Below are 72089 nucleotides of genomic sequence, written 5' to 3'. Positions count from 1 at the left end.
GTCAAACCACATTGACTCGCCGGCGTTTAGCCGCCGGCGACGTCCAGACGCGGTGGTGGAGTGCGGGATCCTCCTCCGGCGACCAAAAGGACAGCGGAGAGTACCTATGTGTAGCTGGGGGCGAACCGCGTCGACTGGTGGTGGTAGAGGAGCTCGGGGTCGCCGGAATCGACGCCGGCGATGAGCCGGGCGGCTGCCGGGTACGGGCGTCGTCGAAACCGTAGCTAGAGAGCACGGCGAGGGGCAAGCGATGGCGCTACGGGTTCCTGGCGTTGCGGTGGAGCTAATGGCTACGGTGGTGCGGCCGTTAGATGGCCGGAGCCTCGTCGGCGACGAGCTCGTGCGGCGGCGCGTTCGGGTGAGCTTCGTGTGGTGGCTACAGCGCTCGAGAGAGAGAGAGGAGAGGATGGGAAGGTGGCCATGCTCACGACGGTTGCGACGGAGCAGACGGCGAGGTCGGAGACGAGCTGTAGCAGTGGCGACGGCGGAGGGGATCTCCGACGGTGAGCGGCGAAGGCGAGGTCAGTGACGGAGCTTCGGGGCAAATGAGCGCTCGGGGCTCGGCTTGCTCGAAGGAGTGGGCGACGGCGGTGCTGTAGGACACAGTAGTACGGCGCGAGGTCGACGGTGGGCGCGGCTACTCCGGTGAGGTGGCTGCGGCGGCGTCGGCCATGGTGGGGAGAAGGCGAGGTGATGAGGACATGATTACCTTGGATACGACCAAAAATATTGCATACATGCATATTTGTCAGGTGATTTCTAGTGCAAACTATTCAATAATCTATTTATGTTATCCAGAACAAAAATACTTCACACACTTTTGTGTTTTGTCTAATTGCAGGTTTATGGGACATTTGTACAATCTACATATGAAGATACGGGGAAAAGGAGAAGTTTAGGTTCTGTTCAAAAAGTCCTTTCACGTCACTTTTGGGCCAAGAGAAGATAGAGTCCAAGTCTCTCACGTTCTGGATTCAGATTCGGACTGCACAGACATACCTGACTCAAAACGCCAACAACTTTTTCATACGGACTCCGAATTGGGTGATTCTTTTTTTGTTGGAAACTAGATTTCGTGATCTTTCCAACCCAATTGGATTCACCTTTAAATTCGTCCGGAGCATTGAGTTATGGTCGAAACAATCTGACGTTGCATCAGAATCCGAGTCAAACTACAAGTCCAAAGGTGTTGCATCACCTCCACTTGGGCCCATGAGCCTTGTACGACCTAGGGTTGGTTTTAGGCTGCCTTGGGACGTCCTCCCACCTCCTTGGCCGCCACCCCTTGCTCCTATATAAGTAGATCCATCTAGTAGCTTTTTCCTGGGAATTTGTTTAGTTAAAAGTTAGCCATTGCAACTTCGTGTACTTCGTTTGTGTCCAACGACCAGACCAAGACCGCTTACGGATTCCCACCACTATCAATACTTCATATATATTCGCAATATTCAGATTGCATTATCATATTCTTGCTCGTTCTTCGATTGCTTGCAGGAATAGACCTTCGTGGTCAGGCTGATCGTGCTTCCGGCATCGTCAGTAACCTCAGGAGATTGGTTTAGCGATTGATAAGGCGCAACGTCGTGCACGTTTGTAGTCGGATCGTCAAAGTCGTCTCCACCAAATCGATAGTTATCATCTCATCGAAAGATCGGGACACCCTCGCCTCTATCAAGTGGTATCAGTTTTCAGGTTGCTCGGTGAGAATTTCCAGTTTCCCCTAGATTAGATTTATTTTTCTTACCTATTGTCCAAGAAAAAGCCACAAAAAAGTTAGATCTATTCATCCTTTTGTCCAAGCCAGTCTGAGCCTTTGCAATATTCTATTCATTGTTTGCATTATTGAATTATCGGTTGCATCATCGTGTCGAGTTGCTGGTCTTAGGGTCTAGTTCGTTTAGAGTTTCGAGTTCTGTTCACATTAGTCATGTCGCCGCTGCATCGTTATCCCTTCTGCTGTCCACCACACCATCCATCAAATTCCACCATGTGTGATAGAGGCAAAGGTGTCCCGTCTTTCGATGAGATGATGGATATCGCTTTGGTGGAAGTCGACTTTGACGATCCGACTACGAACGTGCGAGGACGTCGCGCCTTAGCAATTGCTAAACCAACTCCGAGAGGTTATCGACCACGCCGGAGCACGATCAACCTGACCACGAGGGTCTGTTTCCTGCGAGCAAACGAAGAACAAGCAAGAAACTGAGGTTGCAATCTGGATATTGCGAATATAAGATGAAAGCTTTATTGATCAAGGTGGAGTTCTGTGACGCCTTTGTCTGGTCGCTGAACACAAACGAAGTACGCGAAGTTGCAGCTATGGCGAACTTTTAATCTAAACAAAACCCAAAGTCTAAACGACGCCCTAAGGGCTGTATATATGGAGGAAGAGGGGGGGAATTTCGTGGCCCTTGAGGAAGGGGTCCGAAACCAACCCTATCTCTTGTTTCCCCACACATACGGACTCTAAAAACAACCTATACTGATGTATTTCGAAATTACATGGGCCTGGCCCAATAATAAGGTGACGCAGCACCTAGAATAGCCTCTGGACGAAAGTTATGAAGTAGCATCTTGTATATTTCGTCCAAGGTTTCATGCACGCATTATGGTGGCTTCAACGTCTTGAAATCATCACTTGTAACTCCGTTCTTGTTCCCCATGCGCATGCCATCATCTCCATGCTTGTTCTTGCTCCAATGTTCATCCTTCTCAAAGCTAGGCCCTTCATTTGTAAGCAAAACAAATGTATCCAATTTAGGCAGCATCATATTCTCATGAATATTAGAATCATTACCAAGAAACGAAAGTACCTGGTAATTTAATTGGCGTGCGCGAGCTCTAGTAATTGGTCCAGTATGTATAGCAGCAGGGGCTGTGGGTGTAACAATGGTATTGATGTCCTCATCATCCTCCCCTTCTTGAAATGAAGTCGTCCTCGACGGAAGCTCATCTTCCTCACCCAAATAAGGCTTCAAATCTGCAATGTTAAAAGTGGGACTAACCCCAAAATCTGCAGGCAGCTCAAGTTTATATGCATTATCATTTATTTTCTCTAACACCTTAAAAGGACCATCAGCACGTGGCATTAGCTTTGATTTGCGCAAATCAGGAAATCTATCCTTACGCAAATGTAACCAAACAAGATCTCCAGGTGCAAACACAACATGTTTTCTACCCTTATCTCCAGCAAGTTTATATTAGCATTCATACGCTCAATGTTTTCCTTAGTTAACTCATGCATTTTTAATATCAATTCAGCACGTTGTTTAGCATCAAAATTAACCTTCTCCGAAGATGGAAGAGGCAACAAATCAATAGGTGCACGAGGTAGGAAACCATACACAATTTCAAAAGGGCACATCTTAGTAGTAGAATGCAATGAACGATTATAAGCAAACTCAATATGAGGCAAGCATTCTTCCCACATTTTCTTATTATTCTTCAAAACAGCCCTAAGCATAGTAGACAATGTTCTATTGACTACTTCAGTTTGTCCATCAGTTTGGGGGTGACAAGTAGTACTAAAAAGCAGTTTAGTCCCCAACTTAGCCCATAAACATCTCCAAAAGTGGCTAAGAAATTTAGTATCACGATCGGAAACAATAGTATTTGGCACACCATGCAAGCGAATAATTTCACGAAAGAACAAATCAGCAACATTAACAGCATCATCGCTTTTATGACATGGTATAAAGTGTGCCATTTTCGAGAATCTATCCACGACAACAAATATGCTATCCCTCCCCTTCTTTGTTCGAGGTAAACCTAAAACAAAGTCCATAGATATATCCTCCCAAGGAATACTAGGTACAGGCAAAGGCATATATAAACCATGAGGATTGAGTCGTGACTTAGCTTTTTGACATGTAGTGCAGCGAGCAACAAAACGCTCAACATCCCGTCTCATCTTTGGCCAAAAGAAATGTGTAGCAAGTACGTCCTCTGTCTTCTTCACGCCAAAGTGTCCCATTAATCCTCCGCCATGCGCCTCCTGCAACAACAAAAGACGAAGAGAGCTAGCTGGAATGCATAGCTTGTTAGCACGGAACACAAATCCATCATTAACGACAAACTTGTTCCAGGTTCTTCCTTCTTTACAATTCTGCAATACATCTTTAAAATCAGCATCATGCACATATTGATCTTTGATGGTCTCCAAACCAAATATTTTGAAGTCAAGCTGTGAAAGCATAGTATAGCGACGAGACAATGCATCAGCAATAACATTTTCTCTACCCTTCTTGTGTTTAATGACATAAGGGAAAGTTTCAATGAATTCAACCCATTTAGCATGTCTACGATTCAGTTTAGCTTGACTTTTAATATGTTTCAAAGATTCATGATCAGAATGTATAACAAATTCTTTGGGCCATAAATAATGTTGCCATGTTTCTAAAGTCCGAACAAGAGCATATAGTTCTTTATCATAAGTAGAATAATTCAGACTAGGCCCACTCAATTTTTCAGAAAAGTATGCAACAGGTTTGCCATCTTGTAATAACACACCTCCTAATCCAATGCCACTAGCATCACATTCAAGCTCAAAAGTCTTATTAAAATCAGGAAGTTGGAGTAAAGGAGCATGTGTCAACTTATCTTTCAATACCGTGAAGGCTTCTTCCTGTGCGGTACCCCAAACAAAAGGCACATCCTTCTTTGTAAGCTCGTTGAGAGGTGCAGCAATGGTGCTAAAATCTCTCACAAAACGCCTATAGAAACCAGCGAGTCCAAGAAAACTCCGCACTTGTGTGACCGTTTTGGGCTGCGGCCAACTCTCAATAGCTTCAATCTTGGCTTTATCAACTTCAATTCCCTGTGGAGTAACAACATAGCCAAGAAAAGATACTCGGTCGGTGCAAAAGGTGCACTTCCCAAGGTTACCAAACAAACGTGCATCACGTAGAGCAATAAAAACAGCACGTAAATGTTCCAAATGTTCTTCCAAAGATTTGCTATAAATCAGTATATCATCAAAATAGACTACCACAAATCGTCCAATGAAAGCACGTAAAACTTCGTTCATTAGTCTCATGAAAGTACTAGGTGCATTAGTTAACCCAAAAGGCATGACTAACCACTCATATAAACCAAACTTAGTTTTAAAGGCAGTTTTCCATTCATCTCCCAATTTCATACAAATTTGATGGTATCCACTACGCAAATCAACTTTGGAGAATATTGTAGAGCCACTCAATTCATCAAGCATATCATCTAGCCTAGGAATAGGATGACGATAACGAATAGTAATATTATTAATGCCTCTACAATCAACACACATACGCGACGTACCATCCTTTTTAGGCACGAGTATAATAGGAACAGCACAAGGACTAAGAGATCCGCGTATATAACCTTTGTCAAGCAGCTCCTGTACTTGACGCATAATCTCCTTCGTCTCCTCTGGATTGGTACGGTATGGTGCACGGTTGGGTAGCGATGCACCGGGAATTAAGTCAATTTGATGCTCAATCCCTCGAATAGGTGGTAATCCCGGTGGCACGTCTTGTGGGAAGACGTCAGCGAACTCCTGCAAAATGTTAGTGACAGCAGGGGGCAAAGAGGAAGGCACGTCCTCGAATGAAAATAATGCCTCTTTGCACACAAAAGCATAGCAAACAGATTTGTGGAAATCTAGTTCATCAATATCAGATTTTGTGGCAAGTAAACATGCACTTTTCAATTTAATTTCAGAAACAACACTAGATGGTTTATTATTAGGTTTCATTTGTTGCTCAAATTCCTTTGCCACAATCTGATTTTCACTCTTATTTTTCTCCTGTTTTGCTTTATTAGCTCTATTAATGTCATCTTTCAAAATGGAATCAGGAGTCATAGGAAGCAAAGTAATATTTTTATCCTTATGAACAAGAGTATACTGATTGTTTCTACCATGGTGTACAGAATTTTTATCAAATTGCCATGGTCTACCTAGTAATAAGGAACATGCTTGCATGGGTACCACATCACAATCAACATAATCAGCATATGTAGAGATACTAAAATGCACACGAACGGTACGTGTTACCTTAACCTTGCCGCTATTGTTGAACCATTGGATGTAGTAAGGATGTGGATGTGGTCTTGTGGTGAGAGATAGCTTCTCCACCATCTCCATGCTAGCCAAGTTGTTACAGCTCCCTCCATCGATGATGACGCGAACAGAACGTTCCTTCACAACTCCCTTTGTATGGAACAAATTATGCCTCTGATTTTGCTCTGCTTGTGTGACCTGCACACTCAAAACACGTTGAGCAACTAAACATTCATACCTGTCAGCGTCTTCAGGAGCCATGTATTGCGTCTCATTTTCAGAATCATCTCCACCATGTTCTTCACGTGTAATAAGAGCCAAAGTCTCCTCATCATAGTCACTAGCGGACTCATACCCACCATCCTCAGTAGCAATCATGACACGCTGAGATTTGCATTCTCTCGCAAAATGTCCTCTTCCCTTACAACGACGACAAATAATATCACTTGTGTGCCCTGTCGATGCCATGGAAGAAGAAGAGCTTTGCGCAGGCCCGGCAGGCGTGCTCTTGGCAGAGAGTGGTGGTTGTGCCTGCTTTCTTGTATCATGGCTGGAGGTGGCACCTGATGGAGGTGATGGTGAAGTGGAAGTAGAAGATGCACGCGGTGTCCATGATGAAGGTCGACCTGCAGAAAAGTTAGTTCGCGCCAATGGCTGTCGATCCTGCACTTCACGTTCAGCTTTACAAGCAAGATGGAATAAACGAGTGATATTATTATAATCCTTATACTCTAGAATGGTCTGAATCTCTTTATTTAATCCACCCATAAAACGTGCAAGCATAGCTTCATTCTCCTCAACAATACCACATCTAATCATGCCAGTTTGTAATTCCTGATAATATTCTTCTACAGAATTTTTCCCTTGTCTTAAAATTTTTTGACTATTTTTTTTTCGGAAATCAGGGCAGCGACGACGAAAAAGTGCGACAAAAAATCACTATGATGGCGAGTGTCTCAAAACACTACCCGGGGCCTAAAAATAGGATAGGGAAAAAATATTTTTGGTTGCCGAAATTTTGGCCTAAAAACTGCCCGGGGGTCTCCAGACTCTTTTTTTTTTCGAGACCTACTCAGGCAAGGAAACACGAAACGGAAAATATATGGATCTCTAAAACCAACCGAATATGAAAAGAACTCGGATTGGTGGTGGATATATGGCGGTAGGATATGGCAGCGGTGGTGGTATATGGTAGCGGTAGTGGTATATGGATACGGATCGGTGGTGGTATATGGATACGGATTGGTGGTGGTATATGGATACGGATGCAAAGCGGTGGCGGATAAGCAATGGTGGTAGATGGCAAGGCGATGATGATGGTGCGGCGGCGGGTGACAACTTATGACCAGAACTCGAAACTCTAAAAGACTAGGCTCTAAGACCAGCAACTTGACACGACGATGCAACCGCAAATTCAACAAAGCAAAAACCCTAAAAAGATTATGCAAAGGCTCAGATTGGTTCGGATATGATGAACTAAACCTAATTTTTTTTTGTGGCTTTTTCGTGGACTGTAGGTATGAAGAACAGACTCGATCTAAACTATGAAAAACTGTAAAATCTCACCGAGCAACCTGGAAATCTGATACCACTTGATAGAGGCAAAGGTGTCCCGTCTTTCGATGAGATGATGGATATCGCTTTGGTGGAAGTCGACTTTGACGATCCGACTACGAACGTGCGAGGACGTCGCGCCTTAGCAATCGCTAAACCAACTCCGAGAGGTTATCGACCACGCCGGAGCACGATCAACCTGACCACGAGGGTCTGTTTCCTGCGAGCAAACGAAGAACAAGCAAGAAACTGAGATTGCAATCTGGATATTGCGAATATAAGATGAAAGCTTTATTGATCAAGGTGGAGTTCTGTGACGCCTTTGTCTGGTCGCTGAACACAAACGAAGTACGCGAAGTTGCAGCTATGGCGAACTTTTAATCTAAACAAAACCCAAAGTCTAAACGACGCCCTAAGGGCTGTATATATGGAGGAAGAGGGGGGGAATTTCGTGGCCCTTGAGGAAGGGGTCCGAAACCAACCCTATCTCTTGTTTCCCCACACATACGGATTCTAAAAACAACCTATACTGATGTATTTCGAAATTACATGGGCCTGGCCCAATAATAAGGTGACGCAGCACCTAGAATAGCCTCTGGACGAAAGTTATGAAGTAGCATCTTGTATATTTCGTCCAAGGTTTCATGCACGCATTATGGTGGCTTCAACGTATTGAAATCATCACTTGTAACTCCGTTCTTGTTCCCCATGCGCATGCCATCATCTCCATGCTTGTTCTTGCTCCAATGTTCATCCTTCTCAAAGCTAGGCCCTTCATTTGTAAGCAAAACAAATGTATCCAATTTAGGCAGCATCATATTCTCATGAATATTAGAATCATTACCAAGAAACGGAAGTACCTGGTAATTTAATTGGCGTGCGCGAGCTCTAGTAATTGGTCCAGTATGTATAGCAGCAGGGGCTGTGGGTGTAACAATGGTATTGATGTCCTCATCAATGTGCTACCCATATTTCATTGTCACAATCATAGTTGAGGTCGTTCACATCTTCGCTTGATCCAATCTGCATCTTATCTAGTTTGTCTTGGAAAGAGGGAGAGAAAAAAAAGACAGAGAAAAAAAAAGAGAGAAAAAAAGAAAAAGAAGTCAGAAAAAAAAGAGAAAGAAAAAAAAGTGTGAGGAAAAAAAAGAGAAGAAAAAAAACAAAATTCGGATCTATCTAGACTCAATCTCGTAGTTGAATTCGGATTGGAATCTGTTTTGTGCACTTTTAGTAAAACAGGCATACCTTCCTCATACGAAGTCCGTTTGACTCCGCGAGTACTCAAATGAAAGCTAGCGACGAGCCGCATCTAAATAGTTGCAGAGACTAGTTCAATATTTGACACCTCAAAATCGTCTTCTAAATAGGTCTTTTTGCCCTCCGAAGTTCGCGGACACAGCTGATTCCAGTTTTTCAAGCCAGTTTCAGAATTCTTTCACTCCTCATATCAACTCGGAATTGAGTGATTCTTTTTGCATTGGAAAGCTTGAGTTAGTAGCATTCTTTGAAAAAAATTATCAGAAAATTGGCACAAACTTTTCAAGAGGAAAGTTGGAGAGAGTTGTTGTATATCCTGCTTGGCAGTTGTTTTTCATCATTATCTTTACTGCCGTTGTGATCTTCACTTATATCTTGCTGTCCAGAGCTACTTAGTATCCTTCATTGATGCTAGTTGTGCTATGCCGTGACCTCATTAGTGTTCTAGGCTCGCGTCTCTAGTCCGGTCTAGCCTAGGACCAGCACAGTACCGTCGTTGAGCGTTTATTCAACATTGCATCTCTGAATTGATTATTGCTAATATTTTGCTACCATATATAGCCAACCCAGCTCCACATATTTCTACACCGTGTATACGTACGTTCCCCTGGCAATCGCTTTACTCAATCTTTGGAGTTATTTGACACCGCTGGTTGCCTGTCACCACCTGCTGCTTGGTAAGAACTTGTAAGATATTGATATTTGCTTTACTGTGAGCGCTTTACCACCACATCCTAGTAGTTCATAGGAACATTATTCTTGAATTTTGTTTCTTGTTTCTACTAATCATGACAGGATCTAGAGTTAATTCATGGGGTTTGTCGATCGTGGGAGATGTGCCATCACCTATGCAAATACCACAACCGTCACAAGAGGTGCACAAACATCCAAATGCACATGATCAGGTTAATGTTTCTATACCACCATTTAATGGCCGTTTTAGACCTGCTTTATATATTGAATGGGAGTTTGACCTAAATAATATATTTGCTTCCAATAATTTTGATGTACGTAAAAAAGTTAAGGTTGCGGTTGGTTCTTTCACTGGTTATGCTGTAGTTTGGTGGAGTGAATATTGTCGGTTACACCTTAATGATATACCTACTACTTGGGATGATTTGAAACTTGCCATGCGACATACATTCGTTCCCGCTTATTATACTCGTGACACGATTACAAAGTTGCAACATTTAAAACAAGGTAGTGACACCGTAACGAAATATTATGATACTTTACAAACTACCTTGCTGCATTCCTCTTTAGAAGAAAGTGAAGAAGATTTTATGGATAGATTTTGGGGAGGATTAAATCTTGACATTCAGGAGATACTAATACATGAAGAGTGTTATCCTATGGACCATTTGTTTCATCTTGCTTGCAAAGCTGAACAGGAAATAAAACGACGTGTTGCGCACAAGGAGAACAAGCGCGAGATGCACATTCCAAGAGTTGATACGGTTGTCCCTTCAACTACTAAGCATACTATGACAACCACATCCGTTGTTGTGAGGACTACATCACCTCCACCATGTGGCACATCATCACCGAGAGTGCCTACCTCATCTGAGTTGATCATAAGAGGTAATGACAAAGGTACTAATCTTCCACTTCCACATGAGTATGATGAATGTCTTGTCAATTTAAGTGCACCATGCGGTGAGCTACCCATTACTTTGATCACACCAGCTACCTTAGAGGACTATGTTGATGATTTGACTTTGCCATGTGATCAAACAATTTTGAGTGAGCCCATTGAATTAACTATCGATGCAAAAGAATCAAGTGAATCAGGGAATAAATTAGATTTGGATCAAATATGTTTGAAAATAATTGTGCCAATGTTTAATCATTTTGATATGACCTCTAATCTTGGTGATGGTTCATCAATGTTGGGATGGTTTAATGATAAGCATTGTCAATCTTTTGATATGAATAAGAGCTTCACTTATATGTGCAAACTGAGTTGCAATATTTTCATGCCTTTGACTTCTTGTGATAATATATTGACTTTACATTTCACGACTTTTGAAGGGTGCTCTTGTATAACTGAGTCACATGTGCACCAAATGAGATCAGTAAAAACGGATGACATGTACATATACAACGTGTACACCTTGTCTCTTTTGTTAGCCAGATTTCAGATTAAGCAACGCCGAGGACGGCTTTGTTTTCAAGAAGGGGAGGATGATGAGGACATGATTACCTTGGATACGACCAAAAATATTGCATACATGCATATTTGTCAGGTGATTTCTAGTGCAAACTATTCAATAATCTATTTATGTTATCCAGAACAAAAATACTTCACACACTTTTGTGTTTTGTCTAATTGCAGGTGTATGGGACATTTGTACAATCCACATATGAAGATAGGGAAAAAGGAGAAGTTTAGGTTCTGTTCAAAAAGTCCTCTCACGTCACTTTTGGGCCAAGAGAAGAAAGAGTCCAAGTCTCTCACGTTCTGAATTCAGATTCGGACTGCACAGACATACCTGACTCAAAACGCCAACAACTTTTTCATACGGACTCCGAATTGGGTGATTCTTTTTTTGTTGGAAACTAGATTTCGTGCTCTTTCCAACCCAATTGGATTCACCTTTAAATTCGTCCGGAGCATTGAGTTATGGTCGAAACAATCTGACGTTGCACCAGAATCCGAGTCAAACTACAAGTCCAAAGGTGTTGCATCACCTCCACTTGGGCCCATGAGCCTTGTACGACCTAGGGTTGGTTTTAGGCTGCCTTGGGACGTCCTCCCACCTCCTTGGCCGCCACCCCTTGCTCCTATATAAGTAGATCCATCTAGTAGCTTTTTCCTGGGAATTTGTTTAGTTAAAAGTTAGCCATTGCAACTTCGTGTACTTCGTTTGTGTCCAATGACCAGACCAAGACCGCTTACGGATTCCCACCACTATCAATACTTCATATATATTCGCAATATTCAGATTGCATTATCATATTCTTGCTCGTTCTTCGATTGCTTGCAGGAATAGACCTTCGTGGTCAGGCTGATCGTGCTTCCGGCATCATCAGTAACCTCAGGAGATTGGTTTAGCGATTGATAAGGCGCAACGTCGTGCACGTTTGTAGTCGGATCGTCAAAGTCGTCTCCACCAAATCGATAGTTATCATCTCATCGAAAGATCGGGACACCCTCGCCTCTATCACGAGGGAGAGGCGATGGGGGAGAATGGCGATGTCCGGGGGCTCGGGGCGCGTCGAGAGAGGTTGGCCAGCTCATCCGCGGCGGGGGCGGCAAGCTGCTGGCGCCGTGGCGAGTTCACGCTCGCCGGCGTCACCTCTCTGCCTGCTCTGGCGAGAGCAGGCAGCTGACTGGCGCGGGCCAGCACAGTGCTGGGCCGCCAGGTGGGCTGCCAGGTAAGTCTTCTGCCTTCTGTTCTTTTCTCTTTTTTATTTATTTCTGTACTGTGTTTTGAAATAGTAAAAATACTATTTCATTTGGAAAAATCCTGGAAATATTCTGAGGCACCTTTGAGATTATTCCCAACAACCTAAAAATACTTCCAAGATTATTTGGGCATTTGAAAATATTTATAGCATTTAAAATGCCCAAATGCAAATACTTATGGCTTGTGCAAAAATCCAAGATGGCCTCCAAAAATATGAAACCATTTTTGGCAGAGGTTTTAACCAAGACCAAAGGTGGTAACATTTATGGAGGGCATTTCAGGTTCATTGGAAAGAATTTTAGTAAACCCTAGTTGTTCCAGGGGGGGTGCTGGGGGTTTTCTGGCATCCCCATTTCAGGTTTCTGTGAAATGTAGACATGATGCAACACTCTAATGCATGAACTAACTAGGATGTGACAGGTAAACGCCGGATTCAGGGGCTCTAGACCCAGTCAACGGAAAAAGCCATTTAAAGGCAGCAGAGATGGTCCGTCCAGCCTAAATAAAATTCTAGACAGGTCCTGTCAGATTCATGGCACCCCCGAGAAACCTGTGAATCACACCAACAGAGAATGCTGGGTCTTCAAGCAGGCCGGCAAGCTAAATGCCGAACACAAAGGGAAGGAGCCGCTAAGTGAAGATGAGGATGAACCTCGCGAGCCGAACACTGGGGGACAAAAAAATTTCCACCGGAGGTCAAAATAGTGAACATGATTTATGCCACCCACATCCCAAAGAGGAATCGCAAACGCGCACTCCGAGACATATATGTTGTAGAGCCCGTCGCCCCCAAATTCAACCCATGGTCGGCCTGCCCGATCACTTTCGATCGCAGGGATCATCCGACTAGTATCCGTCATGGGGGTTCGTGATGAGGACATGACTACCTTGGATACGACCAAAAATATTGCATACATGCATATTTGTCAGGTGATTTCTAGTGCAAACTATTCAATAATCTATTTATGTTATCCAGAACAAAAATACTTCACACACTTTTGTGTTTTGTCTAATTGCAGGTGTATGGGACATTTGTACAATCCACATATGAAGATAAGGCAAAAGGAGAAGTTTAGGTTCTATTTAAAAAGTCCTCTCACGTCACTTTTGGGCCAAGAGAAGATAGAGTCCAAGTCTCTCACGTTCTGAATTCAGATTCGGACTGCACAGACATACCTGACTCAAAACGCCAACAACTTTTTCATACGGACTCCGAATTGGGTGATCTTTTTTTGTTGGAAACTAGATTTCGTGCTCTTTCCAACCCAATTGGATTCACCTTTAAATTCGTCCGGAGCATTGAGTTATGGTCGAAACAATCTGACGTTGCACCAGAATCCGAGTCAAACTACAAGTCCAAAGGTGTTGCATCACCTCCACTTGGGCCCATGAGCCTTGTACGACCTAGGGTTGGTTTTAGGCTGCCTTGGGACGTCCTCCCACCTCCTTGGCCGCCACCCCTTGCTCCTATATAAGTAGATCCATCTAGTAGCTTTTTTCCTTGGAATTTGTTTAGTTAAAAGTTAGCCATTGCAACTTCGTGTACTTCGTTTGTGTCCAACGACCAGGCCAAGACCGCTTACGGATTCCCACCACTATCAATACTTCATATATATTCGCAATATTCAGATTGCATTATCATATTCTTGCTCGTTCTTCGATTGCTTGCAGGAATAGACCTTCGTGGTCAGGCTGATCGTGCTTCCGGCATCGTCAGTAACCTCAGGAGATTGGTTTAGCGATTGATAAGGCGCAACGTCGTGCACGTTTGTAGTCGGATCGTCAAAGTCGTCTCCACCAAATCGATAGTTATCATCTCATCGAAAGATCGGGACACCCTCGCCTCTATCAAGTGGTATCAGTTTTCAAGTTGCTCGGTGAGAATTTCCAGTTTCCCCTAGATTAGATTTATTTTCTTACCTATTGTCCAAGAAAAAGCCACAAAAAAGTTAGATCTATTCATCCTTTTGTCCAAGCCAGTCTGAGCCTTTGCAATTTTCTATTCATTGTTTGCATTATTGAATTATCGGTTGCATCGTCGTGTCGAGTTGCTGGTCTTAGGGTCTAGTTCGTTTAGAGTTTCGAGTTCTGTTCACATTAGTCACGTCGCCGCTGCATCGTTATCCCTTCTGCTGTCCACCACACCATCCATCAAATTCCACCATGTGCTACCCATAGTTCATTGTCACAATCATAGTTGAGGTCGTTCACATCTTCGCTTGATCCAATCTGCATCTTATCTAGTTTGTCTTGGAAAGAGGGAGAGAAAAAAAAGACAGAGAAAAAAAAGAAAAAGAAGTCAGAAAAAAAAAGAGAAAGAAAAAAAAGTGTGAGTAAAAAAAAGAGAGAAGAAAAAAAACAAAATTCGGATCTATCTAGACTCAATCTCGTAGTTGAATTCGGATTGGAATCTGTTTTGTGCACTGTTTAGTAAAACAGGCATACCTTCCTTATACGAAGTCCGTTTTGACTCCGCCAGTACTCAAATGAAAGCTAGCGACGAGCCGCATCTAAATAGTTGCAGAGACTAGTTCAATATTTGACACCTCAAAATCGTCTTCTAAATAGGTCTTTTTGCCCTCCGAAGTTCGCGGACACAGCTTATTCCAGTTTTTCAAGCCAGTTTCAGAATTCTTTCACTCCTCATATCAACTCGGAATTGAGTGATTCTTTTTGCATTGGAAATCTTGAGTGAGTAGCATTCTTTGAAAAAATTTATCAGAAAATTGGCACAAACTTTTCAAGAGGAAAGTTGGAGAGAGTTGTTGTATATCCTGCTTGGCAGTTGTTTTTCATCATTATCTTTACTGCCGTTGTGATCTTCACTTATATCTTGCTGTCCAGAGCTACTTAGTATCCTTCATTGATGCTAGTTGTGCTACGCCGTGACCTCATTAGTGTTCTAGGCTCGCGTCTCTAGTCCGGTCTAGCCTAGGACCAGCACAGTACCGTCGTTGAGCGTTTATTCAACATTGCATCTCTGAATTGATTATTGCTAATATTTTGCTACCATATATAGCCAACCCAGCTCCACATATTTCTACACCGTGTATACGTACGTTCCCCTGGCAATCGCTTTACTCAATCTTTGGAGTTATTTGACACCGCTGGTTGCCTGTCACCACCTGCTGCTTGGTAAGAACTTGTAAGATATTGATATTTGCTTTACTGTGAGCGCTTTACCACCACATCCTAGTAGTTCATAGGAACATTATTCTTGAATTTTGTTTCTTGTTTCTACTAATCATGACAGGATCTAGAGTCAATTCATGGGGTTTGTCGATCGTGGGAGACGTGCCATCACCTATGCAAATACCACAACCGTCACGAGAGGTGCACAAACATCCAAATGCACATGATCAGGTTAATGTTTCTATACCACCATTTAATGGCCGTTTTAGACCTGCTTTATCTATTGAATGGGAGTTTGACCTAAATAATATATTTGCTTCCAATAATTTTGATGTACGTAAAAAAGTTAAGGTTGCGGTTGGTTCTTTCACTGGTTATGCTGTAGTTTGGTGGAGTGAATATTGTCGGTTACACCCTAATGATATACCTACTACTTGGGATGATTTGAAACTTGCCATGCGACATACATTCGTTCCCGCTTATTATACTCGTGACATGATTACAAAGTTGCAACATTTAAAACAAGGTAGTGACACCGTAACGAAATATTATGATACTTTACAAACTACCTTGCTGCATTCCTCTTTAGAAGAAAGTGAAGAAGATTTTATGGATAGATTTTGGGGAGGATTAAATCGTGACATTCAGGAGATACTAATACATGAAGAGTGTTATCCTATGGACCATTTGTTTCATCTTGCTTGCAAAGCTGAACAGGAAATAAAACGACGTGTTGCGCACAAGGAGAACAAGCGCGAGATGCACATTCCAAGAGTTGATACGGTTGTCCCTTCAACTACTAAGCATACTATGACAACCACATCCGTTGTTGTGAGGACTACATCACCTCCACCATGTGACACATCATCACCGAGAGTGCCTACCTCATCTGAGTTGATCATAAGAGGTAATGACAAAGGTACTAATCTTCCACTTCCACATGAGTATGATGAATGTCTTGTCAATTTAAGTGCACCATGCGGTGAGCTACCCACTACTTTGATCACACCAGCTACCTTAGAGGACTATGTTGATGATTTGACTTTGCCATGTGATCAAACAATTTTGAGTGAGCCCATTGAATTAGCTATCGATGCAAAAGAATCAAGTGAATCAGGGAATAAATCAGATTTGGATCAAATATGTTTGAAAATAATTGTGCCAATGTTTAATCATTTTGATATGACCTCTAATCTTGGTGATGGTTCATCAATGTTGGGATGGTTTAATGATGAATATTGTCAATCTTTTTATATGAATAAGAGCTTCACTTATATGTGCAAACTGAGTTGCAATACTTTCATGCCTTCTACTTCTTGTGATAATATTTTGGCTTTATATTTTATTAACTATGAAAGTTACTCATGTATACATGTGTCATATGTGCAAAATCCACGGGAAGTAAAAACGGATGACATGTACATATACAACGTGTACACCTTCTCTCTTTTGTTAGCCACATTTCAGATTAAGCAACGCCGAGGACGGCTTTGTTTTCAAGAAGGGGAGGATGATGAGGACATGATTACCTTGGATACGACCAAAAATATTGCATACATGCATATTTGTCAGGTGATTTCTAGTGCAAACTATTCAATAATCTATTTATGTTATCCAGAACAAAAATACTTCACACACTTTTGTGTTTTGTCTAATTGCAGGTGTATGGGACATTTGTACAATCCACATATGAAGATAAGGCAAAAGGAGAAGTTTAGGTTCTGTTTAAAAAGTCCTCTCACGTCACTTTTGGGCCAAGAGAAGATAGAGTCCAAGTCTCTCACGTTCTGAATTCAGATTCGGACTGCACAGACATACCTGACTCAAAACGCCAACAACTTTTTCATACAGACTCCGAATTGGGTGATCTTTTTTTGTTGGAAACTAGATTTCGTGCTCTTTCCAACCCAATTGGATTCACCTTTAAATTCGTCCGGAGCATTGAGTTATGGTCGAAACAATCTGACGTTGCACCAGAATCCGAGTCAAACTACAAGTCCAAAGGTGTTGCATCACCTCCACTTGGGCCCATGAGCCTTGTACGACCTAGGGTTGGTTTTAGGCTGCCTTGGGACGTCCTCCCACCTCCTTGGCCGCCACCCCTTGCTCCTATATAAGTAGATCCATCCAGTAGCTTTTTTCCTTGGAATTTGTTTAGTTAAAAGTTAGCCATTGCAACTTCGTGTACTTCGTTTGTGTCCAACGACCAGGCCAAGACCGCTTACGGATTCCCACCACTATCAATACTTCATATATATTCGCAATATTCAGATTGCATTATCATATTCTTGCTCGTTCTTCGATTGCTTGCAGGAATAGACCTTCGTGGTCAGGCTGATCGTGCTTCCGGCATCGTCAGTAACCTCAGGAGATTGGTTTAGCGATTGATAAGGCGCAACGTCGTGCACGTTTGTAGTCGGATCGTCAAAGTCGTCTCCACCAAATCGATAGTTATCATCTCATCGAAAGATCGGGACACCCTCGCCTCTATCAGTTCGGCTGCCTTGGTGCTCGACCCAATAATCGACGGATACCATCTCACCCGAGTCCTCATGGACGGCGGCAGTAGTCTTAATCTGATATATCAGGACACTATCCGCAAGATGGGGATAGACCCGTCAAGAATCAACCAAAGTAGTACTACCTTTAAAGGAGTAATACCAGGCGTAGAGGCCCGCTGCACGGGCTCTTTAACATTGGAGGTTGTATTCGGTTCTCCTGACAACTTTCGAAGCGAAGAACTAATCTTCGACATTGCTCCGTTCCGAAGCGGCTATCATGCACTACTCGGAAGAACGGCCTTCGCTCGTTTCAATGCAGTCCCGCATTACGCTTATCTCAAACTCAAGATGCCCGCTCCACGTGGCGTTATCACAATCAGCGGAAACACAGAGCGTTCTTTTCGTACGGAAGAGTACGTGGTGGCTTTAGCAGCCAAATCATGGAATGGCCTTTCCAACCTGAGCAACTCATCGGTCTCCGAGACCACGGACACGGCTAGACGTGTTCGGCGCACACCTAGTTGTAGCAGCTCAGATAAACCTGAGTTTGATTAATGGCTACGCCCCCATATGTGGTGCGGGGGGCTGCCCGCATGTAAAAGGTCCATAGTTCGGCTTGACCCTATTTACATTCAAGATATTGAATTTTCACGGTTCATTAAGATAAACCGACTTTACGCACGGTCACACCAGATTCTTTCACCTGGGCTTTTCTTCTTTTTACAGATGACCATCATGCTATACCCTTCAAAGATACGGCACAACGGAGACAAAGGCGCAGACATGCAGCAGGGCCCCGTTCAAAGGTTTCTTTTTACATTAAGACCCTGTGTAAATCTTTTTTATTGTCTCTTGTTGTCTCACACCCTCGTGGCACCTAAAATGACCAAGAGGGATACCGACGTTATTGGCGAGCTTATGATTCGCCGTTCTAAAATAGACGTTACAGAGGCAGCAACCAGTGTGTTTTTTGAGATCTATGCTCTCACCACTGGCGCCCTTTTGTCACGCCGGATTGATGCACATACCTTTTCAGGGCTCATTATTGAGGGCCGTATTCAGCCCAGTATATGTTGTAAAGTCCGAATACCTTCAGGAGTGTTCGGCATCGCGAGTTTGGCCTTTTATCCATCAGCTCCGAATCATGTCTTTGGTCAATAGTTGGGTTTGCCCGGCTCCCGTGTTTTGCTACCTTACGTTCCGCTCTATCGGCTAAGGTGGCATAGGGAGAACTACTGCGATTGTGCCCTGGTTCATCCGGATGAGCATCTCAGTAGAGAAAGCCTAAAACTGACTGTCATGATAAAGCGAGAGATTGGTCAACCACTCGGCGACTCGGCGGAATCCTCGCGATTCCTCCGCATTAACGAAGGACCGGTTTTCCGGTCACGTATGTAAGCGCACCGTATTCGGATAAACGCGGACATACCAGGGGCTATATAGTACCCCCACCGTCAAACTCCTATGGCTAAGTGAAACTGTTAAAGCTATATGGTCCGATTGCCTCGTTCGCCGTGCTACCACCTCCTTAACGGACCAAGATGTTGGATCAAGTGTGATTACGCGCTTTTACCGAACACCCCCGCATTATACGCGAGGGGGATGAAGCCGACGACTGCAAACTTTCATGTTATATACATATATACATAAACGGCCGCACAGGAGGCACTACAATACTTCACAGGCAAAGGTATAAATACAGCCTTTATTATTAAAAGCATTGTTTTTACAATCAAGATACATGTCATTTGAACATGATATTCTTTGAGCACTGAGCCTCTATTAAACGGGCACCTTCTAAGACTTCTTCAAAATAGTGCTCAGGCGAGTCCTGGCCCCCGGGTGGACCCCTGGTTGCAATATCGGTGGCCTCCATCCTCGCCCAGTATGTCTTAACACGGGCAAGGGCCATCCGCGCACCCTCTATGCACGCCGACCGCTTGATAGCGTCAATATGCGGCACAGCACGAATAAATCATTGCACCAAACCAAAATAACTATCCGGACTTGGCTCCTCCGGCCACGGGCGATCCACGACAGCCTTCATGGCAAGCCCGGATAACCTATGGAGCTCGGCCCATTCGGACATTTGCTCGTTAAACAGCAGCGAACGCCTTGGAGTACTGAACTGCAACCAGAACAATCTTTCCGCTTCATGATCTTCTTGATCCCGGAAATACTGTGTCGCATCGGCGGCACTCTTTGACAAATCCAAGTATGCGTATGAAGAACTCCACAATTGATCAAGAGAGGCATACTTCGGATCGCCAAATTTAGTTCGCAATAAAAAGGGCTTCCCAGCCGCGATCTCACCGGCTTGCCGGAGCTCCTCCCGAGTCGCTCTGATCTTAGAGCGAGTTTCCTTCGCTGCCTGTAAGGCCTTTTCTAGGTCAGCCGTTTTCGCTTGGTTTTCCCTTTCGAGAAGCTCATATCGGCTAGCGGCATTCTGTAGCTCAAGAGCCATGTTGGCCATTCTATCCTCACTTTGGTGATGAGCAGCCTGTTCGGCTTTTAATTCAGCAGCTGCCTTCTCGCCAGCCGCGTTGCTTCTCTTGGCTTGCTCCTTGGCCTGGGCAAGCTCAGCCCGAAGGGCCTCCACGGCGGCAGCACCATCTGCAGTCAAAGCATATTATAAATACCAGCATCATGCTCTTATTAATATTCGTTGACCATCCAAATATACATACCCTATGCCTCGTCAAGCCGCTTGTTCACAAGCGTGATGTCTTCATCCGCCACATCAAGTTGCCGCTTCAGTTCGGCAAATTCGGCAGCCCGGGCAGCTGCCGGGGCTGCAGCCGCCTGTGTACAAAATTGGCAAAATTGTTACCTGAGATTATTTCTATTTTCGATCCTCTGATCGCCCCGTTAGGATGGCAACCAGAGTCTCAGGGGCTACTATCTATACACAGTGCACCTTGCGTTTACAGTACAATCAAAAAATATCACATTGCGTACCTCAAAGCCTCTTAGCAAGCTCGTAAAAGCTTCATTCAACCCGCTTTTTGCGGACGAGATCCTCTCAACCACCCTACCCATTAAGGTATGATGTGCCTCTGAGATAGGTGCTTGCCGCAGAAGACTCATCAATGTATCCGGTTGTATATCGGACAATCTGGGGCTTTTTCTGTTGGTCTCTCTAGGAGCCGAACACCCTGGACCTCGGGCGGCCGAAGAGTTACCTTCTGTCCTTTGCGGATCGGGAGAGATCCTCTGGGACGACACCTCAGGGTCGTCCGCCTCATGAGGCGGAGAAGTAGGAGGAGGCATTTCGCTCTCCATCATCTCCGGAAGAAGATCCCCCGAGGCTGAAGATTGTTGAGGGAGGCTATAAGCCGAATTGCAAAACATACGTCTCAGTCGTTATTCTCAGGAAAAGAACGGGGGTATGCTTACGGAGAACCTTCGTTCACTTACGGCTCGGTTAACGGCTGGCCCCCTGTGGGCGCTGTGTAGCAATGTTGCCCTCCGGGGCAGGGCCCCCTGATAAAGGTTTCTTCCCTCGTTTGGAGACCTCTACTTCCAAGTCTTCGGGGGCGGCCCTTTTCTTCCCGTGGGGAGAGGGGATACTAGATTCTCCTCCCCGTTCATCCTCTAACACGGGAGTACCAATTTCCCCCGTTATGATGCGTAACGTACCTCCAGCATGAAGTCCGCTTTCGGCTTCCCCATTACTCACCTTATCCTTCCCTGATGGCACTTGATAAGGTTCACGGGCCAGCATCCTGGTTAATACAGGGTCTACCGAATCTTTGGGAAGAGGGGCCGAACACCTGATCCTCTCCGCCTTTCTTATCTAGCCCTAGCTGAGGATGGTTTTTCAGGATAATGTTGTGACAAATATAATGAAAGCATGTTCGATTACAGAATTACTTACTAGGGTATCTGGATGGTTGCAATCGAGGCCTGCGTCCTCCGTTGTGTCCGGACACTTTATTTGTGATCCGAAGAATAATTGATACATCCCTTCGAGCGTCATGCCGAAGAAGTGTTGAACAGTTCGCGGTCCTTCCGGGTTGAACTCCCACATACGGAGAGGTCGACGTTGGCATGGCAGGACCCGACGAACTAGCATTACTTGGATTACTTTGATAAGATTGATGTCCTTCTTGATGACATCCTGAATGCGGCTTTGCAATGTCTGCACGTCATCCACTGATCCCCAGTCCAGCCCCTTGTTGACCCATGATGCAAGCTGTGGCGGAGGAGCGGAGCGGAAGGCTGGGGCGGCCGCCCACTTTCTACCTCTGGGTGCTGTGATATAAACCACTCCCGTTGCCATAGGTCAGAAACTTCCGGGAAGGAACCCTTTGGCCATAAAACATTGACACCTTTGCTTATTATAGCACCTCCGCACTCCGCGTGTCGCCCGTCGATTATCTTCGGCTTCACATTGAAGGTCTTGAGCCATAAGCCGAAGTGTGGGGTAATGCGGAGGAAGGCCTCACACACAACGACGAACATTGAGATGTGAAGGAAGGAATCTGGAGCTAGATCATGAAAATATAGCCCGTAATAAAACATGAGCCCTCTAACAAAGGGATGAAGACCGAAGCCTAGCCCTCGGAGGAAGTGGGAGACGAATACGACACTCTCATTGGGTTTGGGAGTAGGGATAACCTGCCCTTGAGCAGGAAGCCTATGAAGGATTTCGGCGGTCAAGTACCTAGCCTCCCTAAGCTTCGTGATGTCCTCCTCTGTGACAGAAGAGGCCATCCACCAGCCTTGAAGGCTGGATCCGGACATGGTTGGAGGTCCGAAGTGCTTGGACTGAGCCTTGGGTATTGGAACTCGAGGTGGGGGAAGGGAAGGATCAAGCATGGAGAGAAAAGGACGGATCTTGACCTCTTTATAAAGGGGATGGATGTCAAGCATCCTCCACGTGGCCGTTTGGAACTTGCCTAATCCAAGGAGTCATACTAATGGAGCGGTTGGGTTACCCACACCCGTATTAATGAGAACCCGTGATAAGGGGACACAATCTCTGCTTCGACAAGACGTGCCAATGAAACCGCCTCGCGAAGCGCGTAGTGGCAGGTTGGAAAAACGGTTCGAATAATAACCGGGCCGTGGCGTGATGTCACGCTACGGAAAAGTTGTCAGCAGATTAGACTCATGGAATATTGTACTCTCTACGGTGGTATGTGGAATTTGTTTTGCAGAGCCGGACATGATCCTTGTGTTCAAGATCTACTTTGGAGTATTTGGAGAAGGAACCCGCCTTGCAATGCCGAAGACAATCTGCGAGCCGGACTCATCGTCATTGAAGCCTGGTTCAGGGGCTATTGAGGGAGTCCTGGATTAGGGGGGTCCTCGGACAGCCGGACTATATACTTATGCCGGACTGTTGGACTATGAAGATACAAGATTGAAGACTTCGTCCCGTGTCTGGGTGGGACTCTCCTTTGCGTGGAAGGCAAGCTTGTCAATTCAGATATGTAGATTCCCTTCTCTATAACCGACTCTGTGTAACCCTAGCCCCCTCCGGTGTCTATATAAACCGGAGGGTTTAGTCCGTAGGACAACAAAAATCATAATCATAGGATAGCTTCTAGGGTTTAGCCTCTACGATCTCGTGGTAGATCAACTCTTGTAATACTCATATCATCAAGATCAATCAAGCATGAAGTAGGGTATTACCTCCATAGAGAGGGACCGAACCTGGGTAAACATCGTGTCCCCCGCCTCCTGTTACCATTAGCCTTAGATGCACAGTTCGGGACCCCCTACCCATGATCCGCCGATTTTGACACCGACACCCATGAATACTTGTCAACCTCGCAATCCCACGAGTTGACAAAACGAGCTCTAGAGAGCAACGATGACTTGGGATCACATGGATTGCCTTTCCCACCGCTCTCTTCACGCAAAGACTTCGCGCATTTCTTCTACATGGCCCTCACTTGGCTATGGGTTATTGTCCATTATATACTTTGCCCTTGCCATGTTCACTTTGCATGATATGCCCCTTCATATGCCTTTGCCATGCATTTGTGACCCATGCTTTGCTTTACACATGATGATTGATTCTCATACTTTTATGTGTATTTGCAAGCTTGGTGGAGACATTTCTTGTTATTGACATGTTTGCTTTATGCACCATTCCTATGATGATACTTTCATCTTGCTTTGCGTTCGTGCTTGCGATATGTCATGTGCATTGTCTATGCCTAATATCTACTCACATGACATGATTGCCATGATTTACTCTAGTGTGTTGCATCTTCGCTCCACTAGTTTGCACGACATGATTGATATGCTTGCTTATGTTGCATCACCATTGATTCATACTTGTTCGTTTCATGCAGTTGATGATGACCATTACCATGCTTTGCACATGATTTATATTGTTTCTTGCCATATATCTCCATGTGTTGCCTCTCTCATGCTAGATGATTTGCCATGTATTGAGTGCAACAATGTTCTTAGTCTTGCTAATGAGATTGCCCCCATAGCATTCTTGCATATAGTTGGAGATTTTGACATATTCCTTGTGAAGCTTGCTTGTCTTACTTCTTTGCACCATATACCTAGTGCCATGGATATAGCCATTGTTGCATCATATTGTTCATGCACTTGTTCTTCTAATGGTTATGTGCAAAATATGAGAACCATCATGATCAATGATGTGTTTATCTACCATGCGCATACGTTCTTTGTTTTGTTGTGTGCCTGTGTCGGATACTTGGACTTCATGTCGACTTCCACTTCACGTGAGTTGACCATTCGAGCTCTTGAGAGCGAGCCTCATACATTCTACCACGACTCACTTCTACACCACATTTCCTAACACTTCGGCATTGTGAAGAATGCACAAGGACACGCTTTCAAGGTGACATCCTTCTTGAGCTTGGATATTGTGGATCATACTTCATGTGTTTCTTGCACCATTTGCACGCATGTTCGAGATATTGCTTTCACCCATGATTGCCACATTTCCATGCTTCATGACATATACACCTTGTGTGTTGCATCCAATTCTTGGACTACTTGCTACTATCATATGGTTGGTTGCACCAATATCATTGCTTCACATATGCCATGTCCCATTGTTTGCCACATGCTTGACTTGATTGCCTCACACATGATGAACAATTGCTCTTTTTATTGTGTTGAGTGCCACACTATATTCACTACACCCTATGCACGTTATGCTTGGATTGTCTTGCACTTGACCCATGTGTTTAGACACTTCATTTTATTTGGTGTTGTGAATAATTCTTATGCCTACCATAGACCTTTCATTGACAAATTTGTGAATTCTTGCTATGACCTCGAGGTAGATGCTCATTCTCGTCTCACACATATTTGCATCACTACCTCACATTTGCATACTTGTCCCCATGATATCTTTGCTTGTGCTCGATTGATATGCTTACATGCCATGTCACAATCCTTTGTCATGCCCTATGCTATTGACAACCCTTGTTTGGTGAATCACCTCTTGAATGCTTGGTTTTGCACTAACACTAACCACATTTGTTTTTCCAAGTGTTTGTTCTACATGCTCATTTAGAAGGAATCCCAAGATAGTGCGACATTGGAGAGTGCCCATTGCGAGCTTGAAGATGATGAGTACTTGGTGAACGTCCACTTCTTCACGGCGAAGCCATCTCTTTCCCATGGTGATTTGGTTTTCGATATGAGGTCGGATCTTTCCCAAGGGGGAGGGCATGATGCGGAGCATCCTACGGACATCACCATGTCAAGAGTCCGTTTGGCAAGTGACACGTGCGACATCTACTTCGCATACACAAAGGTGAATCATCTCCTTTACACGTGCTCACTTGACCCCTTCGAGGATGGTATACTACTTGACACTTCTCCCGTGTGCATGCATAGGCATTGTCGGAACTTCACGGATGTCAAGGAGGAGTGCAAGCGCCAAGGAACGACTACACCATCCGCGAGGGAAGCATGGAAGAAAAGACAGAAGAAAGGAGAAGAAGACGGAGCGGCTGCAGGAGCCAGGCCGGACATGCGGACCACCGTCCGGATCATCTGGGCTCAGTCGGATCATCCGGGTTCCCCTCCGGATCATCCGGATAACTGCGTCCGAAGACACCCGAAGGCCTCACGTGAAGCTGGATCATCCGGCCCCCCTCCTGGATCATCCGGATGACGGCCGGATCATCCGGACCCCCATCCGGATCATCCGGGCCTTGCCTGCGTGCATGCCTCCGAGCCGAGGCCCATGTACCCATTCCGCCCCCTCACTTACCCCTTCGTGGCCTAGACTATAAATAGACCTCCTCCTCCTCATTTTTAGGGTAGCAAATATGATAGCTCATTCTTAGGTGAGCTTTGCTCCTACCTCCTCCTCTTGAGAGAGAGAGAGACTACCACTCCCATGGAGTTCAAGACCTCCATGTGAGAAGATCCTGCGGGATATCATCAAGACCCCCTCGTGGGAAGATCCGTCTAGGATACCATCAAGACCTCCTCTTGGAGATGAACTCTACCTTGTATCTTTCCATTTGTTGTTCATGTACCTTATGATCTTGTGTGTTTGATTGTCTAGTGGATGTGTGATTGGACTTGTTCTTGAGTGTTTCCCCTTGTGATTTATCTCCGTTCTTCCCCGTGTTCTTCGTAGGGATCCGCTCCAATCGTGAAAGATTGGCCTCTAGGGTTCTACCCTACATTAGAATGTCATAATCAGGTAGCAGAAAGCTCCGAATGGTGTGATGAAGGCGGTCTTCAGGCGGTCAACTGGATCCAGCTTGATCTGATGGTAACCTTAGTAGGCATCCAAGAAACTCAATTGCTCGCATTCGGCTATGGAGTCTATCACTTGATCAATCCGGGGAAAAGCAAACGGATCTTTGGGGCAAGCTTTGTTGAGGCTGGTATAATATATACACATGCGCCACTTCTTGTTCTTCTTCAGTACAAGGACTGGGTTGGCAAGCCACTCTGGAAAGAACACTTCCATAATGAAGCCGACTGCCAGAAGCCGGGCTATCTCTTCACCAACAATTCTTCTCTTCTCCCCCTACAGTCGGCGGAGGGGCTGTTTGACTGGTTTAGAATCTGCTCGGACATGTAGCTTGTGCTCGGCGAAATCCGTCGGAACACCCGGCATGTCCTTGGGGGACCATGCAAAGATATCCCGATTCTCATGGAGGAAATCGACGAGCTCGCTTTCTTATTTGCTGTCCAGGTTTGCTCCTACAGCGGAGAATCTCTCCGGGTGCTCCGGGTCCAGAGGTATCTTCTTTGTTTCCTTGGCCGGCTGGAAGCAGCCCTGAGCTTCTGACTCCTTGGGATCGGGCGACAGGTCCGGCTGCTTGCCGGCCATGGCCACAACCCGGTCAAGGATCTTTTTCTTAGCAGCAATCATGAGGGACTTGGCCAACTGACTGCTGGCTGCAGCGCAGGCAGAGGACTCCTTGTAGTCTCCGACTATGGTGATGATGCCCTTGGAGCTCGACATCTTCATCTTGAGGTAGGCATAGTGGGGCACAGCCATGAACTTGGCCAGGGCAGGTCGGCCAAGTAAAGCGTGATAAGGGCTCTCTAGATCCACTACCTCAAACCAAACTGCTTCGCGGCGGAAGTGATCTTTGTCTCCAAAGAGAACATCTATCTTGATCTTGCAGATTGGTGAGCATGAAAGGCCGGGTACAATGCCATGGAAGACAGTCCGACTGGGCAAGAGCTGATTCGTCTTGATGTTCAGCTTCTCCATGGAGTCACGGTACAGGATGTTGATGCTGCTTCCGCCATCAATCAGGACTTGGGAGAAACGAGCAGCCTGCCGCTCTGTTGCAAAGGTGGCCTCCAACACCAAGAAATAAGAACCCGGAGAGGGCATCACCTCTGGGTGATCGGCCCGGCTCTAGCTGATGGGCTTCTCGGACCAGTGCATGAATTCTGGAACTTTGGAGGCGACTGCGTTGACTTCTTGATGCTGCCGGCGCCGACTGCGCTTGTCGTCTGCTTGGCTAGTAAAGATGACATAGGCCGCCTGCTCTTCAGGGAACTCGTCTTGAATGGCTCCGACTGCTGGGCGGGCAGCCGGCTGCTGAGGAGCTGGAGGCGGCTGGCCAGCAGGCGGGGGAGGCAGTACTCCGTCGCCTTTGGAGATTCGGGTGAGCCAATGGCACTTCCGGGTTATGTGGTTGGACGGCTTCGCGTCGCTGTGGAACTTGTAGGGGGCACCAAGGGTCTGCTCGTAGGAGAAAGCAGGCTGCCAAGCCAGCCTGCCGCCATTCTGACACTTGGGTATGGGCTGCCCTTCTGGCTGCTGATCTTCAACTGTTGCCACTTGCCGGCTGGTGGAAGTCGGCATCGGGGCCTTGCGTTTGTTGTCGTTATGATGCGGGCGCCGATTGGTGTCGCCAGCCGGCGTTTTCGGAGCCGGAGGGAGCACCTTTCCAGAGGCATCCACCCGGAGCTCCGACTTCATTGAGGAGTCGACAGTGGCGTACTTGTCTGCTATGATCAGCAACTCGCCGAGTGTGGCTGGCTTGTCGCAGAGGAGTCGGTGCTTGGGGAGGGTGCCGAGAAGTACTCTATAGCTTGCACCTCGTGCACCCCTTCGCAGGAGTTGCGGAGCTCGGCCCAGCGCGTCAGGTAGTCGCGGCTAGACTCAGTCGGGCCTTGGACGCATAGGGAAAGTTGACGTGGCCTGGGCGCTCGCTTGTACGTGCTGGTGAAGTTGCGGATGAAGACTTCAGTGAAGTCCAGCCAGCTGTTGACGCTATAAGGCTTGATGCTGTTCAACCAGGTGCATGCCGTGCCTTGAAGCATGAGGGGGACATACTTCATGGCGACGCGCTTTTTGCCGTTTGCTATGCTGACTGCAGTGGAGTAGTCTATCAGCCAGTCTTCCGGCTTCACCGAGCCGATATACTTGGGAGTGTCTCTTGGGAGCGAGAACCCTTTGGGAAAGGGCTCGTCATGAATGCGGGGGCCGAAACAAGGCGGGCCGACATCATCTTCCTCTTCTAGCACCAGGGATCGCGCCAGGCGGTCGATCCGATGGCGGGCGTCGTTCTCGCCGATTCCTTCGTGGCGGCCCAGCCGGCCGCTGAGTGTTGGGTGGTCAACAGGCGGCGGGGAGGGTATCTCTCCCTGCGGGGCGGAGGAGCAGGCGGGTTATCGCCTCGCCGCTCCACGGCTCGGGGGCGGCCTTCTGCGTCGCGCTCGATGGTGAGGCGTGTCCGGCTGCGGCTAGCAGCTAGCTCCTTATCTTTTCACTCGCGAGCGCCACCTACAGTCGGCGTCCAGGAAGTCGCGCCATGCTCTCGGTGAGGGGGAGGACTCTCGGCACAGGCGCCGGCTTCTTGCTGTTCCGCGGTCGCGTCGATGAGCTGCTGGACGCGTCTCGTCATGCAGCATAGCTCGTCACCGTCCAAACCTTCCAGCTCATCTGCTGCCGCCTGGTGGCACGTAGGTTCTCGAGGGGTGTGGCGTAGACTGGGCAGTCGGCCCCCAGCATGCTGGCGATAGCAGCACTGCGCTTCTTGATAGCACCAAGCCAGTTGGGCCCGCCAGCAGCCGGCTTTCCGGAGGTGGCACGATCGACCTCGCGCTGATAAGCCTCAGTGAGGCGTCTCATGGAGGCTATCTTCTTGCCGTTCTCGATGAGGGCAAGGCGGTGGGCCTCCAGCATTTTGGCGTCGGCCGGAATGGGAGCGGACATGTCATGCAACGCCGTCTGCAGAGTGTCATCGGCGTTCTCGCCGGATGCAGCGCCGTGGCTGATGACTAGCACCTCGGTGACGGTGCTGCCGCCACTGTCGGCACGAGGTAGGGGATCGTCGATGACCACCACGTTGGTGGGGAAGGCATCGAGGGATGCCGTGTCCGAGTCGATGAGCATCGGGTCGGTGGAGCCGATCGACTCCACGTCAGAGGTGGGCTCGCTGGCAATGTCGAGCTTGCGAAGGAGGTTGATAAGGCAGCTCTCGGAGCTGGCTGCACCCACGTCTAGCGTGGGCTCGTCGGAGAGGCGGACCTCACCGAGAAGATCGGCGAGGCAGCTCGCTGCGTAGGTGGCGTCGACGCCATGCAGCATGTCGGGGCAAGCACCATCGGGCGTGCCGGGCTGGCTACGCTCGCTAGGAAGGAAGAGGGTTCCCGTCCAGAGTAGGTGTCCGGACGATGGTACACCTGGCACCACGGTGGGCGCCAAATGTCGAGTGGTAGGTGCGACATATGCCAAAGGTTGGCTAATCATTGTGGGAGCCAGTAAGACGTCGCCGGTGCCTGGAAACGGGATGAGGCGAAGACATGCACACCGGCGAATCTTACCCAGGTTTGGGGCTCTCCTAGGAGATAACACCCCTAGTCCTGCTCTGCGGGGTCTCCGCATGATCACTAAATCAGTAAGTAGCTACAAGAGGCTCCTTGAGCTGTTCGGGTAGAGGAAGAAGAAGGGCAAGGCTAGCTCTCCTCTTCTCTCTATGTGGTGTGTGTAGTTCTAATGGATCAACCCTTTGCATGGGTGCCCTGGGGGGTTTATATAGGCCTACCCCCCAGGGATACAATGGTAATCCGGCTGGGTGTGGGCCCAGACCGTCAGTGTCTATGGGCGCCAGCTTCTCCGCCGACCGCTGGGGCCCAACGACTGGTGGGTCTCGCCGGCTGCTGGCCTCTTGGCCGACCGTCTGGGCCCACCGCCTATGGACCCTGTCGGCTGCTCATTACTGTAGCCTCGCCCCTGATGACGATGGCTTTGTCGGGGCAAGCATGGCTACAGTGCCGCCGCCTGGCGGGCATTCACTGTAGCCTTACCCCGTCTTATCTGCTTAATGGTGCACAAACTTCTAGGGCGAGGGCAGGCCGACTGTTGGGAGCCGGCCTCCCTCCGCGCCGACTGGTCTGGTCAAGCGCCTTCTGGTGGCTCTATTGCGGGAGGGGCCCTCCGTCTGTGGGCCATACTGATAGCTTGTCGTGGGTGACGTCATGGTTAACTTGGCAACAGTGTCGCGCTGGGCGAGGGATGGCCGCCCGGTATGGTACACTGTGGCCATGCTCGCTCCGGGCGCTCGCTCCGGGATTCGGGGGTGGCAGGCTTCACTGTAGCCATGCCCCGTCTTGTCGCCGTTATGTGGGTGCAAACTTTGAGGGTGTATGTTAGGCCGCCTCCTAGGAGTCGGCCCACTTCGGGACGGCTTGCCGAACCTTGCCACCTTCCCGCAGCCGGCAACTGGACTAGCCGGCCATGAGAAGGCTGTCGGTGTCAAAATTGGCGGATCTCGGGTAGGGGGTCCTGAACTGTGCATCTAAGGCTAATGGTAACAGGAGGCAGGGGACACGATGTTTTACCCAGGTTCGGGCCCTCTCGATGGAGGTAATACCCTACTTCCTGCTTGATTGATCTGGATGATATGAGTATTACAAGAGTTGATCTACCACGAGATCGTAGAGGCTAAACCCTAGAAGCTAGCCTATGGTTATGATTGTTCTTGTCCTACGGACTAAACCCTCCGGTTTATATAGACACCGGAGGGGACTAGGGTTACACAGAGTCGGTTACAGAGAAGGAGATCTACATATCCGAATTGCCAAGCTTGCCTTCCACGCAAAGGAGAGTCTCATCCAGACACGGGACGAAGTCTTCAATCTTGTATCTTCATAGTCCAACAGTCCGGCCAAAGTATATAGTCCGGCTGTCCGAGGACCCCTTAATCCAGGACTCCCTCAGTAGCCCCTGAACCAGACTTCAATGACGATGAGTCCGGCGCGCAGATTGTCTTCGACATTGCAAGGCGGGTTCTTCTCCAAATTCCCCAGAGTATTTGTTGTAACGCACAGTGTCCGGCTTCCCATTAATGTTGCACTCCTCGGCTTCTGTGATTTAATAATGGCTGTCTCCACGTGTCGAGCGAATACGATAAGTCGGGGCATTTTTACATTTGCCACCCTGACCATGTGAGTGAAGCGTCTATTTAAAGAGACGGGGATCCTCAGATCCAAATCGCACCATCTCCTCCCAGCGAGTATCCATCAGAGCGCGCCCGGAAAAATCCATACCACCATGGCCGGCCATCGCGGCTCCTCCTCTCGCTCCCGTAGCACTAGGCCAGGCGATTGGGAGAAATGTTCTATCCCCCACAGCCGACAGTAGAGTTGCAGACCAAGGGGTTTCTCCCGCCTGCGTACATGGTTCCTGTCCGAGCTGGACTAGCCACTTATAATTGCGGGGAGCAAGCGGAGAGTTCTCCAAACCCATCCAAGGGGGAGCGGGTATTCTTTGTCCCCTATTTGCTGAGGGGACTCGGATTTCCAATCCATCCTTTCCTCCGCGGGCTCCTGGAGTTCTACGGCCTCCAGCTGCATAACTTTACCCCTGCCTCCATACTGCATATTGCAGGCTACGTTGCCTTCTGCGAGCTATTTCTGGGTTGCGAAGCTCATTTCGAGCTGTGGAAGAGGCTATTCTGCCTCATACCCTGCACTCAGGAGGGGTCGGTATATCAAGTGGGCGGAGCCTAAATATGGCGCATCGCCGGGACCGGATACCTATCTGGTACCCCAAAGAAGACATCCGAAGACTGGCCTTCGGAGTGGTTCTACATGGAGGATGTCCCTCTTCCGGACCCTATTCGGAAGGGCCTTCCCGAGTTTCTAAATGCCCCGTTGAAGAAACGCCACAGCTGGCGCCCCCGGTGCCCCCAGGAGGAAGATAACAGAGAGATCCTTTTCCTGATGGACAGGATTAAGACGCTGGCCAAATCAGGACTGACAATAATTGAGGTTATGTCCATATGTATAATGCGGGGAGTGCAACCACTTCAATATCGGGGGAAACCCATGTGGCACTTCATTGGAGAAGACGGTGCCACCCGTTGCGGCCGTAGAGGTCCGGACTCCCCTGCCGCTCTGGCGAAGATATTGTTCGATTTGTACAAAGGAGAAGAAGAGGAGTTCATCCGTATCAAGCCACGGGATGGATTCTCCATGTACAACCCCCCAAGCTGGGTGAGCGGCTATCTTTTATTCCAGTTTTTCCTGCATTCTTTAGCATAAATATTTACCTTGCCAATTGATAGCAGGAACTGCGAAAAGCTATGTGGGAGGTTCACAGCCCGTCTCCACAGCCAGAGGACCCCGACCGGGCCCTCGACCCCGGACTCGAAGAAGATTCGGACACATTTGTGGAGCTCGTCAACCGGACATTTTATCAGTTAAGCTGTGATGGTGTGTTGGTGGCCATCATAGCTGATTATCCTGGCTTGCTCCCTGTATCACAGGTAAGTAAGACCGGAGTCCCAACTTCCAAAAAGGAATCCCTCTTCGTGCCTTACCCACCGCACATGTATTGCGTTTTACAGGGAAGGCCATCGGGACGCCATGCCGAACCCTCGGTGACTCGTCAACAAGGGGCACCGAAGCGGGGTAGGCTTAAAAGGAAGGCGATCAGGACTGAGACGCCGTTGCAAAGGTATGTTTAAAAACCTGCCACGTAACTATCATCGTTAAAATATAACAATGTCCATTGTCCTGTGGCAGAAAAAGCGCTCGCCGGACTATATCCGGAGAGCCTGCCGGCCACGCCTCCACCAGCCGGACTCCGAGGCCGGACTCCAGGGTGGAGGTCAACGCGGACGATCCTCCTACAGAGGATGCGGATAGATTCTCCGCTACAAACTCTGAAGTGGAGAGCGCCATGAATCATAGGCGCCGACGGGCCACATACACGACCCCAATTTCTCTGAAGAGGCGTTCAATGCCTTCAACTCAGGGGACGCGTACATCTGGGCTGCTCAAGGTGGCCTCGCCAGAGCCACAGACCAGTACATAAAGGATATACGGGTAAGAAAATTTGATCAGTATGTATATCAGTAGCCCCTGAGACTTGAAACAGTTGGCACAACTGATTTAAGGATCCTCGTGTGCATAGGTTCTGACAGAGAAGAATACCCAGCTGTCTAAAGAGCTGGAGGAGTGCAAAGCCCAACTACGGGCCGTAATTGCCGGAATGGAGGAGTCCACGAAGGCCCCATCTGGTAATAATGTACTGGTATGTACCAGTTAATATTTGGCATGAATGCAAGTCTAACAGTAGATTCTGCAGACAATCCCGGAGGCAATCCGGAGATCGTACCAGAGGATGAGTAACATGTTCGGCGACAGCTGAAGGCTGGCGAGCGTGTGCTTACAAAGGTTATAAAGGAGAAAATAGTCTCCAGGACGCGAACACCCGACTGGACGTCGAATTAAAGGATGTTCGGGCCCAGCTTGCTGACTCCGTGAAGGAGAATAAGAGGCTTCGACGCGGCATATTCAGTAAGTGCTCTAACGAACCACTATAAAGTTTGGCCAAGAAGCGTGCTAACAGAATTATGTCTGTAGGCATGCTGATAGGTCGTCCCGAAGAGGAGATGCCCGGATCTGCAGGCGATCTTCTGCAGGAGCTCTCACAACTGCACGAACAAGTTCGGCAGGTGATGCAAGGCATTGCCCAGGCCTTGTGGCCATCCGCCTCCCTGCCAGGAGGCATGGGGGAGCTTGTGGAGATGCTCAAGGGAGCGCGGCGGCGCTTCCGATTATGGAAGATATCGGCCTGCCGACAAGGTGCAAGGGAAGCATGGGCCATGGTGAAGACGTGATACACCAAGGCTGACCCGAACCACATGGCCGAGGTCGGACCTGTAGGATCAGATGGGAAAGAGATCCCTGTAAGTCTGGTATATGACCAGGTAGCATTAGCCGCTAAGTATTCCCAACAGGACTGTAGGCTAGACAGCCTGTTGGATGGTATAGAAGAAGAATTTAGTCAGTCTAAGTGACTTTCGTACTTCGAAGGACACATTTGTCCCTAGCCGGATTGTAAATCATCTGTCTTGGCGGACCTTTTCGCTCCAACCTCTGGACCCGACAGTCCGGAGTGTATCCGAATACCCGCTCGGTTATGTGAAAACCGGGGCACGCGTGGAAACCAGGCGTAGGGGTCATAAGTGCTTGAACAGACAAGTACCCAACTAGCTATGTTATATTACATGGGTAGTAAGAAACATCTTCCAGGGAGAATAGTTCTGTTAAGGGTTCCTTTCCCTGGGTGTGCATGCATTAACGTGCATGTACGAACTGCGAAAAAATGACGCAGGATATAATCATCTGGGGGCATGTTTTGAAATAGGTAAAAGACATCTTTTGTTCACCGACCGAATATTCCCTTAAGAACGCTAGCTTTCGGCTTCACCCAGTCTAAGGTACACATCCGGCTGACCCGGCAGTAACAATCGCAGAGGTGCTCCCCTTATGCCCTAGCCGAATTAACAGGAACGTAGGGCATAAACACAAGAGCTAGGCAACCCAGCTTGGGCAAAACTTAAGTCATATCGATGCATATAGTGGTGAAAAAAAGGCACATATGGGGAAATGATGCATATGTGGTGGGCATAAAGCCCAGAAGATAATTACATTAAGCTTCTGTATAAGAAGCCCCCAGGTATATTGAGTGCGCATAGCGCGGCAGGAGTGTGCGGTCAAAGCATACTTGAAGCTTTTAAGGCTATATATAAGAAGGGGAGAGAGAGCATATAATTTTTAAAAAAGGGAGACGGAGGTAAGGAGACAAACACAGAGTTCGGCACTAGGCGTAGAATCTTCGTAGACTGGCCGCGTTCCATGGGTTCGGCTCGAGTCGATTATCTGATGCATCACGCAGACGGTACGCACCTCCGGTGAGAACTTTGTCAATGATGAAGGGACCCTCCCATTTGGGCTTGAGCTTGTCCTTTTTCTTCTCTGGTAGGCGTAGAACGAGTTCGCCAATGTTATAAGTTTTGGCCCGTACTTCTCTGGATTGATACCTTCGAGCCTGCTGTTGATAGAATGCGGAACGGGCCTTTGCGACGTCATGATCCTCCTCCAGGGCATCTAAGCTGTCCTGCCGATCCAGCTCGGCTTCTCTCTCTTCGTACATGCGCACTCTAGGTGAGTCATGGATGATATCGCAGGGTAGCACTGCCTCTGCGCCATACACCATAAAAATTGGTGTGTATCCAGTTGTGCAATTTGGCATGGTCCGCAGCCCCCATAGTACGGAGTCAAGCTCCTCGACCCAGTGCGTATCTGATTCCTTCAAGGATCGCACTAGTCTAGGTTTAATGCCGCTCATAATAAGACCATTCGCTCGTTCGACTTGACCGTTTGTTTGGGGGTGATAGACGGAGGCATAATCAAGTTTTATGCCCATTTTGCTGCACCAGGTTTTCACCTCGTCGGCTGTGAAGTTTGAGCCGTTATCGGTGATGATGCTGTGGGGGACACCGTAATGGTGTACGACCCCGGATATGAAGTCTATCACTCGTCCGGACTCGGGCATTTTAACTGGTTTGGTTTCTATCCATTGGTGAATTTATCGACCATGACCAACAAGTATTTCTTCTTATGGCTTCCTCCTTTAAGGGGTCCAACCATATCGAACCCCCAGACCGCAAAGGGCCAAGTTATGGGGATTGTTTGGAGGGCAGTAGGTGGCATATGGCTTTGATTTGCAAAAAGCTGGCAACCGACGCAATGTTGGACAAGGTCCTGTGCGTCTGCCCGGGCTATCAGCCAGTAGAAACCTGTACAGAAGGCCTTGCTTACGAGCGCCCGAGCTGAGGCATGGTGGCCGCCGAGTCAGGCATGAATTTCGGCCAAAAGTTGCCGCCCTTCCTCTTCGGAGATGCACCTTTGGAGCACTCCGATCACGCTTTTCTTATAAAGCTCTCCCTCGTGGACTTTTGTAGGCTTTAGAGCGCCGCACAATGCAACGTGCTTCATTTTGGTCCTCCGGGAGTTCCTGCCTATTTAAGTAGGCTAAGAAGGGTTCTGTTCACGGGGCAACGACCACCATAATCGCGTGGGCCGAAGGTGCTATTTCAGTGGCGGAGCCTCCGATTACGTCAGATTGTTCGGGATCTGGGGTTGTATGCGGATCCGGACTGGTATTGCCGGTATCCCCTTCCCATACCACGGATGGCTTGAACAACCTTTCCAAAAAGATATTAGGTGGGACGGGGTCGCGTTTAGCGCCAATGTAGGCAAGAATATCCGCCGCTTGATTGTTTTCTCGAATCACATGGTGGAATTCGAGCCCCTCGAACTGAGCTAACATTTCGAGAATGGCATTGCGGTAGGCCGCCATTTTCGGGTCCTTGGCGTCAAAGTCTCCATTTATTTGAGATATTGCGAGATTTGAATCCCCACGCACTTCTAGGCATTGAATGCCCATGGAGACTGCCATCCGAAGACCGTGCAACAATGCCTCATATTCGGATGCATTGTTGGAATATGTGTAAAGTATTTGGAGTACGTATTGGACTGTATCTCCGGCGGGGGATGTCAGGACGACGCCTGCCCCTAGACCAGCTAGCATCTTAGAGCCGTCAAAGTGCATGATCCAATTGGAGTACGCGCCGTACTCTTTAGGGAGTTCGGCTTCTGTCCATTCGGCGACGAAGTCAGCCAGTACTTGTGACTTAATGGCTCGCCGTGGTTTGTATGTTATGTCGAACGGGAGGAGCTCGATAGACCATTTAGCAATCCGGCCTGTGGCATCGCGGTTATTTATTATGTCATTGAGTGGTACTTCGGAGGCCACCGTGATTGAACACTCTTGAAAGTAGTGTCATAGTTTTCGGGATGCCATGAAGACCGCGTATGCTATCTTTTGATAATGTGGGTACGGTGACTTGCATGGAGTGAGGACAGTGGATACGTAGTATACCGTCTTTTGAAGTGGGAACTTATGTCCATCTGTCTCTCGTTCGACGACGAGCACTGCGCTTACAACCTGGTGTGTTGCAGCTATATATAGCAGCATGGGTTCGCTGACATTTGGCACGGTCAGGATTGGATTGGTGGCCAAGAGGGCTTTTATTTCCTCCAGCCCGGCCGTAGCCGCATCCGTCCACTCGAAGTGTTCGGTGCGTCGAAGAAGGCGATAAAGAGGTAGTGCCTTTTCTCCTAATCGGGAGATAAAGCGGCTTAAGGCGGCCACGCATCCAGTTAATTTTTAGATTTGCTTGAGGTCTGTTGGGGTAGCCAACTGTGAGAGAGCTCGGATTTTAGCCGGGTTTGCTTCGATTCCTCGATTGGAAACAATAAAGCCCAAGAGCTTTCCGGCAGGTACGCCGAAAACGCTTTTTTCCGGGTTGAGCTTGATGTCATATGTTCGGAGATTGTCAAACGTAAGCCTCAAGTCGTCTATTAATGATTCGACGTGTCTGGTTTTGATGACCACATCGTCTACATATGCCTCCACTGTTTTGCCGATCTGTGTTTCCAGGCATGTCTGAATCATGCGTTGATAGGTTGCACCGGCGTTTTTGAGCCCGAAAGGCATGGTGTTAACACATAAGGGGCCGCATGGAGTGATAAATGCCGTTGCGGCTTGATCGGAATCCGCCATCTTGATTTGATGGTATCCGGAGTATGCGTCGAGGAAACACAAAGAGTCGTGTCCTGCGGTAGCGTCGATGATTTGATCGATGCGAGGAAGGGGGAAAGGATTCTTGGGGCAAGCCTTATTAAGGTCCTTGAAATCGACGCATAGGCGCCATGATTTGTCCTTCTTTGGTACCATCACCAGGTTTGCTAGCCAGTCCGGATGTTTTATTTCTCTGATGAATCCGGCCTCGAGTAGTTTGGCTAGCTCTTCTCCCATGGCTTGTTGTTTGCATTCTAAAAAGCGCCGAAGAGTCTGCTTGACCGGCTTGTATCCTTTTAGAATGTTTAGGCTATGCTCGGCCAGCCTGCGTGGGATACCTGGCATATCCGAAGGATGCCAGGAGAAGATGTCCCAATTCTCGCGCAAGAACTCTCGTAGTGCGGCGTCTATTGTGGGGTTCAGCTGTGCCCCAATTGATGCTGTTTTTGTAGGGTCCGTTGGGTGGACCTAAAATTTCACTATTTCGTCTGCTGGTTTAAAAGAGGTGGACTTGGGTCATTTGTCGAGTATCACGTCGTCCCTGTCCACTATGGAGCGCAGCGTAGTTAACTCTTCGGCCGCGAGGGCTTCGGATAATGCCTCCAGGGCTAGTGCGGCGGTTTTATTTTTGGCGCGGAGTGCTATGTCCGGATCACTGGATAGAGTGATGATTCCATTGGGCCCCGGCATCTTAAGCTTCATGTACCCGTAATGGGGTATAGCACGGAAGCTTGTGAATGCATCCCGCCCTAAAAGGGCGTGGTATCCACTGTTAAACGGGGCCACTTGGAATGTGATTTCTTCAGACCTGTAATTCTCCGGCGTGCCGAATACCACATCCAGTGTTATTTTTCTCGCGCATCGTGCCTCCCGACTAGGGATGATTCCTCTGAAGGTCGTGCTGCATTGCTCAATGCGGCTCTTATCTATTTCCATTTTGTTAAGAGTTTCCTCATAGATGAGGTTTAATCCGCTGCCGCCATCCATGAGCACTTTAGTAAGCCGGAAGCCATCCACAATTGCACTAAGGACCAAAGCGGCTGGTGCCCGGACTGTTCGGAATTGAGGTTCGTCGCTGGCATTGAAGGTTATGGCCGTGTCATTCCACGGGTTTATTGCTGCGACGTGGCAGACTTCGGCGAGGCTGCGGAGTGCTCGCTTGCGCCTATTGTTTGAGGCGAAAGTCTCGAAGACTGTCAGTACCGTATTGTTATTCTCTGCGGGATGGTGCTCTGCGGTATTGTTGATGAGAAGGTCCTCGCCGCTCTTGGCCACCTGTCGGAGTATCCAACATGCTCTAAGGCTGTGTGTTAGTATGATGCCCGGTGTGCTGTGAATTTTGCATGGCCTGTTGAGCCATACCTCCAGTACGGTTCCACGCCCTGTAGAGGGCTTTGGCTTCTTTGTAATTGGGTTGGGTGACTTGCGAGAGCGCACCCTTTTAGTTCGGACGAGGGGTTTAGTTAGAGCCGGAGGATCCCAGAATTTTGTTTGGGTTTTCCAGGCGCTTTCCATCGCACAATACTTCTGTACTATGGCTGCCAAGTCGGCAAAGTGTGCTATTTCATGGCCACTTATGGCGTTGAGAATTCCCTTGTCCGTGCAATTTTTGCAAAAGAATGAGATTGCGTCTTCCTCGTGACAGTCCTTAACCTTGCTCATTCAAGGAGGAATCTGGCCCAGAAGTGGTGTACTGTCTCTTGGGGCTCTTGTCTCATGTGGGAAAGATCACTTGTGTCTGGGTGGGTGGGTAGACTTAAGTCCACATCCTGATCCGATCTGTGACCCAGGGGCAGAGGAGCTCCCGAGCTTGGCAGCTCGGGCTCCAGGATGTTGCCCAATATTTGTGGCCCGTTGCCCGATTCTAAGTTCGGAGCCTGGGCCATGTCCTCCCGTAGACGGGTATCCGGCTCGGAGCTCGGGAATCCGGACATAGTTCGTCCTCAAAATAGATGAAGAATCGCTGTTTTGTTCCTCCACCACCGCTATCTGATGGGTGACCGGCGGAGAGTTAATCTCCCTTTGGTCGGGTTTAAGCCCGATCCGATCATAGTCCGTAGCAACTCCCAGGGCGGCGATGCGATCCAAGAGCTCGTTCAGGGAGGAGAGCTCCATTGGATCCATCCGCTCGGTGAATTTCGAGCTGACGTGGAGGCTGTTCTTGATGACCTGAGAAGTCATCGTCGGCGTGGCAGCCGAACGGGCGGCCATGACGAAACCGCCCAGCCGGAGAGTTTAGCCTACAGCCAGGGATCCTCCAGAGGTGATGTTGTTCTTGACAACAAGGCGAGCCATCAAGCCCTATCGCGACGGCACAGTGGAACTCTCAATGAAAGCACCAATGTCGGTATCAAAACCAACGGATCTCGGGTAGGGGGTCCCGAACTGTGCGTCTAAGGCTAATGGTAACAGGAGGCAGGGGACACGATGTTTTACCCAGGTTCGGGCCCTCTCGATGGAGGTAATACCCTACTTCCTACTTGATTGATCTAGATGATATGAGTATTACAAGAGTTGATCTACCACGAGATCGTAGAGGCTAAACCCTAGAAGCTAGCCTATGGTTATGATTGTTCTTGTCCTACGGACTAAACCCTCCGGTTTATATAGACACCGGAGGGGGCTAGGGTTACACACAGTCGGTTACAGAGAAGGAGATCTACATATCCGAATTGCCAAGCTTGCCTTCCATGCAAAGGAGAGTCCCATCCGGACACGGGACGAAGTCTTCAATCTTGTATCTTCATAGTCCAACAGTCCGGCCAAAGTATATAGTCCGGCTGTCCGAGGACCCCTTAATCCAGGACTCCCTCAAAGGTGGCCCTTCGTCTTGGATGCTTGAGGGGTGCAGTTGGCCCATTTTTTTTGAAGAACCAGGGGGAGCGGATAAGGCTACCCGTGGTTATTTACTCCGACACTGGTGCTTCGCCGAATCGAACTCCCATAGATGGCAAGTCCGGCGTTGGCACAGAAGGATCCGCCGGACAAGCATCACCTGGATCACGTTGACGAGCTTGATTCTCTTGTTTATCATGTTCTAGACACGCGCCTGGAGCGCCGTCAGCTCGTCTAGGGAAGACCAAGTCAGGCCTTTCTCTTGCCAGGAGGTGAGTCGCATCGGGACTCCTGACCAGAATACGGGAGCCGCCGCCCAGTTGGTGCCGCGCGGCTCGGTGATGTAGAACCACCCCGACTGCCACCCTTTGACAGTCTCCACAAAGGAGCCTTCAGGGCAGGTGACATTGGGCATCTTGCCCACCATGGCGCCTCCGCACTCTGCTTGTTGGCCGCTCACCACCTTCGGGTTCACATTGAAGGTCTTCAGCCATAGGCCGAAGTGAGGTGGGATGTGGAGGAAGGCATAGCACACGGCAATAAATGCCGAGATGTTGAGGATAGAGTTGGGGGCCAGATCATGGAAGTCTAGCCCATAGTAAAACATCAGTCCGCAGACGAACGGGTGGAGGGGGAATCCCAGCCCGCGGACGAAGTGTGAGATGAACACTACCCTCTCCTGGGGCTCCGGGGTGGGGACGATTTGTCCCTTGGCCGGAAGTTGATGGGCGATTTCCTTGGCTAGGTACCCAACCTCCCAAAGCTTCTTGATGTCCTTCTCCTTGACGGAGGAGGCCATCCACTTGCCTCCTGCTCCGGATCCGGACATGGTTGGAGTGCTTTTTTGGGCGGAGAAGGCGAGAGCTTGGGCACTGGAGCTCGAGAATGGATGGGCAGAGGAAGGAGAAGGCGTGGGTGAAAGAGGGTGAATCCTTATCCCTTTATAAAGGCAGTAAACGTCATGCGCCTCCCTACTCGCCTTAAAATTCGCCTATTCCCCAAGTGTCGTGCAGATGACACGGTTGGGTTACCCATGCCCGTATTGATGAGAATCTCGTGATAAGGGGACACGATCTCTGCTTTGACAAGACGTGCCAATAAAACCGCACCTCGAAATACGGAGCGGCGGGCTAAAAAACGATTCGAATAATGACCGGGGCAGTGGCATGATGTCACACTCCAAAAAGTTGTCAGCGGATTGGACTCGTGAAATATTATACTCTTTACGGTTGTGTGTGGAACTTGTTTTGTAGAGCCGGACACGATTCTTGTGTTCGAAATGTACTTTGAAGTATTTGGAGAAAGAACCCGCCTTGCAATGCCGAAGACAATCTGCGCACCCGACTCATCGTCATTGAAGCCTGGTTCAGGGGCTACTGAGGGAGTCCTGGATTAAGGGGTCCTCGGACTGCCGGACTATATACGTGGGCCGGACTATTGGGCTATGAAGATACAAGATAGAAGACTTCTTCCCATGTCCGGATGCGACTCTCCTTTGCGTGGGAGGCAAGCTTGGCGTTTCGGATATGTAGATTCCTTTTCTTTGTAACCGACTTTGTGTAACCCTAGCCCCCTGCGGTATCTATATAAACCGGAGGGTTTAGTCCGTAGAGACAACGACAATCATAATCTCATAGGCTAGGCTTCTAGGGTTTAGCCATTACGATCTCATGGTAGATCAACTCTTGTAATACTCATATTCATCAAGATCAATCAAGCAGGAAGTAGGGTATTACCTCCATAGAGAGGGCCCGAACCTGGGTAAACATTGTGCCCCCCGCCTCCTGTTACCATTAGCCTTAGACGCACAGTTCGGGACCCCCTACCCGAGATCCGCCGGTTTTGACACCGACACCGGACACTACTCAAATGAGTGAATGACTCCCTACAAAAGAAGAGAAGACTCGCCTAAAAGAAGAAGTAGAAGAGAATAGTCACCTCCAAGAGAGATAAGGAGTAGAGATGATCGTTATGAACGAAGAACCTGTCGCAGAAGCAATGATTCGGAAAGGAAGGACAAGTCATCAAAGAGCTACACAAAACGAAGACATCAAGCTCATGTTGGTGAATGGGTATCCGGTTCTGACTCCAACCACCACTCCGAGAGAAGTTATCACTCTGACTCGGAATATACTCAAGATGAAGGTGTTGCCGGTCTTGCACTTGTGTCAACCAACTCCTACGACATATTTGAGTCACCAAATGAAGGAATTGGAAGATGCTTCATGGCTAAAGGCCCCAAGGTATCACACCCTGAGTATTTTGATTTCAATAGTGATGAAGATGACTTGCTAGGTGATGATGATTTACTTGTTGACAATGCTAGTGATGAAAACTATGATGAAATTGTTGTTAATCATGCTAATCAAGATGAAACAAATGACAATGATAAGAAGGAGATTGAGCGTCTAACTAAAGAACTAAACACTCTTAAGTTAGCTCATGAAACTACTTTAGAAGATCATCAAGAACTTTTAAAAACACATGAGAAGCTACGCTTCGAGAAGCTCAACCTAGAGCAAAAACATGGGTTCTTAAAAGCCATCAATGATGATCTTCGGAAGAAAAGTTCTTCTTACATTTCCAAGCGCTTACTCTTGTCTACTTACATGCCACAAGTAAAATCTAGCAACAAGAGTAAGAGAGATTCTTCTTCTAGTATTAACAATAATTATGCAAAATCCAATATTGTTGCTTCTAGTAATTCTCTTGATTCCACTAATGATTATCTTAGACAAGTTACACTTGAGCAAGAAAATAGCTTATTGAAGGAAATTATAGAGAAAGGTGTTTACAAGAGCCTTGCTGGAAGTAAGCAATTTGAGGAAATTGTACGCAAGCAAGGAAGGCACCGGAAGAATCAAGGTGTTGATTTTGAACGAAAGTTCAATGCCAATGGAGTTGAGTGGGAAGAAGATCAATATCCCGAGACAAAGTTTGTTCCTCAACAAGAGAAGTATGATCCTACTTCCTTCAAGGGGACACAAGCTCAAGATGATTTTCCACCACAAGACCACAAGCTAAAAGGCAAGGACAAGCTTCAAGAGGAGATTGATGCATTTGAAGAAGCTCGAAAGGCCTTGGTCAAATGGGTTCCTAAGTCCTTACAACCCCAAGGATTCCCATCAAGATGATGTGGATCCCGAAGAAGAAGAACTAGAGAGTTCTTGAGGGTGACTCCGTCAACATACTTCGCTCATATTCATATTGGCAAGAACAAGTGCAATCAACCTCCACATCTTGCACTAGTTCAAGGAGTCACAAACCCTCTTGTTAGTAAGTCAAGGGACAAGGTAACCTAATGCTTTCATGGACATCATCTTGTGTGTTCTTGACTCTATGTCTATGGATATCCTTGTTTGTTCCTTGTGGGACTAACCCATGTAGGTATTAAAAGTGCAACTCACTCCAATGGATTACTCCAAATGATCTACATCAACATTGAGCATCCACATCTTCAACATCTACATGAAGTCACCATCGACAAAATCCAAGGTTAGTTCATCCCTCTAAAAGGGGATACCACATCTAGGGGGAGCTTTACTCTAAGAATTGAGCTAAAGCAACTCTAATGATGTGAACACAACGATGCATTATGTAAAAGTGGTAACCCCAATTGAGATTAAACGATGAGTATGACCTATGATCAAATGTTCACATTTGACTCCCAAGCCAATATATTCATATATAGATGACCTAGTCATCGCCAATTGTTTGATAGATGCTAAAGTGTTTGTGCATGCTTTGCCACATATTTCATTTGTTATCTTATTGTGTGAGCATGTTGGTTGCACAATTTTCTTCATTCGAGGACATTCATTTGTTGTTTTGATTGTTTGGTCTTTTCTTTTGCCAAATGGATGGACAAGAATGCCTATGTACTGTCTCTAGCTATCTATGCTTTTCTCATCTCAAACTCTATTCATGCTACATCACAAAGTTTGATCAAGTCAGATTCGAACCCTCTGGGTGAGGAGCACTCGGAGTCACCGATTCGTCATAGACTTAAACTTCCAAAACCTCTTGATGCATCTCGGTCTGACTGATTCATTCCTTTTGGTCACACCGAGTTCATTAAGTTGATCTAGGTTTCAATCTTGGTGCAACTGATTTGAACACTTTGGTCTCACCGAGTTGCAGTAACCGCTTGCGATTCTGCATCTCGGTGCCACCGAGTTGTTCCACTCGGTCACACCGACAGGGTCTGGATATATATACTCACGGGTTGAATTTTTGGAAATTCCTCCGAAACTCTTTGCCCGCGTTGTCTAGCTCTGCCGACTCAAGGTCTCTAGATCATCGCCTCCATCGCTAGCGACCCCCTGCCGCTGGTCTCTGCTGCCGTCAACGGATTCTCCTCCGCTGTTGTCGCCATAGCGAGCTGATCGCCAAGTTAGGGTATGAGTTCGATCCTTTGTGCTTTCTCACTCCGATTCTCAGCATGAAGACAATGCCATGAATCTTGCCACGATTGAGATTATTCTATCCAGCAAAAACTTCCATTAGATTAGTTTTGATTCGAAAATTTAGGGTTAGGTTTCTGCCGAATTCATCTCGGACCGACCCAGTTGTAGAAATCGGTCTCACCGATTTGGCCTAGGCCATTGCACTGTGATTTTTGGTCTGACTAAAACTCGCAAATCGGTGTGACCGAGTTCAAGACTCTGTGAAACCCTAGCAATATTGGTGTCACCGAAATGTGCCTCTGTCTGACTGAGTTCACTAGTTTAGACACTGAACATTGCTCCGATGTTACCGAGTTGAGCAAATCGGTAGCTCCGAAATGACTTCAGTAGAAAACTAAAACTAAGTTTTTGGCTCAATTGTTTTGCAAAGTCTCTACACTTTGTGATGCTCATCCACTCTATCTCATCTATATCCATTCAAAGAGTCAGCTTTCAGCTTGCAGCAATGTCTGACAACAGTGACAACCAGAACATGTCTGAGGAACAAGTTTAGATGAGTGAGGGCACTAGTCCCTCTGAGAGCAGTCATGATGATGGGAGCAGAAGCACTCCCAGCAACCTGCCCAAAGCTGCAACTAGGCAGAGGAAGAAGAAGAATTTAGATTATGAGGATGAGGATTTGAAGATTGATGAGGAAGTCTCTTCCAAGAGGAAAGGAGACAAGAAAGAGCTTGGTACAGCTGCCAACACCAAGCCAGGGATGAAGCAGAAAGCTCCTGCAAGAAGAGTTCCCATATCCAAAGCCAGAGCCTCAACCAAAGAAACCATGGAGTTCACACTTCAACCCAAAGAGGCTGGTGAGGGAAAGAACAGGAAGGAGAGAATCAAGAAGACAATGGCCAGAGTCATTGGGGGATCTTCTATGATCAGAGACCCAGAAGAGGAAGAAGAGCAAGATGCACCTCCTACAAAACCTCAGAAGCTAATGGGGGATGCAATCAGATCAGGGGCTGCTCCATCAAAGCCCGAGTCTGCCCCCAAGGCTGCTGCTCAAGCCCCCAAGAGATCCACCAGAAACATTCCAGCAGCTGAGAAGAATAAGGCCCTAGTGCCTGAAGTGGAGGAAGAAGAGGAAGGGAAAGTACTTTGAAAGTTGAAGCCCAAGATTCCTGATCACGATGACACACATCCTGTTGCTGAAAACATGAAGCTCAGAAAGGATGCAGGTCTCAGGCTATGGAGGAAGAATGACCCATATGCCATAAGAAGGAGAACAGCTATTGATTACAGGTTCCACACAAAGGAACAACAAGACTTCTATGAGACTGTGCTGCTTGACAAGAAGCCTATAGTAAGTGACATGAGATGGGTTGCCTGGGACTACATTGACAGCAATGAAGATCATTTCCCAGGAGTCCATGAGAGCTTTAGATTAACAGGAGTTGATGCATTTGTTGGACAGAAGCTGACAGAATGGAATGATGAGTTGATCATGCAGTTTTACTCCATGGCACACTTTTACCCTGATGGTAAAATTGTTTGGATGACAGAGGGTACCAAGTACCAATCTTCAGTGGCTAAGTGGGCAAAGCTGATAAATGCCCCAGAAGAGCATGAGGATGATACTTATGTATATGCTAAGCCAAGGAAGGGACATGACTCAATGGCTCACATGTATAAGGAAATTACAGATGCTACTTTGGACACTCACAAATTTGGTTCTGTGTATTATCTGTTGTCAGGTCTGCCAACCATCAACACAATTCTCAGACACACTTTGCTGCCCAAGTCTGGAGATGACAGGATGATCACAGGGCACTCAATAAATCTGCTGCATATGTTTGATGTGCCTGAAAAGTTCAAAGTGATGACACTGATTGTTGAGACAATCAAGAGGACAGCAGCAGACTAGAAGAGCTCATGTGGTTATGCTCCACAAATTCCGATGCTCATCAACTCTAAGATGGGCAAGGGCATGTATCTTCTGGACAAGGAACATCTTCCCCTGCTGCCAGAGTTTGAAGATAATGTGGTTGTCATGGATCCATCACATCCCACATCTGTGCGGCTCAGGAGAAGAAAGAAAAAGCTAGAGCAGAGAAGGCGGCTAAGCCACCAAGTGCTGAAGAAGCCTCCCAGATTTTCCTGAAATCCAAGCAAGATCAACTGGGCTATCTCATTCAAGCAACTTTGAGGATTGGGAAAGGGTTGGCAACCCTGACTCAAAACCAAGGGAGCATAGAGAGGATCATTGAGACTAAGTTTTATGATCTAGACTTGATGGTCACAGAGATCCAGACTGTAGTTGAGCAACTCCAGGATGAAGGTGAAGAAAGAAGAGGGTGAGCTACTACTGAAGCTTTTTAGAGAGTGCCAAGGGCACAAAGGTCTACAGTTGTGCCAGCCATTAACACAAGGGTTACTACATCAGCACCAGCAGCTACAGCCTCTGTTGCTCCTCTAGTTGCAACTCCACTAGCTCCTCAGACCTCTTAGGATGCATTCATCGCAGGACTCCTCTCCACGCCACCTTCACACTCTGGAGCTCCTGGAGATCGTGTTTAGAGCCGCATAATACTATGCATTTTCAAGCTTTTTGGTAACTTGTTGCCAAAGGGGGAGAAAGTATAGATAATAGGCCGAGAGAGAGAGAGAGAGTTTGCTTCTTTTTGCTCTCTTGCTACTCCATTTGCTTTGCTTGTTTGGATGAAACAATGGTTTATGCTTGTGTTTGAGATACTTCTATCATCATATGTTTGATCATATCATCCTTTAATGCTTGTGCTTAGTGATGATATTCTATCTCTCATGTATGATCATTCATATCTTATTTTGGTGATGAATGCATATTTCATATTTTATCATTTTGAGCACTCCACCAAGATGTATGTGACATGGAAGAGTGACCCATGATCCTAATTGATTGTGCATTTGCATTCAAAAGCAAATTTCAGATAATGCACAAATTTAGGGGGAGCTCTTGCTTATCACATACATCTCAAAGAGACGATGTACTTCATTTATATTATCATTTGTCGAAGCTTTGATCTATATGTTGTCATCAATTACCAAAAAGGGGGAGATTGAAAGTGCAACTAATCCCTGGGTGGTTTTGGTAATTCATAACAACATATAGCTCATTGAACTAATATTCTTTCAAGATCAATGTTTCAGAAAGTTCAATGATTGGTATGGCATGGACTAGAGATGTGGACCCCTCAAAATGCTAAGGACACATATTGGCAAAAGCTCAAGATTCTACATTTTAATTTTAGTGATCGAACATCACATTGAGTCTATAGGAAAGCCAATACTATTAAAAGGGGATGAGGTGTTGCTTAATGGCTTGCTTGCTCAAAATGCTTAGTAATATGCTCCAAAAACCCTCAACCACTTTCTCATTTCTAGACGTATGTCCTAAACCAAAAGTCAAACTTGGCCCCACCGATTTGATCTATCCGGCGCCACCGAGTTCACTTGACATAGCCATATCCACAAATCATAATCAGTTCGGTCTCACCGATAGGGATCTCGGTCTCAACTAGATGGGAATGCAAACTCTCTGTTTCCCTTCATAACGTTTCGGTCTAACCGAAGTGAGCGATCGGTCCCACCGAGTTGGCATTGCAAACTCTCTGTTTCCTTTTCGTAACGTTTCGGTCTAACCGAGATGAGCGATCGGTCCCACCGAGTTTGCCTGACCAAGTCTCTGTTTGCTTATTACTGAAATCGGTCTCACCGAGTTCATGTGATTGGTCTCACCGAGATGAGGTTTTGCCCTAACACTAGCGCATCGGTCTCACCGAGTTGATGTTGTCGGTCCCACCAAAATGCCTAATGTTCACATTTTGAACCAGGTCGGTCTGACCGAGTTTAACCATTCGGTCCCACCGAGTTTGGGAATTTGTGTGTAATAGTTAGATTTTGTGTGGGCTATATATACCCCTCCACCCCCTTCTCCATTGGAGAGAGAGCCATCAGAACATGCCTACACTTCCACTACTAATTTTCTGAGAGAGAACCACCTACTCATGTGTTGAGACCAAGACATTCCAATCCAACCACAAGAATCTTGATCTCTAGCCTTCCCCAAGTTGCTTTCCACTCAAATCATCTTTCCACCATAGCCAAATCCGCGAGAGAGACTGGAGTGTTGGGGAGACTATCATTTGAAGCACAAGAGAAAGGAGTTCATCATCAACACACCATCTATTACCTTTTGGAGAGTGGTGTCTCCTAGATTGGTTAGGTGTCACTTGGGAGCCTCTGTCAAGATTGTGGAGTTGAACCAAGGAGTTTGTAAGGGCAAGGAGATCGCCTACTTCGTGAAGATCTACCCAAGTGAGGCAAGTCCTTCGTGGGCGATGGCCATGTTGGGATAGACAAGGTTTCTTCTTCGTGGACCCTTCGTGGACTTGCGCAACTGTTACCCTTTGTGGGTTGAAGTCTCCATCAACGTGGATGTACGATAGGACCACCTATCGGAAGCACACAAAAAATCTCCGTGTCTACATTACGTTTGCTCCCTCCAAACACCTCCCCTTTACCTTCATATGCAATGATTTACATTTCGCTGCTATACTCTTAGAATTGCATGTGTAGGTTGTTTGCTTGACTAAGTGCTAAGTTGCTAAAATCTGCCAAGACATAAAATTAGGAAAAGGCTAGATTTTTATTTGGTCAAGTAGTCTAATCACCCCCCTCTCGACATACTTTTGATCCTACATACGACGGTAGGCATCGCGCAGCCGCAACACATGCGTGGAAACATGGTCCACCAAGTGGTTGAGGCAGTCCTGGACCTCGTCACGACCGGCCCGCTCGCGCTCCAGCCGGCTTGCCTGACCGCCTATCATATCTCCCGCTTTCTATAGCAAGACCGCTGACGCCTTGAGCATCTTTGTGGTGGACGCCTGCCGCTTTTGAAGCTCTGTGAACTCCCGCACATAAAGGAGGAGCATGCAACTCCTCTCCTCCTTGAGCTCACAAAGGTCCACGTCCTTTGCATGGAGCTCCCGTGTCAGGCGCGTCACCTCAGACTCCGTGATCTGGTGCTCCGCCATGGAACCAGGTTGAAGCAATGGGGAGAGGAAGCAAAGGGGGCAGAACGGCTGAAAGGCAATGCAATCTACGGGAAGGTGGAGGGAGCCAGCCAAGGAACGGGGTGAACCTTTTGGGTTTCACCATGGGAAAACAATAGTCGATGACTTTTCACATTAGGGAGCAGTGGGTTTTACAGGCGGAGTCATCATGACTGATTGCTGCCATGCCTGCTCCCGTTAATCAAAAAAATAAAAATCCTGCCACGCCTACCACACCCAAAGACTAGAGCAACACCGCGGTGGATATTTAAATATACCTACTGGCAAGGAGAGAAAAAAAGGGGTGAAAAAACAAATGTGGTTGAGGCCTAGCTAATCGGTCGCACTAGCCCAACTAGCTAGCCACCATGCTTCACTGGAGTACTCGGCGGGAAAGGTGGGCTTTTGGGATTTGATGACTCATTTACTTGCTTCGGCGCTACAACCGAAAAGGACCGAAAATGCGCAGTAGGGCGTCCTACATCTCGACAAGGAAGAAAATATGTGTGCACTACGTGGGACGACCCAGAAACCGTGCGGTAGAGTGTGCCATGTCATGGCACGGAGGAAAAATGTGTGTGTAAAAATATACTGTATCAGACATACTACATATGGTTCGACCTCGGGACCCAGCCAGTCAGTCAAAAACACCCCACTAGCCACACAGCTTCATCATGCTAACTTGGCACGGAGGATAGGTGTGGTTAGCTCTGTCTTGACCAGCCACAACGTCTCTTGTTCTAGGTGATTCTTCTATTTTCCAAGCATTTTTTAGTTATAATAAAACCACGACAAGCTCGCGCCGCTCTTTGTGTGTGCCCGTGCGTCTAAAGGTTGTACTAGATGGAGAGGAGAGAGAGACTGCAGACATAGGACCCACCAGTAAGTGAGTCAACGGCCATGCACGTGCTGACGAGCCACTCCCTCTACTCTACTCAATGTAATACGAAGTACTATATAAAATCAAGTTATGCGACAAAGCCAACAATCGTTGCTGTTTCAGGCTATCGACGTACGCTTTGTACATGTTGCCAGTTCGAATCTCGTCTTTCAGATTTGTTAGTTTTAGGTCCAAATTTGATCAATGACAAGTGGGATCCCCGTGTGTTTTTCCAATATTTCAGTGTAGGATGGTTTTTTTGCACAAACACTTTGCGCGGTTAGACAAGTTACAGCACCAGTTACACGTATTTTGCAAGTTTAGGAACAAAAATGACAGCGGCATAGAATATCACATGCACCCCGTAGCTTAGTACTATGGTGATACGAGTTTTTACATTGTTGGATCTGAGATCCATTGGCTTGGGAGTAGTCTTTGTAATTATGCGCAATTTCCAAACTCTGCAAGGTTTTTTTTTGCAAATAAAACATTCAGGCCTCGTGTGTGCCACTGCATCTTGGATCCAACGGCTCCCAGTAGCTCATATTAGGTGCTCCCCGCAGCTTAATTAGCCGCTACGGTGACACGAGCATCTAGGTCGTATGATTTGTGATCAGATGCTACATGCGTAGTACTTGTACTTTCTGCGCAATTCACAAACTCTTTGAGGCCTATATTGCACAAAACATTCAAATCTCTTACTGTGAGCCGTTAGATCTCCCGGGAACTCGTATCACCATAGAATCTATGGTGTGGGAGCACCTCATATTCTCCCGTGCGAGAAAACATCGGGTGCTCTCGCAGCTTGGATGCTATGGTGACATTAGCTTCATGATCGTTCGATCTGAGATCCAATGGCATCTAAGTAGTCTTTGTGCTTGTGAGCAGTTCCCAAACTCTTTGGGGGCTTTTCTGTAAAAAAACATATGGACCACCAAGGAGTTGTTGGATCACAGATCCAACGGCTCCAAAGAGCTTGTATCACCAAAGCATCTAAGGTGTGCTAGCACGTGATATCTCCACTCTTATAAAAACCGAGTGATTGTTGATGGTGTGCCTGCCATCCTGCAATATAGACCATCCGATCTATATTTGACGGATAAAAAGCAAACTATGGCAATATTGCAAACATATACCTGCACCGCTCTCCACATTTGCAAATAAGGCCTTCCCTCATTCATCTTTGTCTCCCAAAAGATAAACAACTCGTATAAATGCATCTTGATATTCTGTGCAACGCATGGGCCTCCTGCTAGTTCTTACATACAAGAGAATATGAGGTCCTCCCTCATCTTAGATGCTACGGTGATACAAGCTTCGACATAATTGGATATGGGATCCAAGGGCATCTGAGTAGTTTTTGTACAAATTGTGTGCAATTCTCAAACTCATTAAGGTTTCCTGTAAAAATATTAAGACATCATGTGAGCTTCTATATCTCAAATCTACAAGCTCCAAGGAACTCGTATCAGAATATAGCATCTAAGGTGGGGGCACATGATATTCTCCCAGGGAGGGGGGTGCACAACCCATCGATGTTTGGGAGGGTGGGGACAAATATAATGTTCAAAAATAATAATCAAAATAATCCTAAACAGAGCTTCACAATTTTATCTAAGGTCGAGGGGTTACCCCCCAGCAATCTACATAGCTCTGCCTATGCAAGAGGTGTACTATGAGCGTCTATGTGTGAGAGAGACTACGCGAAAAAGCGAGGTCAATCGAGTCATTTATAGAGGGAGAGATCGAGTGAGTGTGGCCTAGCGTACACTCGGATGTTAAAGACGATACACCGAATCATGCGGCGAAGCTGTAGTGAGGGCTGGAGGGAGATAGTTATCGAGAGAGTGGCCTAGATAGACTTTGTGTGCGCGCGCACGGTGAAGGTGTTTGACCAAGGCAACACATGTGTCTTGAGAGAGAGAGGGAGCATTTTTCATGGAGGGCACGATGAGGTTGTGTGTGAGAAATACATTTGTTGAGAGTGTGAGGGCAGGAATGACATAAATGGAGATCGAAACGTGAAGAGAAATAATGAGCGTGCATGTGTCGGATACCAATAGCTCTATTAACAAAGAAATGAACATCAATCGACACATGAGGTATGTGTGGTGGGGGGGGGGATGGAGAGACCTAAGCACAACATTTGCATGTATGTAGTACTAGACTTACTATTCATGTTTCAGCTTACTGTGCATTTTAAATATTGAATTCAGGACAAGCATGGCTTATATTTTACTCCCTCCATTTCGAAATATTTGTCTTTTGGAGATTTCAAATGGACTGCTACATACGGATGTATATAGACATATTTTAGAGTGTAGATTCACTCATTTTGCTCCGTATGTAGTCACTTGTTGAAATCTCTAAAAGACAAATATTTAGGAACAGAGGAAGCATTTTTGAATTCATGTCATACATGCATGGTCTGGAAAAATATATGCACTACACTTACTGGATTTTTGTTGTATTCGTATGTGTGTGTGTGGTCATATGCTTGAATACATACAAAGTTTTCTCACCACCATACCGTTCATCTTTTAAATTTGAATTTGCAATGAAAAACTTACTGGGGATACCATGAAATGTGAAATCCATGTTGAGATCACTATATCACAAACTCACTCTATTCAAGAACTCGTCATAAATCGATTACCATGCCTTTTGGAATGACCAGTTATTTGCAAGGAAAATACGGGCATTGTAATACATATAGATTCGTTCGGCAATTTAAAAGATTCCTTTTGTATTCTCAAATGGTAGCACTCGACGGCATACCAGCCAGTCCTGGGCTTGTGTTGATCCTCAAAAAAATGACCCCGGGCTCGTGTCCTTCTTCTGGCATGTGTTGTACACACATTAGGCAACCCCAACCACTTGAGCCTCCGTGTTTTGAGTCGAAATATCTGGCGGCCAGAATTCCAGCCCTAGGAAATTCCCCTCATGTTCCCGGTCCATAATGACTACCGAAGAACAATGGAGGGATGCTTTAGTAACTAGATCACGTTACCTACCATGCTGAGCACGGTTCAATTCCCTCGGTCGCCACTACCCAAGGTCACCCGTCAACTCCATTGCCTAGTACTAATACTACACCAGGATGAGCACAAAATTGAACGTCATTTCTTCGTGCCTAGAACTAGAGTTACTATATCAGGCAATGCACTGATACGGAGGGATTATCCTTTTACTCTGCAAATATAACTTGTCTGAAGTCTAACTAAGCAAAATGTTTGACCAAATCCTTTCTTAAGAAATATTAACATCTACAACAGTAAAGATGCATCGATTAAAAATTTATTTCATGATCCAGGTTATGATACTGTTTTGAATCCTGGATTTTAAATTTCAAAAAAATCTAAAAGTGACCTAAAATTCATGAAACTGAGCATGGTCATGGCACAAATAGGCTCTCGTCATTTTTTTGTTCAATTTGAGATAAGCTGCTTATGAAAAGTTGCACAAATGAAGAGCCAAGGTATTTTGGAACAAAGACCTGTCACGTTAACGCGAACGGTTTCACTATTCAAACCGTGGTCATTTACGTGCTGCCACAAGTCCCGCTTCTCATTGGCAGGTATTCGAGCAAGCGTGTGAGTCGATCGGAGGCGTGCGAGCAGACCGGGAGGCGTGCGACCAGGCTGCTGCACAGGCTGGCAGGGACGCGTGCGAGCAAGCCACTGCGCAGGCTCACCAGGAGGCGAGCCCTTTGACTAGGCTCCGCCGCCCACCTTCGTCCCTACTGCCCCCACTTTTAATGGTGCCGGCGCTGCAGTTTAAAATCACCCCCGCACTACGTGGTATCGCTCCAATCTTCTCTCTTCCTCTCTGATTCTCCTGTCGTCTACCTCCAACCAGCCTGACGTAACCATACGCCATGCCGCATCATGATGGGATGCCCTTAGTCTTCTAGTTTCCTGAGGAATACACCCAGCCAGAGTCTCACGAACATAAGGCGCTTTGGGACGAGCTTGAACTGGCCCTGCGGGAAGACGTCATGCCTGTCCCTGCTCTTGTTCTAGCTCCCGTCGCCCCGACTGCCCCAGCACCCGTCCCCATGGCATTGATGGGCTTGGAGCCGCACATTATCGCCAAGCTTGATGCCACGGGGTTCCACGAGGTCCCCACAGACTTTCACGCATCCATGCACCTACCAGTGCATGCGCCTGCGCGCAGTGACGCGCGCGCCCGTGCCTGTGCACATGAATGTCTCTGTCGCACTGTTGCCAGCGACTGTCCCCGCACCGGTGCCAGTGCCCCCCTAAGCGCCATGGATCGCCGCCGTCGACCGCTTCCTTGCACCAATGTGGGGACCCCGACTCATAAGTTGAGATCACCAAATGCACGTGTACAGTGATCCCAGAGATCAATGCTCACTGAACACACAGAAGCTGAATAACAAGAGTCCTACATCCATACATACCGTCTTACACAAATTATGACCATTATGGTCAAGTCTTACATTGATAAAGCCCTAAGGGATGAACATCAAATGAAACATAAGCAGTGGAAATCTTCGTTGATAAGTAGAACCCATGCCATCTGCCTTAACCCTACAGGCATTCTCACTGGGAAGTGTCTAGTTCGCATGTTCGTCACCAAAGAACTTCTTCGTCAAATACCTGTCCTTCCAAGCCTGGCCAAGTAAATAGCCAGGGACAAGCCAATGAGTACGTTTGAATGTACTCGCAAGCAACCCGAGAGTGATAACAAAATAAATTTTGCAAGGTTCTACCGCTAAATTGGCATTTTTTTTGCGGAAAGCTAGTTTTTCTCATGCAAGTATGATCAACATTTATCAAGGACATGAATGTGTGCAACAAGCATTAGGAGGTTACAGACATCAACATCGAGAAAGAGTTATGAAAAAATCAAGCTCAACTTATCGCGACTTCCTCACGAATCATATCAACAATATTACCAAAGCGTGTTGTTTGTCAGAAACATATGGACATAGTCTAATCAGCACCACCCAACTGTCCTTGACCGCGGACACGGCTATTTGAATAGTTTTACACTCTGCAGAGGTTTCGCACTTTACCCACAAGATCCGGGAAGCTTTCGTGTCATCCACGATCCCGCAGTACCTCAAGTACTCGGGGGAAGCACCCGATCATTACCTTTCCCTAGACGACACGAACATAGGGTCCACTCATTGGTACACGGCCTTTGTGTATAAGCATCAAGATCTAGGGACTCGACCCTTTTTATTATCACACATACACGGAGGGACCAACGGTGTGTCCGGTGCCCTGTGAAAACAGTCATGGCCGCCTATCCAAGCACGACCCCATCCCGAGAGTGACCTCATGTCACCCCCGTCACTAGTAATGCAGGCACCATGCTAGTATCGGTCTAGGTAATCAATAATGCCCCGTCCCATAAGGGGTAGAGTGGTTGCGCATGTTTGGTTGGGACGGTCGACAAATCTTAAATCTAATCCGTCTCTGCAAACAACACTTATTCACTTGCTTCGGTACACCACTTCTCCACCAAATAGTGACCTAGTTCATCATCATTTCCCCGGGGCATTAGTGGCACCCACTGGGGCTATTTGCAAGTATGTCAAACCACACTTGTTTCTATCCATGCATAACCCTGACCCATTTTGCATAGCCAACTACTATAGCATGTTTCCACAACCCACCAACACAACTCTGAACAAGGATAGAGTCATGAATAATGCAAGTGTCAACGGGGTATGCAACGAAGGCAGCCTAGCAAGGTTGCCATGCATTCAACAATAATGCAAACAAATGCTATTATGATTAAAAAAAGGGTTCATCATGGTCAAAGGGTTGCTTGCCTGGTTCATCAGTCTTGAAATCTTCTGGTCCTTCTCCAGGTACTCTGTCTACTTCGTCAACTAACGCTGGAAACATTCACAATGAGCAACACAACAAGGCAAAAATAAAGTGCTCTAAAAATGCAAATTGGACTTTTCTAGGATACCTCTGGTCATATGGGGAATGACCAAAGTAATTTCAATGGAATTGGATAAGTGGATATTGCTGAACATCTCAATATGATGGAATAAATGGATTCAATGGATCTGCAAGTTGTCCGCATAATGCCTTTTTATAAAAATGAGTAAAAGTACCCATTAAATCAGGCATGATTTTAGAAACATTTAGAAATTGGTTTCACTGAATTTGGAGTCCAAATGAATATTCTATGAATTTTGGAAGCTGATTTAGGGGTATAAATGACCTACTTATTAGATCCAGTGGAAACTAGGTGGAATAAAATGATCACTATGGCTCATTAAATAGGACTTGATTTATGAAGTCTCTAGAAATTTGAATCATCAAATTTGGACATGAAATGAATTAACTATGGATTTTAGAAGCTCGCTGGAAAAGAAAAAGAAGAAGATTTGGGTTATACCTAAACTGTGCACAGGGCGCAGTTTAGCACCACAGCGCACTGGGCCGGCCCAGCGGCTCGGCTGTGCATGCAGAGGAGGTGACGTCGAAGGAGGCTTCGCGGTGGGGCGCCTTCATGCAGGGGAGGCGGATCTAGCCGAAGCCATTTCCACTTAAATGGTCGGGCCCGCCCGCTGGGTTGCTGATGCGCGGGGCCCATCGGCAGGAGCGGCTCCCGCCGGCGATTGCCAGGGCTACAGAGCGCCCCCGGCGACGTTCTTCCCACCGGCATGACCAGCGCAGAGAGGTGCTTCTAGCCACGGGTCACACGCATGCTGGGGAGGACCTGGTCAAGGAGAGCGCCGTCCGTGGCGGACGTGGCCGATGGCGATGGCGGGCACGGTGCTCCGGCCGCCGGGAGGAGTAACCGGAGTGCGGAGGAGCTCCGCGGGAGCAGTGGAGATGCAAAGTAACCCATAGGTGGGGAGGAGGGGGCCCGGACGACGAGAATTTAGGCGATGGTCGGCGGCTCGGCTCCAGCCATGGACGAGGTTGGAGGGCACGGGAGGAGGTGCAGATTGGTCCAGGGGATGCACGGGAGAGAGAGAGAGAGCAAAGGGGATCCAGAGGGAGGTCAGGGGCGGCCTTATATGGTGAGGCCACGGCTCACCGTGGACGTGGCGCACGGGTGGCCGCGTCAACAGTTCGGACAGCCAGAAGGGAGGGAAAGGGGCTGTCTACAGTGTTCGTGGGAGTTGAGTAGGGCGCCAGGAAGAGAGAGGAGGAGCGGGGCGAGCTCGAGGGGGTCCCTGGCGTGGGCGCATGCATTGGCCGAGCTGGGCGGCGTCTGGTGCGCGCCTCAGGGGGTGAGAGAGAGAAGGGAAGGAGGGGGACAGCATGGTGGATTGTTGCGGACGTTGAGGCACCTCGAGTGGTGCGAGGGGGAGGCTCGAGGTGGTCGAGGGACGCGGTGGCAACGCTCGGGTGCTCTGCCACGTGCTCCAGAGCATGCAAATGGCCGGCATCCGCGGATTTTGCGCGCACCCGCGCGTCCAATTGTGTCCACTGGCTGCAGGAAGAATAAACAAGGGGGAGGGGGCCTTGGATGCTCTAGGACCTGGCAGGAGTGAGAGAGAGGTGAGAAAATGGGAGAAATGTAGCTGTCCAGAGAGGGAAAATGGGGTTTCACCCCCTCAATCATTGAGCTCTGGTTGGGAGGGAGTTACTGGAGGTAGAGGGTGACTATATGAAGCTCTGGTAAAAAGTTGAGCTCAAGGAGAATAGCGTAAGTGGTCAAAACAGTGATTTTGGTAAAATGTCAGAAGGTGTTTGATGCAAGTTTGGGCAAGAAAATGGAGTCCAATTTACATGACAATTAACAGGATCAAATGTCATATAGGAATGGGTTTGATCACCAAGTTTGAGCTCATTTGGAGAAAGTTGCCAATGTAACTTTGGCAAACCCTAGAAATCAACAGAAATGGATTTTCCGAGACTTAGCCATGCAAATCTTTTCTCCTTGATGAACCACTTGGTGTAGTCTCATCATTTGAGGATTTGAAGATGTCCACAAAAATTCAGATCAAAAGGAGACAGCAATGTAAAGTTGTTATAATTTGGATCTGGACAGAGAAGGTTTTGGGGCACTTTGATCAAGTTATCTTGATCAAAAACTTGTGCCATTTGGTCTAGATGAATAATCAGACCATTTGAGCATGTGCGCCAAGCTGGAGAACATTTGGACATGTTTGGCAATGCAAAGTTATTCAAACTTGGAAAAGCACAGGAATGGTTTTGAGAGGGCTTCATGGGGTTATACTATTCTCCCTGACATGAGACTTGTCAAGGTCACCAAATAGGGCATTTGTGACATGATAGAATTTTCTTGGAATTTTTAGAGGATATTTCCTTTGTAAATATTTCAAAATCTTGAAATATCCAGAAAATGTTTTTGAGGGATTTGACCAATATTTTGAACATGACCATGTGTTGAAACTCTTATATATGGACAATATATGTCCAGTGTGTTTTCCTAAATTTTCACAAATATTTTTAAAGAATTAAATTAATTTTAACCTATTAAAGACCATTTCTGGCCTAAAGAAAAAGCCTTTAAATAAAATGGCAAAATAACTTTAAAATTATATTTTTTGTGGTCCATGGTAGTCTTATATCTAATAGGAGTCAAGTATGTTTTTGGAAAGATTTTTCATACCCCAAAGCAAGTACTTGTAGTGCAAACCTCAATTCAGGGGGTGTTGGAAAAGTAAATTTAGCGAATACTTTTTGGCCAAATTATTTTTGTAAGAAAATTCTATAATGTACTATGTACATGGCATGATCATTGGTTCAAGAGTTGGAGCAATGAGATGAAGTATAGGAGTTGGTGGATTTATTTGATTTTGAGCACTTGCAAACAACAGACAAAAATAAATCAAGCAGAGTCCAAAGCACTAAAAAGTTTTTGTCAAACCACTTTTTATCATGATTGTTAGCTTAAGTGTAGTGGCATGAAAATCAGGGTGTGACAGACCTACCCCCTTGCTAGAATCTCGTCCCCGAGATTCCCAAACTAGGCGTGGAAAGGAGTACAGAAACTTCGATGTGGGGTAGTCTTCACGTCCTCATACTGCTTTTGCTTCTGAGTGGTGCTCCATTGAACCTTGAGGTACTTGATGGTGTGTCTTCATGTATGACGTTCGGCTTGATCCAGGTTGCTAAGGGGTTTCTTGCGTTGGTCAGGTTGGGCTGGGGGTCGATGGCTTGGTGATTGATGTCCTTGTTAGTGATCGGGCTAGTTAGGAAGTCGGAAACACTTCCGGGGTTGTGTCATGTGGAAAACATTGCGCACAGTGGGTAACTCAGCTGGTGACTCCAGCTGGTAGTTGTCTACTCTTCGTCTTGGATTGATCTCGGAGGGGCCGGTAAATCTTGGTGTGAGCTTTCTTTTCGAAATGCTTGGTTCCTGCGAAAGGAGTGGTTTGCAAATACGTATGGTCTTCGACGAGGAAGTTCACTTGTTCACGATGGGGGTTGGTATAGTTCTTCCTCCTTGTCATGGCGGTCTTCAGATGTTCCCTAACCAGCTGAACGGTTCTTCTTCCGTCTTCGGGTAGTCAAGTAGGTTACCAAATATAGATGACAACCAACCTATCCAAGTACTCCATGAAGACTTGTTCATGGGGTACATAGAGTCACTACAAAAAAATACACTTCCGTGATGATACGTGTTTATCACAGTAGGTCGCATTTTCTGTCATGCATGTACATCCATGACGATTTTATGACAGAATCAAGATAGTCATACATGTGCTGTCGTTGAAGTGTTCCATGAAATTACCAAAATTATCATCACGGAAGTGTCCACTTCCATGACGATAAATCGCGCGTCATAGAAGTGCTTTCGTCAAGGGTGACCGACACGTGGCATCCACCGTAACGGAACGCCGTTAAGCTATCGGGTCCGGTTTTGGATCCGATAACCCGTTAACATCCCCGACCAATGGGGATTTTCCACGTGTAAAATCATCATTGGCTGGAGGAAACACGTGTCGGCTCACCGTTGGGACAGATGTTATCCACTCATTGGACCCAAGGCACCTATGATACGTCAACACATGGCACGGCCCAACAGAGGCCCATTCCTGTGAAAAGGCCGGCCCGTTTGACTTGGTCAAAAGGTGGCGGGCCGGCCCACGGAAAGCCTGTTAATGGCCTGTCCGCATATAGCCCATTTACAACCCGCTAACCCAGGGCCCGTTACGCCCTATCCGAATTAGGCCCAGTAGCGTCATCTGGGCCGTCCAATATGATTCCAGCCCGTTTTAACTTCCGGCCCATGTGTGGCCCATGACTTCTTTCGGCCCATATGAGGCCCTTTGTAACTCTTGGCCCATTAACGGCCCGTGGTGAAACTGACCCGTAATGAACAGTGTATCACTTTATACCCATTAACGGCCCATTATTCCACTGGGCCGTTTCCAGCCCAAGTTATCTTTCGGCCTTCTTAGGGACCATTTATTCTTGGGCTCATTTGCAGCATTCAGTTACTTACGGCCCGTTACTGTCATTTTCTGCTTGTGGGCCAAATTCAGCCCGTCGTTACAGTCGGCCCGTTTGTGGACCGTTAATACGTTGGGCCGTTTTCATGTCAAAAAACCCGTTGGGCTGTTTTCATACAGTTATCAAATACGGCCCATTAACGGCCCGTTATGGTCCACGAATAGTACGACCCATGATTGGCGAAATGATGATACGCCCCGTAGAAGGCCCATGGACCCTACGGCCCGTAGAAGGCCCATGGATCCTACGGCCCGTACAGAAGGCCAATAGATCCTACACCCGTAGTAGGCCCATGGATCATACGGCTCGCAGGAGGCCCATGGTTACAACAGTCCGTGTGCTGCCATGATTATTTTGGCCTAGTTACCAAAAATAGGCTATTGTGGCCACTAGAAAAACACAGAAAAAGAACTGCAGTGACTACAAGCAAACAACTAAACAAGACAATGAGGAAATAAATAAGCAAGCAATTAACGCTAGCCTATTACCGCTATTACACATATTACATCCACTGGGCATCAAAGTTCGCCACCAGTGCAAATATAGGGAACAAAGCAGCATATTACATACACTGGCCATCAAAATTGGCCACCAGTGCAAATAAACGCGGCAGCAAAACAAGAGCATAACTGAAACAACTTCAGAAGAGCTCAAGAAACATTATCCTAGGTATCCACCATGCTAGCAATAAGCTTAGCAAGCTTATTAGCTTTGTCCTGTTTGGTGCTAAAATCCTCCAACGCTTGCTGTTGCACCAGAAAGTATGCATCTGAATGCTCCAGGGACTTCCGCAGTCCTTCCGCTTCTTGTCGCGGCACAGCTGATCGATGTCTTTCAGCTTGTAGTTGAGACTCAAGAAACCGAATTGATTCAGACAGTGAGTTTGAATAGCTTGTGCAAGCGGTAGTGGCTAGTAACTCGAACACTAAACCAAGACAGGACTTTGGGGTTTTCTCACTGTCTTCAAGATAGCCTTCCTTAGCTGTTTTACCAGCTTTATTGGAGACCAACAAGGATGTGTCACTATCTTGAACCTTATCTGCATTACTTCCTTTACCATTGCTTAATAAGGCACTCTTCCCCAATATTCTGTCAGCATTCTAAAAGAAGAAACAAGCAGACACATAACAGGTTTAGCATGTACTAGTATATGAAACTCATTTCGGTGAACCTGTTCATTAGTAAGGTGGACAGGATTAAACTACCAATTCTCCTATTGCCAAGTACTAGTACATAATAAAAGCATCAAACAAACATATATCTATGTCCTATGGTCACTGCATTGTCTTGCCAAATCAAAATAGAGACACGGTTCAAATCATATCAGTTCAAGACAAAGCAGCAGTGAAAGAATACAAAGTGTGGGAAACTACACGGCACAACAAGATTTCAGATGGGTACCACGGGTCTACATGTACAACAACACTATTGGCTCTGTTGTGAGGCTAGTAATATGCATGATATGAGAAGTCAACTGTATACACAATTGAAATTGAAATCAACAGAGCTATTGATAAGAGCAAACCTGTTAAAGAAACATGCGTGAACATACCTGCTGTGCCATTGGAGTTTCGATTGGATCCTTCAATTTAAAAATAAGTTTGTATGAGTAAATACAGTGATACAAGAGCAAAGCAGTATGCACGATAGCAATCATAGTTAAAAAAGGCGCGCCTAGGCTCTAGGCGTTGGCAAAACGCATTGCGCATAACTACGCTTAATCTTTGCATAACTGCGCATAAGCATGTGCTTTGGTCAGTAAAGCGCAAGGCGGTGGCAAAACGCACAATTAACGCCTAGCGCTTTTTTGAACTATGATAGCAATGGAATCTTAAATTAGAACAGTTGTTCTTCAGGTTTAGGCACTTGTTCTACATGAACAGAGTACAGTAAGACGCAAGAATATAGTACTTAAAAATAGAAAATGAGCTCATAGACCTTACCACATTCTTGGTTCGGGACCAGTACAGAACAAGGAGTTCCCAGTCATCGTCCATTAAATGTGTCTCAGGAGAACGTAAGGGAATTTGATGAGTTTCTTTGCCGGTGAAGTATGTTTTCTTCAGGTAATTCCGATACTGCCACCAAGCATTCTTGAAGATAGCAGAGGTATTAGCACAGGTTACCTCATCCTGAGTTTCCAAATCGGTCCTTCTCTATAGAGAAAAATGGGAAAATTTGCTGTATTATAACCATCATGGAGGTAGGATGTATGGGACAAAGCAAAGTAATTGCCATGAATAACATTACTTACACATAACTCCTGGACAAACACCTGCAACTGGCATTTTCCTTCATCTTCAGTATAATATTTCCATGATGGGAGATACGCACATATGATTTAACAACATCAAATGCGATAGCTGCTAAACTACGACTAGCTGGTTGTGCTTCCTCCACGGGAATAGGCGTACTAACTGGTGGAGTTGGGGTTCGCCGTGGTAGTACTGACCCTTTGGGCACTGGAGCTGCCTTACTAACTGCTCTTGTTTGGGAGCTCTGTGGTGGAGATGGTGCTGTGTCAACAGGAACTGGGTTACTATCTGCTGGGGTTGGGGTTAGATTGGGTGAAGCTGGTTCTCTATCCATCGCAGTAGGGGTACAATCTGCGAGAGTTTGGGTTATGTGTGGTAGGGCTGGTTCTTGTGCATGTACAACCGGGGTGCTATCTCCACCAAGAGGTAGCACTGTTTCATTTGAAGACCGTGTTTTTAGTCCGCTGGATACTGGCATCACCCGCTCCAATTCAAATGGCTGATAAACAGGAAACATAGTTAAATGTACAGACATTGTATGAGAGACAGATGCAATAGATAGTGTGGAAAAAAGGCATGAAATAGTTGACATGTATATTGTTTAACTAAAACGGATAACATGACATAATTTCACATATATGATGCCTATCTAAACTGGATAGCATAGCATAACATAATTCAAAGATATGATGAATAACTAAACATGATCGCATGACATAATTCACCTACATGGTATCTAAGTAATCATGATCGCATCATTTAATTCACATATGTGATTTATATGCTAAACAGAGGGCATTCGATATGATGTCTGAACTAAGAACATGGTGTTGAATATTGTGTATATGATGTCTAAACTAGCAATGCAAGACACCATATGCATGATATGAGCAGTATAACCGTGCCAAGTTTGAGCATACACCTCGGTGGGGGAATAGGACTGGTCATCTGTCTCTGAATCCATCTCTGAGGAGCTATCGGGACCCAACAAGAGATCTGCTTCGACAGGTAGCACTGTCTGCTCTGAAGGCCTTGTTTTCACTCCAGATTTTTCCATCTCCCACCCAAATGGCTGATTCACAGGAAGAGTAGTTTAATGTACAAACATTGTCGACAAATGGAAATGTAATGAAGAAAAGGATGGGCAAGATATCATTCAAATATATGATGCCTGGTTAAACAGGATGGCATTGCACATTTCACATATATTATGGCTGGCTAAAAGACATGAGACTGCATAATTCCCATATATGATATAGAAACTAAATAGGTGGCATTACAGAACATGTCTAAACTAAGCAGATGACATATATGATGTCAAAAGTAGGCACTGCAAGGCAACATATGCATGATATGACTAACATCATCATGCCAAGGTAGAGCAAACACCTTGGGGGCTAAATAGGAGTGGTCAGCGGCGTATGAATCCGCCTCAGAACAGATACCTTCCTCTGGATTACAATCTGGAGAGGGGTGGGGAGGGTTTGCCATTGAACCCACCATGGAGCGATGTGTGCATGACATTGTATTGCCGCGCAAAACTCTTCTCTTTTTCTCTACATGTTCAGCATGATTGTGTACAATATCTGACATGCATACGAAAAAAATATGGTGAGATTATGTAAGGAGAGCATGCCGAAATTTAGAGTGATGGTAACAACCAGTGGATGGATCCAAAAATAATGATAGCAGGCTGATGATTGCTTTAAATTAATAAAAAGACAGATGATGATTGCTTTACTATTTGTTTCCCACCCAAGATGAACAACATAGGCATACCCTAGGTGAACCAGATATTAGACAGACATACTATTCATTGCTGCCTCGATATGTGCCCCACAACTAATTTAGAACTCAAGTTTGAACATTAGTTTGGACCTGACTTGGAGTCCAAAAGGTGAACATGACGATAAAATAGCAGGTAATTTTAAGCAATGCATAACATAAGCAGAAACAAAAGAGTGCGACCTCTCTTGTGGACCCGTGTACTCCTCGGGTTCATCTGCTGAGTCGATGATGGTGATGCCATTGCGGTGGGTGCCGGCGGCAGGGAAGGAGATCTGAGGCGGCGAAAGACGGTCAGGAGTCATGTTGTCTGGTTTGGTGGATGCTTCTGTCGATGGAGCAGCTCAGGTGAGGTGGACGACGTCGCGGTAGGAGCAGGACAAACCACACAAAGTTCCCTTCGACACGTACCTGTAACTGAAGTAATTATGTAAGGGCTCATTTGGCTTGCATGATTCTTAAAACGCAGGGATAGGAAAAACACCGGAATAGGATAGGACTGCACATGGTAAACAGAGCATTTGTAAACATAGGATTTCTGTGAACTTGGGTGTTTGGTTTACAGGAATTGGAAGAGCAGAGGAATGCAAAGAAACATGGCCAACATAAAGTGAAACCATATGAAAGCGTGTACAGTTAGAATGTTATTCTGCCACTAATGCACTTGGTCTTGTTTTCATGCATAGGATTTTGAAAAGTAGGTCCATGTGGATGTTTTGCTTCATTCCTTTCAACAAAATGCATGAATAATTGAATAGTAGAGTGCCATTGGAAAATTCCCTATTGCTATGTTTTTCCGTTGAACCAAAATAGCCCTAATGGATCGACGTGAATGTATAGTAATAAGTGATGCAACAAGTGTACAACCTCTTTGCCATAGCCGTGTCGACCTCAGCATCATTGGGTTGGTCGCTGAAGCAGTTGAGGCCGAGGCTGTCGGAGGTGTGGAGGAAGATCTGTGGAATCTGTAGACGGCGTCCAGGGCACTGCTCTGTTGTGATGGATCGTTCTGTCGTTGGAGCAGCTCCGGTGAGCCGTAAGACGTCAAGGCTGAAGCAGCACAAGACAGACATCGTCAATCCCAAGTGGGATTCTAATAGAATCTCCAATAGATGATGTAAAATAGATGTAAAATTTACATCACCAAAAACCACCTGACTACAACAGATGAGGTAAAAATTGTTGACTCTGAACTTAACTGTCAAAACTGAAATTTACTATGGAATCTAAATGCTACTGTCGAAACTGAATGCAATGGTAGCAGAGAGGCACTTGACATGTAGTTTAGGGAGGGCCTGCAGTTCATCTTCAACCTGCACCCCCCTGAGCCGCCAGCCACCACCGGCCGAACCGCCGGCCCCAGCGCCGCCTCGCCGCCCCGAAACAACTCCCCACCGCCGCCCCGGCCAGCCCTCTAGGCCCCCGCCCCCACCCTGAACCCTAAGATAGATAGTGGGGTACCTCTCCGGTGAGCCTCCGTCCCCGCTGCGGGTGGTACTTCCTTAACTCCGGCGAGCCCCCCAACCCCTGAAAATCGACTGACCCAAAAGTCGATTCAGTCGACTGAAGTGTGGCTAAATCGGAGCAGAGCAGCAGCACGAGCGAGGGGGAGAGCAGCAGCAGCAGCTGGGCGAGCGAGTGATCGAGCGAGAGCTGGAGCAGCACCAACAGATCTGGCTGGTATGGACGCCGCCGCCGAAGGGGCCTCGCACTGGGGAGAGCCGCCGTGGAGATGTCGCTCGCGGCGCCGGCTTCAAGGTAGCCGCTCCATGGGGGTGCGGGATGGAGCACCGTCGGCGCCAGAAGGTCGAGTTAAGGAGAAGGTGCGATGCGATAAGTGTACAACCTCTTTGGTGGCGCTGAGTAGGCCTCGGCTTCGTCCGAGGAGTCGGTGAGGATGCTGCGGTTCCGGTGGAGCAGGTTAAGGCGGCGCTATGGGGATGGAGCAGCCGCGATAGACGAGGCGATCGTCGGAGCAGCTCCTTGGAGGTGGAGGACGGGGCGGCTGAACCGGCAGGACGAAGAGATGGATGACGGATCCTCATCCGGGGAGGTGGACGAGGGACGTCGAGCTGTTGCGGTGGACGATGTCGTCGGGGAAGCGGCTCCGGCTGGGCAGCGGTGAGGTGGCAGACGGAGGAGGGTGGGGTTTCGCGGCTGGAGCGGAGAGGTTACGGCGGCCTGGGATTTGGAATGGCGAAAAGGGGGCGATGGGAGGGGGTGAACCATGACTTAGGGACGCGCTTGTCCAAAATGTAGGGTGTGTTACAAAAGTACCCCCCACCGATTTGAACTAGCGGCCCTTTCGGCTCAGGGTTAGAAGGGGGATTTCGTGTGTCGGGATTTGGCAGCTGGAGGGAGTTTTCGCGCGCGTTGTAATTTCGGGATAGCAAGGCGCGGGTTGTGAACGCGCCAGTTTTGGGAGCACGATATCTGAATTTTTGGGATATAACAAGACGCGGGTTGAATTTTAGGGACAAGCCTAACGTGTAGTAATATTGTACTTGTACGTACCAAATCAATTCGCACTTCCCTCAACCAAAAAGAAAACGAAAAAATAAAACTATTCACACCACACAAAGAGAGAGTCTTGCCCCGTTTTACTATACATATGCTATTCAAAGCTACTCCCTCCCATCTATATAGGGCCTAATGCGTTTTTCGATGCTAACTTTGACCAAATATTAGAGCAATAATATATGACATGCAACTTACACAAAGCACACCGTTAAATTCGTCTGTGAAAGGTTCTTTCAATGATATAATTTTCACATTGTGCATGTCATGTACTATTAATCTTGTCAATAGTCAAAGGCGGTCTTAAAAAACTCATTACACCCTATATAGATTGAAGGAGGGAGTATGAATCCATGTTATGTTCGATTAATTTTTTTCGCTTGCTGTATAATGCATGTAACCTACTCATACCAACATTTTAGTGCATTCCAAATGTCTATACTACCGCTTCAATTCGAACTAAATTTGAATTCGTTTCTCTATTTAATAAGAATCTACAATCATGATTGTTGCCAACTTCAACCATCATTCGTGTATTACCTTAATAACACACCACATGATTACTATAGAGATAGATATGAACTATGTGTACTACATGAACTTGAATTCTATTTTTTGAATACACTTGATGTTGATTCCAAATAATAGTACATTTGATGTACTAACTATATATTCATAATCTAAACCATGTTCCATACGTACACCGTGTTTATCACACAAAGTATAGTGCCCCGCCCCCTACATTATGACAAGTATTTAGACCTGAGCTACAAAAGTCACACATTAGCCCAAATTATAATCAATGTTCTATGTATTATACATAGTACTAGCAAGATGCCCATGCGTTCCACAGAACATCAACATGATCAAGGGGCCTAATTTGCAAATATGGAGAGGGGTGTGGGTACCTTTTTTCAAACTTGCCATAGTTTCCTTCCTATCCGCCAGATATAAATCGGACGGCCTATATTGCAGGATGGCAGGCACACCATCTTCAACAACTCTGTTTTTTTATAAGAGTAGAGATAAAATATATTATATATAGTATAACATGTCCATAACCACACCATGTGTATCACCATTATATATATTAACACAAGCGTCGGTTTCAAACACTATGATAAATTCTTCAAATATCCGAATTCGCTTTTTATAATGAAGTATGATCTCTATTCGTCTTTTACACCCACACAATCCTCTTATCTTTGTAGCTAGCGCTAACTTTCTCTCATGCATGCACACGCCCGCATCCCTCTCACCCTCCCTCAGCATTCTCTAGCTCCATCACGCAAATTCGTCTTTTGACTTTAGGTCGTTCACCCCCCCCCCCCCAGCTCCTTCTTTACGGCACACATCGATTGATATGCCTCTCTAGCCAGGTGTGCCTAGCACAAACACAAGCTTCCCCTCTTCTATTATCACCGTCCATGCCTCACTCCCACCACTCTTTTCATCGATCTCGTACTCGCACACTCCTTCCCCCTCGATATAGTATGCCTCTCGTACCAACTCCTAGATGCATCCCTCTCTCTCTCTATCCTTCTCCTCATGCCTCATTTGCTTCGAACACACACATGCATGTATACCGATCGATCTCCCAACATATACCTAGATCGACTTTAACTATCCCCCCCATCGATCGACGTACCTCACAAGTTATGTCTCTCCTTTCTCTAACAAAGGGCGATTGATCTTCCTATGTAGTTACGTCTGCTTACCACAGCCATATCGTCCCCCCTCATCATTCGTGCATGCCACCTGACCCGTCTCTCACACGCACGTGCACAGAGAACAAGCAGCCATCTCCTCTCTTATTGATATTGCGGGTGTGCCCTCCGTTTGTCTAGCAAGCCTATCCCACTATTTGTTAGAAGCAACTCCACTACCACCCCCTCCAACACTCTAGCTCTGTCTCTCTCCCAACCTTATTCCTCTCCTGCACATATGCATGGATGCCGATCGATCTCCCTTAATACATGAGGCAGATCGATCTCCTTAATACATGAGGTAGGCCTCTCTCCTCCTCCACACATATACCAGCCATTGTACCTCTATAGTTAATTGGGCCTCCCTCTTCCCCCACCACACACCGATACTCGAGCGCTGCAGGTAGGTATCCATGCCACAGAGACAAACTGCACATGTCCCCTCTCACGTTCCAGTAGGCCAGCCACTCTATATCTTTGACGTGGGCACACACAAATTCGATGGCACTCTTTATCGATCGCGCGCGCGCACACACACACATCATCCCTCTCTTCGATTCTATGGACACCTCAAGCCGATGATACCTCCACTCTCTTCTCGTGGATCGCCCCCTCTATATATATGTTATATCCAGGACTCTATTTCACACACATTGCATATGTTACATTTTTTGATTGACCCCCCCCAAAACTCTCACGAACCCACACACTATATCTCTCTAGGTTTGTATCTCTCTCACACAACCCACGTAGATGGTGTACGTATACAAGAAGAGAAGAGGTGCACCGTGCACGTACTCACGCTTCGTGCCCAGCCACACCCGCGCGGGTACACGGTGGAGCTCATTTCTTTACGAAATGGCAGCCCACGTGCTAATTTGAACACCTGTAGTGGTTGTTTACCTAGGGAGGTCGTGTACCACGCATGCATGAAAGAAAGTTCGACTTGACGCGTTGCCGCATTATTTTTAAATAAAGTTATAGCGCTCAATGGCACATACACAGAATATAAAACGATTTTTATGGAGAAAAAGGTAGGCCGCTCCACTATATACAATGGAGCCTGCCTGCCTGGTTTGTCGCTCTTCAGAATATCTCACACAAGGCTGCGGTGGCCTCTCTCTCTCAGCGTTGGTCACTGATCCGGCTGCATCCCGTCCGCCGGGTGAAAGGGAGGAAGTGCATCGTTTCTCCGTTCAACGGCGCCAAGGCAGCACGTCCCGATCTGCGGTACACGCCGTTCTCTCTGACCAAGCTCCGGCGCGGCAGGGTCTACGCCACCTGCTCGCTGCCGCAGTATGGGCAGATTCCACCCGCCGTCACTCACCTAGTTACATCCCGATGACCTCCAGGTATCCCCTCCGGCCTTGCTCCACTGCCCGTCTTCCCACGTCGCTGCATGTGGATCTTCCATAGTTCTTTGCCCAAAACGTAGCTCGTCCGGCGTACTTTCCATATTGCAATCTCGTCCTCACACCGTTTTAGACAAACACAACCGTGTTGTTATCTTCCCTTAGGACAAGGAATATGCTTCTTTTTTGTCGTCGCATGTGTCATCAACTGTTATTGGCCAGTAATTGTTTCCTTTCTACCTCTTTTTTGCAAACAGGGCTATCCATTTCACCTCGTTGCTATTGCGACCTTTCGGTGAACTGCACAAATCACTTTTTTCTTAAGAGTGTTTTCTGCAGTTGTACTAAAATGTCACACGGGCAACGTCTCTACATTTCAGTGCGACTGCACAAAGGGAGATTGGTTTTTCTCTATCCTCCTCATCCAACTCCGAGCCTAATCTTCTCCAACTAGTTAGTCTTAAGAGAGACTGCAAAGGTGACCGGCTTCTATTTGTGTGTTTATTGTTTCATCAGCAGTCCTCTATTATCGTAATCACACTTAATATCTTTGGAACAGGGACGCTCAGCTCTATTT

The sequence above is a fragment of the Aegilops tauschii genome, chromosome 3 (assembly GCF_002575655.3).
Source record: "Aegilops tauschii subsp. strangulata cultivar AL8/78 chromosome 3, Aet v6.0, whole genome shotgun sequence".
Lineage (NCBI taxonomy): Eukaryota > Viridiplantae > Streptophyta > Magnoliopsida > Poales > Poaceae > Aegilops > Aegilops tauschii.
Note: the sequence above shows the minus strand (reverse complement) of the source record.